This window comes from Thermobia domestica, chromosome 13, assembly GCF_964235325.1.
Source record: "Thermobia domestica chromosome 13, izTheDome1.hap1.1, whole genome shotgun sequence".
NCBI classification, from domain to species: domain Eukaryota; kingdom Metazoa; phylum Arthropoda; class Insecta; order Zygentoma; family Lepismatidae; genus Thermobia; species Thermobia domestica.
The window spans coordinates 14193796-14265884 of NC_137466.1; the positions used below are offsets into that span (position 1 = coordinate 14193796).

General features: G+C 35.7%; 1 long non-coding RNA gene across 1 annotated transcript; it reads left to right on the plus strand.

The window, feature by feature from the left end:
- The first annotated feature begins 6016 nt into the window (after positions 1–6016).
- On the plus strand, positions 6017–51204 carry LOC145669129 (uncharacterized). Its single transcript, XR_014128140.1, has 3 exons — positions 6017–6232; positions 29492–29644; positions 51068–51204. It is a non-coding gene; the product is annotated as an uncharacterized LOC145669129 (long non-coding RNA).
- The last annotated feature ends 20885 nt before the right edge of the window (positions 51205–72089 follow it).

The following is a 72089-nucleotide window of genomic DNA, read 5'->3' on the forward strand; positions in this document are numbered from 1 at the left end:
CAATAAAGGCACACAGGATTTGACGTTGTCTAACTCGGGCAAAATATCGTTAAGATCCTCAACACATATTTTAAGACGTGTCCCTCGAGGTGCTCGAGCTGCGGTTGCTGATGCACTTGCCGATGTGTTACTTCAAGTAATTATTTCAAATGACGAAAGAGATTGGATCAACAAGTTTCTATTTCCATTAGTTGCACTAACTGCTCCCAAAAAATCTGAAAATGTAAAAAACCTTACCTCGTGGGTAAACAAAGAGTTCGTCTTTGGTGTGATGTAGGTATTGACGCCTTAACCTGCCATCCAACAAAGATAAGGAAATCTCTTCCAAAACAAAATGTTTCCAATCGTAAGATTGTAGAAAACAAACTTGCAGATGGTGACATTCGTGGAGCAGTCGGTCTATTAATGTCAGATGATACTGTTGCAACACCCGACATTTCTGTGTTTGAGACGCTATTGGAGAAGCATCCAGCCCACCCTGTTGAATTTACTTTACCGAATCTTCCAGATGACCCAAAAAACTGTCAAGGAGTTTCAACTAATGAAGTTAAGGTAGCTATTCATTTCTTTCCATCTGGTAGCGCGGGAGGTCTCGATGGTCTTCGCCCTTCGATTCTCAAAGATCTGCTATCCTGTCAAGTACTTGAATCGAAGGAAAAGCTCTTAAAATCATTATGCGATCTGTTTAATTTAATTATTTCAGGAAAAGTTCCCTTGGAAATTCGGCCATTGTTTTTCGGAGCCAAACTTACTGCTCTAAAAAAGAAATCTGGTGGAATTAGACCTATTGCCGTTGGTAATGTCTGGCGCAGAATATCAGCAAAAATTATATGCTTCAGAACACGGGAGCATTTTAAGAACTTTTTGTTTCTCCATCAACTTGGTGTTTGTACTCCCAACGGAGCTGAAGCAGATGTACACTCGTGTCCAAAATGATTGTCGCATATCTACAACTGTCTTCTTGTAAGAATATAATTTGATAATGATTTTGTAGGGTACTTTTAATACTGATACTATGTGTATAATCAGGAAATGTATATTTGTGGTAAATTTCATAGGAAAAGAACTATAAACACGAAAATTAGAATGAGTAAAATAAATTGTTGCTAAATGGACAAGAAAATTGTATTTTCGTTTTATTGTTCTTATTTACTGCTATTTTGACATGAAATTTGCCACATATACGTCTTTGTCGATTATACACATACTAACATTATAAGAAATACTGGGCGAATTCGTTATCAAATTATATTCGTACAACAACATATTTATAGATATGCAACCATAATTTTGGACATGAGTGTACATGCAATCCGGGTTTACTTTTCCTCCATTCACAATGCTCCTAAGGTTATCTTAAAGCTGGATTTTCGCAACGCATTTAACGAGCTTCGCCGGGACTCCATGCTCACTACAGTGTTGAATGAATTTTCTTCAATCTATCCATATGTTTACCAATGTTACGCTCAACCCAGTGATCTATTCTTAGGTGAAGACACTATTTCATCCCAGAGAGGAGTACAACAAGGCGATCCCCTGGGCCCAGCACTTTTTGCTATAACCATTCATTCCTTAGTGAAATCAATCAACACTGAATTAAACATTTGGTATTTGGATGATGGTACTATCGCTGATGAACCTGAAGTAGTTCTTTCAACTCTAGCACAAATAAATGAGAAGGCATCTGCACTTGGCCTATATTTGAATTTTTCAAAGTGTGAATTTGGTTTTCTTGGGACAGACGAAGCCAAGTTCGACCTATTATCTAAAACATTTGACGAAACTGCCCCAGGAATACGTCTCCTAACTAACCAGGATGCTTGTCTTCTAGGCGCCGCTCTCATAAAGGAAGCCTTTACCAATGTCCTGTTAAGCAAAATATCGAAGTTAGAATATTTTTTGTCTCCACTCACCTCGATTTCTGTCCATGCAGCTTTCTTTCTTCTACATGCCTCTTTATCGATCCCTCGTTTAAACTACTTCTTCAGATGCTTTCCATCTTGAAATGAGACTCCACTACTGGAGAAATATGATCATATCCTTAAAATGGGTCTGGAGTCAATTTTAAACTGCTCCTTAAGTGACGAATCTTGGATTCAAGCATCCTTACCTGTGAGATTAGGGGGTCTTGGTATTTGGCAATCCATGGATATGGCGATTCCTTCCTTTTTAGCGTCCTACCACGGATCTCTTCGTTTAGTCGAGGCTCTTCTTCCGCAAGGTTACCACCTAGACCCAAATGGCACAGTTCAAGAAGGCTCTACCAAATGGAAAAATTTAACAGATACAGTTCTTCCAGAAATTAACAAAAGAGGTTCTCAGGCATCTTGGTATACACCAATTGCGCATTTTCATGGACTTCTCTTACAGTCAGTTATTACTCCAGAGGATAAAGCCAGGATTCGTGCTGCCTCATCCCTACATGCTGGGGCATGTTTGAATGCAATACCCTCCCCACCATTAGGTCTTCATATGACTAATGAGGCATTTCGAATCTCTGTCGCTTTAAGATTAGGTGCAGATATTTGTGAGCCACATCGCTGTCCAGTTTGCGGGGATCAAGTTAACCAACGTGGCCTGCATGGCCTTTCATGCATGAAGAGCATGGGTAGATACGCTAGACACTCCTCTGTGAATGATATCATTTTACGAGCCCTTACCGCAGCTAGAATTCCTTCCATACGTGAACCTTCAGGATGTTGTCGTTCAGATGGTAAACGACCTGATGGCATGACATTAGTTCCTTGGTTGAAAGGCAAATCAGTAGTATGGGACTTTACGTGTTCAGATACATTTGCCCATTCAAGTTTCCCTTTAGCTGTTATGAATGCTCGAGCTGTTGCTAGTCGTAGAGAAGTAGAAAAGCAAAGGAAATATAACAACCTGATTGACAAATTTATTTTTGCTCCAATTGCCATCGAGACTAGTGGTGCTTGGGGATCTGCAAGCCTTGATTTTATTAGAGAATTAGGCAGACGCATTTCTATCGTTACTGGAGATATTCGTTCAATAGCTTTCCTAATTCAACGCATATCTATTGCTATCCAATGTGGCAACGTGTCGTCAGTTCTTGGCACCTTACCACATGGAAAAGAACTAGATGAGGTGTTTCTTCTCTAACACAAAGGAAAACACTGAACATTTATACAACTGGACGACATTCTATACAAATAAGGTGTAATATCATTGGATGGCGCATAGAAGCAGACAGTAACACTAGATATGATGCCATTGATAGGTGGTTTTCTATCCCTTCCTTTGGTTCGACTATCGAAATATATTTCCTGCTGACTTAATTATTTTTTCGCAATTATTTCATAAATTCATTTAATGTAATTGCTACAATTTTATTCAAATTATTATATTTTTCTGTTATTCTGTTAGCAATTATTCTTCCATTCCTCATTTATGTCTTGTTATTTTATTTGAATGTCGAATAATTTAGAATTGTAATAAATATTTAAGAGAAAGCAATAGAATGTATATATTGTTATACAGCATATAATAATTTATTCAATTATGTTTTAAAAAATTATCGTTGTTATTTAATGTACTCGCTGATAATTCTCAATCAAAATAAAGAGTGTTTATTAACAAAGTTATAACATTATTTAAAAGTGAAATTTTAAAGAAAATCTGGCGCATGATATTTCAGATATTAAAGTTTAATTTTGTTCTTCAGAGTTCTTTAAGGCAAACAAGATTGAACCTTAAAACAGTCAAATATATTGAAGAGAAACGTAGTTTCATTATCCAAACTCTCTTACTTCGCCATGGGTTGACACATTTTTAAACAGACTGTACGTACCCAACCTACCACATGTTAACCAAGGTGATCTCCCAACTGAATGAGGGGTCCAGTTGGATAGTAAGTAGATGGATTGTGTAGCTTCACAAAATGGGTTTCAAAAGCGGACGCCCAATGAGTGTACCATTTCTCATTGCACACCACCACGTTTAATCTCTTGCATGGACCAAAGAACACTGTGACATGCCCAGCGATTTCCACTGATGATTGGCAACGAGTAGTATGCAGTGAAAAGTCTCAATTGCAACTACATCACCCTGATGGTAGGCTACTAATAGGGCGTGAGACGTATGCAACCATAGAACCAGCATGGTAGGTCATTGTACCTCTGCAAGGTCATTGTATGAGATGTTTTCTCTTAGCAATCTTTGGGAACTTTGGTACATATAGCACGGACCCTCACGGCATTGAAATGTATAGATCTCCTGAGTGATTACTTACTTTACATGCATGATTCTCTTTTCCCATCCAAATGGAAATAGTGTCCTGGCATGACGACTGCTCCTGTCCGAATCCCAATTGTTTGTCACCTGGTGGAAGGGGCATTCCACTGGCTTCCCCCCTGCTGACACCAAGTAGCCTGAAATCTAACACCATTGATTACATCTGGGATACTCTAAGAAAATGTGAAAGCACATCTCCATCACAGATGTTCTTACTTGATTTATGGGAAATGCTGGAAGCCATTTAGTACGTAGGTCACACGTCCGGACCACTTGTGTTCACTTATTGAATTCATTCCTTGTAGTTTGTCAGCCGTTACCAAGGCCAAACGAGGAGGAACTTGTTATTAATTGGGTACTCCTAGTTTAATGACACTACAGTGTGCAATATGTACTTTTAAAGTACTTGAATATTATTTATGAAAATTAATCTTTGTAGTCATCATTTCGATGGTTAGATTAGGTTAGGTTAGGTTAGGTTAGGTTAGGAGGTTGAAGGTTGAAAATAAGAACCAAGACTTAGAAATTTTTCAAGTAAAGTACATCGTGTTTCAAAAAGAGTGGCCTGATTTTGAACGGTAATAATTACGAAACAAGGGATGTGGCGGCAAGGAAATGAGAGTTGTTTGAATGGGCGTAGCCTCGAGTCTCAAAAAATTGCGGTTAGATGTCAGTCAATGCATCTTCTCTGTTTGCAGTTAGTCAGAAGTAAGATGGCGTCCACTCAACAGAAGACGTTTTGTGTACTGCAGTTTGCAAAGACTGAGTCAGTGATTTCAGTCCAGCGTGCTTTTCATCGGTGTTTTGTCTACACCCAAAAGCATTCGTTGTTGATTTCGCCAATTAGAAGAGACAGAATGCTTGTGCAAAGGTACGAGTCCAGATCGCCTCGCTGACCTAAGTTTATGACGAACTTAGATATCGTCTAGATGTTGTTCGTGCTGCTGGTGGTGGACACATAAAGCGTAGCTAAAACTTGAAGATTTTGTATTTTACAATTTATCCCATTTTTGTAGTATATTTTTATCAATACATATAGACTTTAAAAATCAGGTCATTCTTTTTGAAACACTCGGTATATTTATCACACCATAAATGAAGGCGTATCCTAAAGTATTTATTTCTAGAACAGCCAAACCCCTAACTAAAATAACAATATAGAAATAATGTAAACACAGTAAGGCTTTCTACCATGAAGCTCTTTATAAGAGGTCTAGTGCATAAAGTGTGGACAGACATTTTATATTCACTTCTTGCAGGCATTTTAAGTGGAAGTAACGAAATAGTGTCCGGCTGTATGATACTTGCCCACCTCCGCTAATCATCTATCTCATAGAATCGTACCCCTAAGGGACAATCATGAAGTAAATCCTTCCATGCAAGTGTACTTAATGAAAAGGAAGTCATTATTGGAACAAAAGGTTTAACGGCATTAGGAAATGATTTGTTTAAGATAATAATATAGTAATCGTATAGTGTCACTCATGTTCTTTACCTGTACAAGCAAAGTAGGATTAAACATTGTTTTTGTATTTTGCATTCAGTGTGTGATCTCATTAATTTTCTCAGCTGTACGATTTTTGTCCATTTGTTTTGTGGTAGCCAGCTAATAAAGGTATGAAGTCAGCTAACACAAAATTAAGATATTAGAAGATATTTTCTATTAAAGTTATATGTAATTATTATAATGAAGTATTGTCATGACTTATTTTTTCTTCTTTCCTTGGTAGCCCACAAAAGTCTGGCAACACTGGATACGTTTTCTTGAGTTTATTCTGTGATAACAACAAACAAAACAAAAGAAGATTGCTGAATAATCCATCTAAGTCAGTTCTGATTTCATCTAGTTGAACAGTTCTAGCAATTTAACCTTAACATGGTTTTGGCAAAAATACGCTCCCTTCTAAGCAGAAGTATTTTTACTTCAGCCAAAAAATCAAGTAAGATTGTGCCAGGTCCACATGGAGGGAATCCTTTTGAGGTGATTTATTTTACATTATTTACAATTTGGTGTAGGCTAATAGTTAATGCATTTTATGTCAGTTATTCTATATTCTCCTCATTGTAAATCCTAACAAAATTTACACTCTTCAGAGTTGGGGGAAAGAATAAGGATACTTTAGAATCATTATTTCGTTACAAAATTAGTTTATCAGTTTTATATATTTTATTTAGTCCTTATGGGTTGTAGCTGAAACATTATTATTATTGGGTTAAATTTAGAGTTGCTCCTCCATTTTTTATAAAAAATATTTAAATTTACAGGAGAGATAAAGTAAGAAATGATGATTTCGTGTTCATATGTGATGTTTAAATGTGTAAGTGGCAGTGAAAGATATGTTTAATACGGGAAAAGATAAGTAGAAGTGGGTACTATTTGCAAGCCGCGGAAGGCTTCGATGATTCAGGAGGTGGTAGTCGTATAGGATGGCGAATCCGTGCTTTGAATATGATATTGCTGCATTGAGTTTTACAGAATTATATATAATCTAGGAGCCATAATACTGACGACTGTTTCACGGAGGTGTATAGAGAATTTCTCTTCGAAACTTGTTTCCTATATGCCTAAGGATAGTTTTTAGCTTGGATACGCGTTTCTGGTATGGGGAGGTTTCTCCCAAAATGACCGCCAATGACCGCCAGCTAATGTTTAACGATGGTGAAAAATAGCCCTACCACTATTGCTTTTAGCTCAAAATTCCAAAGGACCAAAATTAATCAGTACATATTTTTGGATAATGTGCAAACAGTTTTAAAAGAAAAAAATAATTTTAAAGATTATAAAACGCTTTATTAATGAAAACACTGCATTCTTTGCAACATTACTAAGATAAAATATACATTTTGCTAACTTACACAATCTTAAAATTAGGAATGATTATAATTAGGCCTATTAAAAAGTAGAAGCAGTAAATGGTTATTAATGAGGCCTAATCTCTATATATAATATAACAGAAGCTAGCTAATTCCACTCATTGTGGCAATTTGAAAGTTCACAAGTACATAATCTGGAACACGCTATTACATTCTTCTGATAAGTAGAAATGTGAGGGAAGTCAGGAGGAAGGTCTTGTGCGGTAATTTGAGAAATACATCCTAATTCAAATTCCACATATCCATATTCAATAAGATTATGTATATCGCGTAGATCTGTAAACAGACAGTACCATTAGTTAGCTTGTAGATATGCCCTCTCGATATGTAATGCCGTACTAGATGATAGTGGAAGCTTTGTGAAGTCTAAAGTTTACAATCGATGGTATTTAGTGACTCTTAAGTCATCCATTTTCCTAAAGTCTTTCGACAAAATCCTTGTCAAAAATTCTTCAGCATTTTCAGTTATTGAGCTTGATAGTTCATTTTTTCCGAAGTCTTTAATCAAGTATGAATAGTCTTCTGCCAGCTTTAAAGCTGCTTGTTTTGTACCAAATTTGCTGGTAGTATTACATCCACTCAGGGAACGAATCAGGCTCGTATCCACGAGGGGATCTAGGGGGACCGGCCTGCCCCCTAAACTTTTCGCGGTAGGCTTACAAATGAACTATAATATGGTTGGGTCGCCCCCCTTCCCTAACTTCTACCAGCCTCCTCCTACATTTTTGGGCTGGCTTCCGGCCTGGAACGAATCGCAAGAAGTACTTCAATAACTTGTATTGAAACAGTTTGACATAAATCGTATACTGGGATATACCTTGTAGATTGTCCTTTCCCAGAAAAGGTCCGAAATGCGTTTACGCCATTCAGTTGAAACTCTTTATGAAACTAATAAACAGCAGAAACAAACACATCTATGTGTAATAATGCTATTAGCACACTTTCAACGATACTTGAAATACAGTGGCGTAGGGAAAGGGGGCCAGAGGGGCCGGCTCCCCCCCCCCAAAGAGGTCCGATAATGTACTTTGGTACTTTGATGTTTGTAATTTTTTATATATTTTTATGTTTTTATTTTTGTATATATTTTTTGTTTGTAATTTTTCTATATGTACCTATAACAGCACTTCCCCCCCCCCAAACACGCATCCTGCCTACGCTACTGTTGCAATATAATTTATGTGAAGAAATATTCTTTAATCGGCTTCTTGAAAGGCACACCACTGAAATGTTCTTCTATCGCATTGTTTTCTTCTAATTTGTGAGCTTGTTCTCCGTCCATACCACTAAAATAAACTATTTTACTTGAAGATCTGTCCTTTTATTGAATAAAATATTCAACAGAACTGTTGAAATTGTGTTTTGGTTTGAATTGAAGCACAAAATGCATCCATGTCTTCAGGCAAAGGTGTAACACTGCTTGAAATTGTTATGTTAATTGGGTCCTTTTTAATTCGTCTCAATCTTTCTGCAGCTTTTATACTATCATTTTTGTAAATATAAAAGACAATATCATCCCTTCTGGATGATTTGAGAGGTAAATTATCTTCTTTAGCATACTCTGAGCAAAACTGACAAAGTTTTTCATTGAATTTACAGCAGTAGAAGCTATGCAGCGAGCTTGAACCATAAAATCAAATACTATGCAGGATGTGTTTGGATGACATTGGAATGTGGTTTTTATTTTTATTTCAAGCTCTTTTACTAATTCTGATTTGTTTGATTTTACCAGATTGCCATTTTTGGCCATAAAGAATGACGCTGGTGTTAGCTCAAATGTTAAAAGTTTACTAATTGAGAAGCCACAATATCTTAAAATATCAATTTTGCTCTCAGCATTAGATGTTTCCACTTTCATATCAATAATTTTTGGCTTTTCTTTAGGGTGGCTTCTTCTCAGATTTCATGAAAAACTGTTGAAACTGGATTCATTCTACAGCTCCTACTATTATATTCATGCCACGAACTCCTCTATAGTAATGATTACCTTGTATTGCACTTTCGACCACTTTAGGACCAAATACTTCAGTCTCCACTAATGCTTCAAATATTTCACTATATTTAAGATATAGCCCAAGATAGGTTATTATGATTTTACTTGTATGAAATTAACCCAGTCCAAAAATGATATTTTCAAACTTATTAGGGAACTACAACTGTAGTTCCTTGGCTAAATGGTATATCTACTCCTTTATCATTCCACATAGTTCCACACTCTTGATTTTCCTGTATCAAGTAGTCCTGAAACTTTACCATGGTTGTGTATATAGATGGTTGATTAGTGGCTGGAAAAGGGAGAATGGGAACAGATGCTGAATAGTTTTTAGAAACTTCTTTTTAGTAATAAATGAGCCAAAATGCTCCACGAGGGTAGAGCAAGTACCTCAGAAACTGATAGTAGGTAAGTCATAATTTGAAGAAAATCGTGCTATTGACCATGTAAAACCTATTTTTGATTTGAAACTGATGTTTTCGTTCCTGAAGCAGTCACTGGACATAAATTATAATCAATGTTCTCTCTTACTTTAGGGTTGTTAAATAGCACGAGCTTTTAACAGCCGAAAATATCATTCAGTTTTTGTTGTGTTTACCAAATGTAAAACTATTCAAATCTAAGCTCTGAATTACTGTATTATGATGTTGTACATTCTGAAATAGTACTAGAACTGTGTCATGCGAACTACCAATGCCTGATTTTGTATCCTCTTGATGGTCAAAGTTATCCATGGCTGCTCGAAACGCAACACCTCTGGCTAAGTGTGTTGACAATAGGATACAGAGATTCATCGTTAGTTGCACACTCTTGCTACAAAAGAATGATATATTCTTTGAACAGTGTCATAGCTACTGCATAAACCAACGTGTTCAAATATGTTATTAATATGTTATTAAAGGTTTAGATTTGCATGTTCCATGAATTGCCTGTGCACTACAGACATGAAATAGGGTCTTACACTACTGATTTTGTTCTGGTGGTGGAGTATGTTGTATTTTTTTATCATCTTTATTTGCCTTTTTACAGATGCAACTTTCTGAAATCCTAAAACATAAAACAAATCAAATAATTAATCTCACATACTTAGTTTTCTTACCAAGTTTAATTAATGATTTAAAAAAATAAATTCTTTGTCAATATAAAACTTTATATAATTCATGTAAAAAAGTGCTGATCAATTTTGGTCCTTTGAAAGTTTGTGCTAAAAGCAATAGTTTCGGAGATATAGGCTATTTTCTACCGCCGGCACTTTGGCCGGTCGGCCATATTGGCGGCCATACTGGAAGAAACCTCCCCATACCAGAAATGCGTACCCCAAGCTAAAAACTATTCTTAGACAGATAGGAAACAAGTTTTGAAGAGAAATTCTCTATACACTTCCGTGGAACAGTCGTCAGTAGTATGGCTCCTGCACTAATAAGAATAATGAAGACAATCTATTAAAATTTTTATGAGTACCACAGATTACTGAATTTAAGTGATAATAGAAGCTTTTGTGAGAACCGGTTGCAGTCCCTGTCTTAAAACAAAATATTGTTTTTATTTTCATATAAACTGTCATCAATATTCAGTCGATAAGAAGAATATGCTGTGGTCACTCACATTTGGTGAATGTTGACCTATTATTTAATTAATTACGATATTTCAGCAAAAAGCAAGAGCATAACTATGAATATGCTGTAAATTTTCATATGATGTCCCGTTCTTTTAGTCTAGAAATATGACAGTCTTAGGTAACATAATCTAAATACAGATCAATGGCATTAAAATTATGCGTCTAGTTACTTACAAATAAGACAGGCAAGAATATATAAATGGATACTGTACTTAAACTAAAACAACATAGTAACAACGAAAATGTTTCCATACAGCCAGAAACAAAAACACGCTTTTGAATGCTTTACAAAGCCCACTATAATTCAACTATCTATGAGCTGCTTGGAGAAACATAATGGTGTCACGTCATCTATCTTTCGAGTAATCTGGGAAAGAAGATTCAACACTCCCATGCAATTCAATACAATGACGCATGCCAATCAGTCTTCCCGTGCCATCTGTAGGTACACTTCTGAAATTAAATTACCTACATACTGTTCTATGGTTCAATCCCAACCTATTCCACTTAATAACTCAATTTTATTGGAAGTGGTGTTCACCGAGCCGTTAATTCTTCTAGGCCTATATGGTTTGTAGATATTCCGAAAATAGAAAATAGCATTGATCTAAAAAATATTTTTACAAAACAATAGTAAGTAACAATACCGATCAATAATTTAGAAGTGTATAGGTACATAATTAATCATGCCAGTATGTTAACAATTAAGGTATGTTGCAAAATGATACGAACGATCCAAATATGTGGCATAACTTTAGTAAATGCACGTCACGGATAGAATACGTGATATGTAGAGATGTATAAGGAGGATATGTTTAGAGACCATGGATAGTTCATTCATTTCCACGGCTAACCAAATTGAAAACAAAAAACAGTCAAAACAACAAGATAATGACTGTTGCAAAATGATACGAACGCAATACAAAAGCTAGTTCTAACAGACAATAAATGAGCCACTGCATAAGACCAGCTTGAACACTCGATTAAACATGATGTTTACCAGCGTTTGCAGCAGAGTCTCACATCAATTTGATTCCATGCAGCGATGATGGCATCCTGCAACTCACGAACATTGTTATACTGGGTACCGATGGCGATCACTGAGCGACACAACATTTCCTAAAGATTTCCCATCTGGTTTTTGTCTGGGAAATTGAAAGGCCAATCAAGTACAATCACGTCTTTCTCCCGAAAACAATCCTTGGTAATTCCAACAACGTGGACAGTAGCATTATCCTGTTGGAAGATCCACTCGGGACCAGCAATTCGCAAGGTAAATGACAATAAATTGTCTGCAAGTACTGTTTACTGCGTGGTTGATGTCATATGAGACGTAAGAAATTCGTGATTTGTTGTACCATAACAACCGAAGCCCTCCCCCCACACATAATTACCGACTGTCCTTGCTATCGCTTGGAGTACATCTGCTCCTACTTCCGCAGATCGTGTCAATAATATCATCAGCCATCGGGACCATTCAAATTAAATTTCTTTTCGTCACTGAAGATGACACGACGCGTTCTGCTTCCAGGTCACATGTATTTTGGTCCAGATCACCCGTCGCTCCTTGTGCTGCGCGGTGAGTTGTGGCTGACGCTTACGCTTCTTATATCAGAGATATGATTACAGCGTTTCACAGGTCTTGATAGGGTAGACTTATGTACACGTGTGTTAGGGTCTTGTGCAAACTGTCTAAGGGATATTCCAGCACAACTTAGTTTTCGAACAACCTGTATTTGCTGTTGTGGCGTGAATTAACGCGGCCTTTCTGATGATTTCCTTACTTCATACCGCATCCCAAGTTTAAGAAAATTGTTTAGGACACAAGCATATTGCCCAATTCGACGTGCAATTTCATTAACAGATGCACCTTCTTCTTTATATGCCATTATTTGGCAATTTTCGCACTCAGATAATACTTTGCCAGGGCCCATTATGCTTCTCTTACTCTTCACCTCACACAGATGTCCTCGCCGTAGTAAACTAGCCTACACTTTTATCACTCGTCTGCTATACATTTTGCCTTCTCGTTTAGCGCCCTCTATGTTCCTAGCAGAGACCTAGCTACATGTTTTTACACTAAACATGTCATCGTTCGTATCATTTTGCAACACTTTTCTTGGGCTGATTTTTCATTTTTGTTTCTCCCTGTCCTCTATACGTGTATATTTCTACAGTACCTGTGTCTGTGTAACATAAATACAACACTCTTTCATTCACCTTTACTTCTATTTTCCGTTTTCTCTCCGATCACATAATATGACGATATCTGGTATCGTTCGTATCATTTTGCAACGCACCTTATAAGAAGAAAAAAACATCGTGAACACTTAAAATTCATTAAAATGCCTTATCAGCTAAAAATGTCTGTGCTGTCTACGAAAAAAAAAAATGTGAAAGTGGTATTTGAACTTGGTGGGTGCACTTTTACAATTGGCCGTTATAAAAATGGTAATTTTACGATAAAAATGGCAATAAAATAAGTGACAAGAAACTACGATATAAATTTCCGCTGGCTGAGCATTTCCTCACAGTGTGCGGCAACAGTAGACCTTATTCCATATTTAGGATTATAAGTGCGAAACCATTACAAGTGCTATAGAAGCTTGTGTTACTGTCAAAATTACAACAGATACTTGTAATGTTGTATGTGTAAATACAACTAACGTAATCTAACCAACCATACAATACTTTACTGACCTACCCTACCACATTTTTTACTAACCCAACCTACCCTACTCTACTGTACTGCACCCTAGCACACGTTGATGCGTGCTTTTTGTCATGAATAGTCCCTGTTAAGACACAAATATGCACATATATTATGAATCTGTACCCAATTAATTTGACATGCGTTAGGATAAGAACAGTACGAAACGTCTTATACAGTTACTTAAAGTCAGAAGTTTTTATTATTATTATTATTAACGGCTTATTGTACAACTGCACGCTAGACTGTTCACACCTACAATATTTCTCTAAAGATCTGATATTCTTGATCGGCTTCTTCTTCCTTGAAGCATAATAAATTTTTTTAGAAATAACCTAAAATCGGACAAATAATCCAAGCAGCAGTTGTTGGCCCTACGTAGGCTAAATGTCGGGAGAATCGGAGTTACTAATTGGCTTAGTAAAGTTCAAGAATACGTTGGCCTAATGTAAGTTAAACGGAATCGAAAGAACGTTGGCCTCAGTTTATCCAACAATTTTAATCCCGTACTCCAGCCTGCTGTTTCCGATAAACCTACCATATTTTTTTCATGAAAATACGAGACACCTTCTATCTCCCCCCCCCCCCCCCCGCCATCCAAACTTTCAAACACAATACCTTTTTCCTTCGTGACTAAACGGTTAGCGTACACGCTTTTGGCGTGGGAGACCCGAGTTCGATTCCCGGCGGGAGCTCATGTGGTTCGGATTCCACATTAATCAGTAGGTCTTGTCTCATATAGCCTCGCTGCTGAAAGGGACATTTAACACAAAATCAACTCAACAATGCATTTTTGGAAACATTTTTACTGTATTATTTGAAATGGATACAAAGAAGTTGCGAACAATCAGTACCATCTGTTCTCAGGAAACTTTACGTCTCTGGAGAACTGCTATGAGAGCTCCTTCGTGGATAAGTTACTAGATAGAGTATGCACCTTTGGCGTGGGAGACCCGGGTTCGATTCCCGGTGGTAGCTCATGTGGTTCAGTTGTCACATTAATAAGTAGATCCACGTGTCATATAGCTTCACTGCTGAAAGGGATGCTAAACTTCAAAATCAAACAAACAAACAAACAAACAAGACTCCTATAAGTGTTTCGCATTTATATGAGATTTTTTTCATCTGAATAGGCCTCCCAAATAATATGGACACAGTAGTGCGTATTCCAGAATGACAAAAAATTGAGTGTTGTTGCAACATGTAAATAGTAATGTAAATAGTGTCATCACATACAAAAAATTAGTACATGAAACTTTACTCATATATTGTACGAAATATAATTTTCTTTCCTTAAACAATGAAACAACTTACCTCTTGTTGTACCAAATATTAATGACAACACTCACGAAATACAAGAATTATAACAGTAACAACCTTAATACGATTGTACCATATCTCAATATAATTTATTAACAAGAATATAAATAACATGGAGGTCCCAATTGCATATTTAGAGTATATCGTTTGTATAACAGACACACAAGGAATCCTTCAACTAACATAGGCCAATAAACGTATTTATCACTAGAATTGATTTTTCTCAGATTTTTATTGTTGAACAACTGATCGTACATTTCAGCATGCGCGCCGACTACGTGGGTGCTCCGGGGCACACCCACAAGATTTTTAGTTTGGAACTGTGTTTGAACCCGTTTGTCTAGCGTTTAAGGCAGCCAGTGGCGTATTTACGATTTTGTTTCGGGGAGGGCTTTACTAACTTTCGGGAGGGGGCTTTGCCTGAAAATGTGAAAATTCTGCAAGATATTTCATATACTTTACTATAGTAAGTAAGATTTCGGGGGGGCTTAAGCCCGGAAGCCCCCCCCCTACATACGCCACTGAAGGCAGCCGTGTTACCGACTGAGCTACAACTCATCCTTATGGTATCGGTATATTTTACTTTATCACACCACAGCCCTTTATGACAGTGTTCATAAAAGATTTTAACTAAGAATTAATCAATCAAATATCGAGACTTTCCTGAAATCATATAGGCTATAACGTCACGTCATTAATATGCACCTACATAAATTTTAGAAAGTCAGCGCCATTGCATTTCAGTGCATGAAAAGTGAAAGTTTTGCTTCAGAATTAAAGCATTTGCAATAGTGCATTGTGAGATCTCGCATATAGGTTTGTTTTCTCACTAAGCTAGTAGGGGAGAGTGGGGTAAAATCGGGACCCTAAGGCTTGAACAAAATTTTGCAGAAGTATGCACTATTTATTTGTTAGTGCAGCCACAGTTTTACAAACATGATTTAATTGTTTCTGTAATTGTAGGTACTGTTTTTGTGAAATAAGTCATTTTGCCCGGGAAATAAAAATGTTAAAAGTTTCCACAAAATTCAAGTTTCTTTTTATTAACATAAAGTAAATTGGTATAAAATATAGAAATAAGTCAAAAAGAACACAATTTGATGAGGTGTTAATAAATTTAATTGTCTGTCTTTACTTTTTCGTTGTAATAGAAGGCCTATTGACACAAGTCGCAAGTAAAATAGTTATCTTCCTCTTCGGCCCCAGAGCAGCTTCCATGGGCCCAACAACGACATTGGATGCATTGGATCCATCCCTCATCACCCTTGGAGTCCGAATAAAGCTCATTGCATTAAATGCAGGCAGTATTGTCATCCTCTTCAATAGACTCATCCCACATTTGCTCCTTCGGTTTCTCTAGTTTTGGTCCCTTATTTTCTGTTGTACTTCCTTTTTTTTTTTTTTTTTTGTGGCGTCTTTAAAAAGTTTCCTTTTCTTTGATTCATTTATTTGTCTTCAGTCCATCTTTATTCTTCTTTCCTTCATTTTTCTTTTCTTCTAATGTTGTCTCAAGTTGATGCTTGTATGGGGAGCCCGTCAAAATGACTGTGTTTCCTTTTCTGTTGTCCTCCTTCGGCTGCGTCTCTCTCTCAGTGTATGGGGGAGGCATCAATTCGGAGGGTGAAACACTGGATATTGCTTCGGGAACATGTTTAGAGTTAGGCGTCAATAATTTAGAACAGCAGGATAAATTGAGTGGTTCGGGTTCAGAAGGTGTTGATTTGATGGTGTTGACACATTATGGAACACTTGCTGCAGGACCTTTAGGGACTCTTACTTCTAAACCTTGTTTATAAAGTCTTAATGCTGGATTTCAGAATTCCTTAGAACTTCCAGTGCGGTTTCTTCCGTTCGTGGTTCAAATACCGCTGGGGGCTTCAAACATTAGATACAAACCCGAGTAGTAGCTGAGCTGTCACTTTAAACAGTAGACCACGTCTTATAAAAGACACAGTGCTGATACAGAACGTAAAACTGGAACCAATCAACAAACCAATTCACGGGAGCGAAAAAACTCAAGGTTGTTATTGTAAAATATTATTGTATTATATTAAACATTAATATAATACAATAAGAATATTTTACAATAATAATTAGGCCTATATACAATAGTAATATTTTACTATTATTGTCTAATACTGTCTAATATTGTCTAATGTCTGTATCTTGTTTCGTAACCTCTTACATTGCCAACTAATATAGTCAATAAAAGTATTTCGGGGTATATAATAATAGACTTTCTGTTTTAATAACCCAAGGGCCAAAACCGGGTAGCACCGGTTTTGCCCCGCACGTACAGCTTTCATCGCAAATGGCTAAGGACAATTACTTAGAAGGATAAAGAAGGTAATTAACTGTTGTACAAAGACAGCTACATACCTTTACTCTTGCAGAAACAGGAACGCAGTATAACCCATCTAGTTTTCTTCAAAAATCGTAAGCAAAGACCACTCAAATGGAATTTTCTTCACAGCAACAAAAGCAACGAGTCTACTGCGTTCTGGTAATGGCTGCGACTCCATCGTCAAGGTGTAACGTAGTTCGTGCGTTTTCCACGCGATTGCAGCGCATGCAAAAGCTAGAAGGGGGTATCCGGTTTGCACCCGACTTCCCGGTTTTACCCCACTCTCCACTAGTAGTTATTTCTTTTTAAAGGCGTTCTATTCCTGCATTTGACCCTGGAATGCAGAGATAAAACTCGAATTTTTTTTTTTTTTTTTTTTTTTTGAGGACTGTTAATATAGATCTTTTCTTGGGGATACTGAACACAGCCACCCATCGATCTTGTACTTTGACATTTGAGCTATTCCATTTACTTAACTCTTCTGCTGCAATAACTGAAATCAACTAACTCTATGGCCTATGGAACCCGGAGGTTCAATGCCGCGTTCACAAAAGCTCTCTATCCAATCAACCAACCATATGTTGGGCCGCATGAATTGATCCGCTTAGTCACTGTCAGGAAAAAATGTCACAAATTGGGAATTTGATTGAAATTTAGATGCAGTTTGCCTAGAAAGTAAGGTTGACCTGATTATTCCGCCTCTAGCATCACTGGCACATACTCGGGAGGCTTCTTCAGTGACTAATTTCACTATCCGTTCTACTGCTACCATGTGGCACGGATGGACGGTGAAGCACCATTCTGGCACAGTGTTGTCAGGAAGTGAAAGTTTGACCATGAGCTGTTTGTTTGGTACCGTCCATAGAACTTACTGGTAGTACAGTTATTGAAACATCAGTTCTTTCCCAGAAGATCATTGCAGTGTAATCGTTTGCCTCAAAATTCAATCTGGGAATGATGTTATATCTAATGGAGCTATGGAGATTCCCTGCTTCGTGTTTTCGAGCACTAAGAATCTTATGTAATGCATCTTGTCGGACAGCAAGTCATCGTGGCGAGAAGAAATTTTCTGGGAGTGCAAAGAATGCATTCGTCTGAATGGATGAACGGATTACAGCCTGGTATTCCCTTGGTAAGTATCTAGACCTATGAATGGTCTCAAAGACCTGAGAGGACCATCAGCAACGAAAGACTATGTTCTGATGCGATGTTGCATAACCATACAGACTCTAAGTATGAATGTCGCAATTTCTATTAATTTCCTGCTAGATTTTTTTTTTTTTTTTTTTTTTTTGCTGCAATATACAATGTTAAAATTCTGTTTGCACTAGTCAAACAGCTAGTTTTGTTTAGTTTATCAGGGATCATAGAAACAAGCTCTTACGCGAATACTCCGAAGTCAATGGCTTGAGATATCTGGAACAAGCATCTCAGGTCTTTACTGAGTTTTCTGTGCTCTTCTAGACTATGATGAGGTAAGTCACAGTTTATTGGTTTGAATAGCAACACTGAAAACTTTTCACAGTTAGATAGTTTTGAAACTATGGGGCCTGTGTAAGAATAGGGACTTAAATAAGCGCCGTGAATATGCGTGAAGAGAGCTCGGAACTGCAGTTCATTAAAATGCAAGAGACAAATAGCCCATTGCATAGGTTTTCCTGTTAATTCCTCTAATCTTCGAAGAACAACTCCATTCAAACCAGTGTTAGTGTATGTTCCATCACACCCGAGAACCTCAACTTTATCAAACCAACTCTGAGTTGGTTCATGATGTATTCGAAAATAGCTGTGGTCTCGTCATGTGCAGAGCCAGAGGATGGTGTCACGTGACCAATGTATTGAGAGTTAGGTTCAGCCGCAAGTGATAAGTGCTCTTCTCTAACGATGCCTGTGTATATTTTAGTGTCATCCCTTCGATCATCAAAGTATAGCCTTTTAATGGGATCATCATTTGTAGAACTTTCTTTTAAATTCCGAGCAATTTTAAGTTTCGCACCCTTATTTTGTTCCTGTCCACAGTTAAAGCAGTTGTTATGTCGCTAAATTTTTGGGAAGTTATAATTCCAGTCTTTGAAGCTGCCTTAAGCACAGTTGTTATATGTGCCGCAGCCCTCTCGCTTACATTGTATCTCTGCGAAATCATAACAGTTTCAGTCAAAACTACGAAAGTCGTTCCGAAAGTAATGCCTCATTTTTTATGGAAACTAATCGAGATACATAACTAACAACAGCACAGCTAAACAGAGCAATATTTCAGCTAAAGACTCATTTTCCCACATAGTTCCCACCATTTGTTATGCACTTTTGCCAACAATGAACCAGTGTCGCGCTTGTAAAAATCGGCATTCCATGGGTTGTCTTTTGAATTCCGGCTCGAAGTAATAACACCACGTATCATCTCCAGTGACGATGCTGTCCAAAAAATTGTCACGTTCATCTTCATATTGGTCCAACAGGTCCCGAGGGAAAAGGCAAGGACGAGAGCTGTAGAAACGCTTAATTGTACTGAATTTATCCTCTTTTCCGGCCCCAGAGGAGGCACCCCTATCCCCCCCAAGCGCATATAACTGGCATTTTGAGACTGGAATGTCAGTTTTCGTAGCATATGGCATGTATAAACCCAAAAATATGTTTACTTTAACATAACTAAAAAATGAACAATTTTGGTATTTTTTTGCAATTTTCAGGTAAATTTTGAAACTTTGAGGCAATAGTTCTCACAGAAGATACTATCTGATTTGGAAAAAACTCTATACCTGAAATGTCCATGTGGATTGGCCACTTTTGCCAGGTATTACATTTCCTTCCGAAGAAAAAGTGGCAAAACGACCCACCCTAGTATGTCACCCGTACTGGACGTAAATTAATTAAAATGAAGATTAAACAAAATGTTCCTTCATTTATTACAGTGTGTGGTTTAAGGCTATTTTGTAGTTACTCAGGACAAATCCAAACTTGCGCGTTATGCAATTCACAGGACCATTTTGTTCAAGAGTGCCCCCGCAAAAAAGTTCGGCAGTTCAAAGTTGATCCGCAAGTTAGAAGCTTCCAACCGCCACCGCTCCGTATACCTCATAATCTTCCACACGAAAAAGATGCTTTGCATACAGATAACTACACGGAATTTCCTCTGCTTACTTCTGCTCGCCCTGGTGCTTCAAGTCAGGATGTTCCAGCAATTGAAACATCCCTCGATCCTGACATTCGCCCCGACCCACCTATGGAAGGAGTTCGTTCTACTGACCCGGAAGTTCTTGCTCCTTTGGAACCTACTGCAGTACCCTGAACTAATTCTGATCCCAAGGCCCAGGAAATTATCCAGGAAGGACAACTTGCTCAGGTAGGTGACCAACCGTCAGTGCAAGATTTAAAAGTTGTTCCGAGTGCTCCCATGGACCATTATAATCAATCTGACATGCACTTGGTAGCAGACTCAAACATCACTCTTGACAGGAATGTACTACCCCTTACCAGTGACTCTGCTAGTGAATCTGATCTCAGTGCCCCTGTATACCAAAAACGTAAACTTTACAAACTAAAGACAAATGTTAGTGGAGTTTCGAAAAATTCTAAAGGAGGCCGTACTTCCGATGTTACCCAAGTTTCAGGTGCCCGAACCGGACCACTTTGAAAAAGTTGAAAGCTGGTACCCCCGTTCGGGACGACTTATAATTATCTTCCTTGTTATATTGTGGTCTATATTGCTGCCATTTATGCAGTGTTTAACATTTCGCTTCACTCTATTTTTGTTTATGTTTATCTTTTTGTATAGTTTTAGTTTTGCCACCATTAACTTAAATGGATTTACTTCTCCTGTTAAACAAGAAGCATTAAGAGACTTTATCTACAAAGCAGATATTGATGTGTTGTTTGCTCAAGAAGTAGCCCTTCAAGAGTATAGTTATATTTCACATCATACATGCTATTCTCGTTTTACGGAGAATGGGCTAGGTACAGCTATCATCTACCGTAATGATCTAGAGTTTAAGGCCGTTAATGATCACCCAAATGAACGAATCTCTGTTGGAATGCTTGACCGCATCAAATTATGCTATATTTACGTGCCATCTGGGTCTCACAAAAAGCGAGAGAGACAGGATTTCTTCAACACTGGTCTTGCACAAGCTTTATTTAATGGTGCCAACCCTTGTATTTTAGGGGAGATTATAATTCCGTTTTATAACCTATTGACCAGACTCCCAACTTTAAATTCTCTCCTGAACTCCAGCGAATAGTAGACACATATAATCTAGTTGATGTGTGGCGTCACTTTCGAACCACTGACCCAGGTCACTCATTTCATACTTCAAAATCATCCAGTCGCTTGGACCGTTTTTACGTAAGTCGCTCACTAGTAGCACACGTACGAAATGTTACCTTCGAACCTGTCAGTTTTAGCGATAACTATGCTCTTATTATGAGAATAACCCTACCAATGTCAAAATTTTTGAGAAGTCCTCTTTGGTATTTTAACACTTCTATACTTATGAACCCTGAATATCAGCATTTAATTCGAGAGGAATGGAGAATCTTGTATCCATTAATATCACGCTATCAGGGCAAACTTACGTATTTTTGGGACAAGCGAGTTAAACCTAGATTTCTATCCATAAGTAAGCAATATTGTATCCAAAGGAACCAAGCCTATAATACTCAATACAACTATTACTCGCGCCTACTCAAGGAATACATGAAAGAATAATTGCGAGGCCGCCTCATCCGGCCTCAAATACAAGAAATCAAAACCCATCTATTGTCATTGCATAAACAACGAATGTGGTTTTTTTTTGTTCGCAGCAAAATTGCCCCGGCTGATGACATGGAACAGGCTAGCATTGTACAAATTCAAAAAGAACGACACAGAGGCAAACAAAAGTTGATTTCATCCATTAGGGGCAAGGATGGCCAACTTTATGAAGGTTTGCAGGTACTTCCCCAATTTGTTCAGCACTATAAAAACTGTATGCAGCACCTCAGGTAACGAATGTGGATGAATCTCTTTTAGACTACATCCCTTCAATCCCCTTTAGAATTTTATCTTAGTTTCATTGATATTCTTGTCCCCTTTCTCACGGATCTCTTCAATGAATATCGAGAAAATTTTACTTTAGGAGAATCTCTCTCTACGGGTATTACTGTTTTAATACCTAAAAAGTCTAACTCTACGTCTATTGATAATTATCGCCCGATCAGTCTTTTATGTGCCGATTTAAAAATCTTAACACGATGTCCAGCGCTTCGTATGAACCATTATATGGGAGAGTTGCTTAGTTCCTGTCAATACGGTCCTGGACACCATGCGTTACTTTATGAAGTTTTAGCTAACGTAAGAGATTTTATAGCCTATCATGAGACTGCCGCCCCCACTCCTGTGGTCGTTCTATCCACTGATTTTTCACAAGCTTTTGACAGGGTATCACACGACTATCTCTTTAAAGTCCTCCACAAATTTGGATTTAATGGCACTTTTCTGCCCATGCTTCAGAGAGTGTATCACAACAGAATTACGAAATTGAAACTTAATGGTGGTTTAAGCTCCGTTATCCCTTTGTGTACTGGAATTCTTCAAGGTGACACCATGTCCAGTATTCTATTTAGTCTCTCAATCGCACCTCTAATATACGCGGCGCAGACCAAACTCAATGGCATCAAAATTTACCACGCCTCTATCTCAGTCACAAGTTACTTAGATGATGTACACTTCTATGTGAACAGTATTTCCATCCTTGAAAATATTCAGTCTTTTAGACGCGTATCAAAGCATTTCAGGAGCAAGATTAAATAAACAATAAACAAAGCTCTTCTGTATTCATCCAAAATACTAGGATCCATATAGTGCGTACTACACGGCAGTTAAATCCGTCAAAATCCTGGGTATTGAATGGTTCAATAACATCAAACAAACCATTACTTTCTATTATGATATCATAGCACACAAAATACGTGGTCTTCTAATACGACATAAACCCCGCAATATGAACATGATCAGTAGAAATTTCTTTCTTAAACAACAAACGTTCAGCCTTCTGTGGCAGGGTGTCTATCGGTCACGAATGTCACGAAAAAGTCACGAAATCAGAAAACGGTCATGCAAGTCACGAAAAAGTCACGAAATTTAGCTTTTGGGTTAAGATTTTTTAAAATTGTACAAATGTAAGTACAGATTGGAAAATTTTGTTCTATAAAATGTCAAAATTCACCAACAAGAATGTCTATAATCGGCTTTAGATGCTACCAAATCGCAAGCAAAGTACGTTTCTATCGCATGCATGAAAATTCGGCCTAATTCGTACCCAAATTCGCTTTTGAAAATGTTAGGAAAGTTTATGATTTGGTAAAGAAAAGGTCACGAAATTCCAAATTTCATTTTGGAATTATACAATCATGCCTCCTAGACTTCACGACCCCAACAATGTTGGATAAACCATATAAATTGTATAATTCCTCGTTATGAAGTTTCCGCCATTCCCCATTCCCTTTCCTCTTAGGTCCGAATAATCGTCTCAGGATCTTGTTCTCAAATACTTTCAGTCTATGTTCTTCCCTCAGAGTAAGTGACCATGTTTCGCAGCCATACAGAACAACAGGCATGATTATCGTTTTGTATATTTTAAGCTTCAAATTCTTCGACAGAATTCGCGACGACAAGAAATATTAAACCGAATAGTAACACGAATTCCCTGTTTTTAGTCGACATTTAATTTCTCCGTGAATATAATTCTCCTCTGTTAATATTGATCCTAGATATTTGAAACTATCCATTTTATCAAAAGTATTATTTAATATTTTAACGCGTTTATAATTTGCTGTATTACGGTCCCGACGCACTTTCATGTATTTAGTTTCCTCTGCATTTACTTCTAAACCCATGTACCTTCCAGCGTTTAATAAGATATCTGCATTTCTTTCTATTGTTCTCCTATCATCCCCTATTAAATTTACATCATCAGCATATGCCATAACCTGGTGAACACCATTCAACTCTTGGCCCTGGTTGCTACCTTTGATTTTTCTTATAACGTATTCCAGAACGAAGTTAAATAATAATGGCGACAACCCATCTCCTTGTTTCAGGCCATTTTCCACGTGAAAGCTCGTGGACAAAAATTTTCCTACCCAGACTTTACTTTGGGATTCATTTAAACATATCTTAATTAATCTAATTAGATCTCTCGGTATTCCAGGTTCTGTAAGAAGGTCGTATAATATGTCTCTCCTAACCGAGTCGTACGCCTTTCTAAAATCAATAAATAGTTGATGTACCAGGGTATTATATTCCCACTTATTTTCGAGTATTTGGCGAATGGTAAATATTTGGTCGATAGTTGATCGATTTCGTCTAAATCCGCACTGATAATCTCCAATAGTTTCATCAGCGTATGGGGTCAATCTTGCTAATAGAATATTTGAAAGGATTTTATAGGATGTTGAGAGAAGAGAAATGCCTCGATAATTATTACAGTCAGTTTTGTCACTTTTCTTGTGAATTGAAACAATGATTGATGCTTTCCATTCTTGTGGCAATTCTTCCTTGTTCCAGATAAGGAGAATGAGTTTGTGTATCTTGTTCCACAATTTTCCACCTCCAGCTAAATTAACTCAGCCGGAATTTCATCTACACCCGGAGATTTGTGTTTCTTTAATTTCTTTATAGCGGTTTCTACTTCTATTCGGTTGGGTTCTGGAATATACGGTTCTGCGGTGTGTATCTCCTTTTCTCCACGCACACTAATTTTTGGTTGCGTGTTGAGCAAATCGTCAAATAAATCTTTCCATCTATTTAAGATGCTATCCGTGTCAGTGAAAACTGTACCGTCAGATTCCTTTAATATATAAGCACGAGGTTGATAGCCTTTCTTAAATTCGTTGATTCCCTTATACATGTCCCGTATGTTTTTATTTTTACTATTATCTTCAAGTTCCTTAATTTTAGCTTTCAGAAAATCGCGTTCTTTGCTCTAAAAGTTTTGGAAGTTTCAGCCTGATATCTGCGAAATTTTGTGTAGTCATTTCATTCGGATTTTGTAGCCACCGTAATTTTGCCTGTTTTCTCTTCTCTGCTAGTTTTGTGCATTTCTGGTCGAACTATGGTTTGTTCCTACGTATTTCCGCGTGTCCCAATTTTTCTTTTGCTGAAATTTTAATGCTATCTCTAATTTCAATCCAGGTATTCTCAACACTAGTGCACTACGAATCTTCTAAAGCCGCGAATCTATTCGAAACTTCAATCTGGTATTTCTCTCTTACCTGGATCTCTTCTAATTTCTTTAAATTGAATCTCTCCGTTTTCGGACAATGAATATTACCTTTATTCAACGATAACCTCTCTCGTATTATCGCTGCTACCAGGTAGTGGCCAGTATCACAATCAGCCCCTTTAAACGACCGGCCATCAATTATGCTAGATTGCCTTCTTCTATCTACTAAAACGTGATCAATTTGATTATGTGTTTTCCCGTTTGGTGATGTCCAAGTGTATTTATGAACGTCGCGATGTGGGAATTTTGTACTCTTCACGATTAGGTTTTTGGATAATGCAAAGTTCACGAGTCTAACACCGTTGTCATTACTTTCCTTATGCAGACTTTCGTTCCCTATAATCGGTTTGAAAATATCCTCTCGTCCTACCTTCGCATTGAAATCCCCTAATAGAATTTTCATATGGTAGCGCGGGAGTTGGTCAAATATCCGTTCCACTTCTTCGTAAAAACTGTCTTTTATATGGTCATCCTTATCTTCAGTTGGGGCATGTACATTTAAAACAATAATATCACACCACCGTCCCTTAAAAATAATAAAAGAAAGTCTGTCAGTAACAAATTCAACCCGTTTAATTACTGGTAATATACCCGAAGAACCCTGTTCCTAACTGGTGATTTTTATTTCCCTCCCCGTAAAAGAACGTAAAATTTCCGGAATTCACAAATCCATTTCCTTCCCACCTAACTTCCTGAACTCCTACTACGTCCATCCTGTATTTCTCTAACTCTCTCGTTACAGATTTTAGCGCGCCTGCTCTATAAAGACTCCTAATATTCCATGTTCCAAATCTCATGTCCATTTTCTTTTGCTGAGGTCGTGGCAAGTTATATATATATATATAACAAGTGCTTTTATATATATATATATATATATATATATATATATATATATATATATATATATATATATATATATACAGGATGAGGTTGTTAGCCCTACCCAAACCCCCAAAGTGGAGGACCACTCCTAGTCGGCTGTCCGCGACCGGTTATTCAGTATATTCGCAGCTAACCTCTATATCTAGAGGCCTTCTCCTCGATCCGCAACCTGAAGGTGCGCCATGCCATGGTGACAGGAATCCACGTTACACGGGAGGTTCAATGCTGCGTTCACAAAAGCTCTCCACTGACTTCTGTCCTTAGGGAACTGAATCCAGTTTGTACTTTGTATTCCTATTTCTGCGAGATCTATCTTAATACTGTCCTCCCATCTGCGCCTAGGTCTTCCTAATGGTCGTTTTCCGATTGGTCTTTCAGTTAAGACTTTGAAAGCGTTCCTACTAAATCGACTATTAAATAGACTAAAACTTTAATACTTCATGCTACATTACATAGTATGAGCATAAAATACACAAGAAATTAGTTTTACACATTTCTTGAGCTTCCTATGAATTGAGTACGGTATGTTTGTTTATTTCTTATTTTAAGCAATGAACTGAATTTTCTTCCCTACTTATTCTAGGATGTGTATTTGTCAATTAAATTTGGTAGCAAGTTAATATATATTTTCCTGTTGCTTAGCGTGAAAGTTTTACAACTCAAAAAAAATTCTATAACAAATCGAAACGATAATAAACAATGTAGCGTATCAATACATATAAGAAATATACTCAATCTTTAAAATCAGTACAAATTTTAAGTAATATGTTTTACATTTCTTATTTGTAAAAGTACAATAGACTTCCAAACTATGCGAATTCAAAATTGAAACCGGAGTTAGTAGATCTATACCTATTGGGTACAATACAGGGATAATGTGAGGGATGCGAGCTCCTTCGTGGCTAAGCGGATAGCGTACGCGCCTTTAGCATGAGAGACCCGAGTTCGATTCCTGGCGGGAGTTCATATGGTTCTTATTCCACGTTATCAGTAGATCCACATCTCATATGGCCTCGCTGCTGAAAGGAACGTTAAACTCAAAATCAGCTCAACTCAATGTGAGGGATGGAACCTGTTCATCTGATGCTGAATCCGTGTTAGAAAGTTCCTCACCATCTCTTACAATTATTACTGTATAGGAAACAATATTAACACCAGTAGCTCTACTGCTTCCGGTTTCAATAAAAGAACAAAGCTGTTTATCGAATTCTGAATCCATATAAATATCCTTCGTCACCTTCTGTTACTGTTTTCGGTCTATAGCAATCAATATTAGAACCAGAAATAATAATTGATTTGTCACTTCTGGTTGCAATAGGAGAATAAATTCAGGTATGAAACCATTTCATATGGTATTAAATCCATATGAGAAAATCGCTTCTCCCCATCTATTACAATTTTGCATTATTGTGATCGATATTGAGATCAAAAATAGTACAATTCTATACTGCAGGGACAGAAGTCGAAATGAAAGTTATTCCTGGGACGCTCAACCGATTCTGAAACATTGTTTAATGAGATATCTCGCCCTTTTTACTTTGTGGAGAACAGCATTAAAACTTGAAATATAGCAGAGACGCTCGATCGATTTCAAAAGTTCATCTGTCGCTATTTATTCACTTTTTTGTAGTATGGCTATCAACATTGAAACCGGAAATGTTTCATTTCTACTGCTTCTAGTTCGAATTAGGGTTAACGGAGGAGATCACACCTGCTAATAGAACGGTCAATTGATTCCACTTTTCGATCGTTTTGCTCTATAGAGATCAATATGGAAACCGAAAGTAGTACTCAATTTCTGCCATTTCCGGTTTTAGTAGAGGTTCGGTTGGAGACGATATCCTTTCTTTAAACGCTGGACAGATTCCAAAAATTTATTTATTGCTATTTTTTATGATATTCATTCATCTATTTATGTAGTATTGCGACCAACATTGATTTCGTAAATGGTCGATTTCTACCACTTCCGGTTGAAATAGGGAGTTAACGGAAGTGTTTGAACCTAGTGTTAGGACACTGAATCGATTTCACTTTTCGATGTCTCCTACTGCTTTTGCTCCATGGGGATCAACATTTAAACCAAAGGGATCAACGTAATTTCTGCTACTTCTAGTTTTAGTAGAGTGATACGGGGAGATGTTAGATTTTCTTTCGTTACTGAATTGGTTAGAAAAAAGCCTTTTGTTGCTATCTATTTTTGTGTTGTTCTGTAGCGATACATGTTGAAACAGGAATTACTTCTGGCTTAACTTAAGGGTTAATGGAGAATGGAACATATTCTTGAAAAATTGAATCGATAGCGAAAGCACTTCTCGATATTTCTTAGTTTTTGCTTTATTGAAATCAAGATTTAAACCAAAATATGAGGAAATTTCACCCCCTTCTGGGTTTGATAGAATAATATGGGTGGAAATGATATCTTTTCTTGAAATGCTGAAGCGACTGGATAGAACAACTTGTCCCTATCAATTACCGCTTTTATCCTATGGTAATCAACCTTGTAACGAAGACGGTTAAATTTCTGCTACTTCTGGTTTGTATAGAGGGTTAACGGTAAAGTTCAAACCTTTCCGTTCGGCACAGAATGGATTCCACAAAATCGCTTCTAGCAACCTAAATCTTATAATTATTATTGCTTTGATACTTGTCGAGAGATAGACAGAAGGAGCGTAGTTTGGAAATCTAAAATTGAAAGTAAAATCGAGGTTTTGTCTTCAAAAATCCAAAATCTTGCGTAAAACTCATAATTTTAGGTGTGTGGATCCAACATCAATATTATTATTATTATTATTATTATTATTATTAATAATAATAATAATAATAATAATAATAATAATAATAATAATAATAATAATAATAATAATAATCGAATTATGGGTATTGGGACAATTTTAGTAGGTCACGTAGCCAGAATGGGAGAAACTAGGAACGCTTTCAAAGTTTTAACTGAAAGACCAATCGGAAAACGACCATTAGGAAGACCTAGGCCCAGATGGGAGGACAATATTAAGATGAATCGCGCAGAAATAGGAATACAAAGTAGAAACTGGATCCAGTTGGCTAAGAATAAAAGTCAGTGCAGAGCTTTTGTGAATGCTGCATTGAACCTTCGGGTTCCATAGGCCATAGAGTTAGTTAGTTTAGTTAGAACAATTTTAGTACGTTGATATAGTAGGTGACCATCAGTTGAAATAAACTGTTAAGAGTTCCTATTTATATAGGTATATGTTTTTCATTCCAGGCGATGCCATTTGACCATGCCAATACAAAGAAATTTATGGCATTTACATTAGTGTTCTGTGTCAGTGGATTCTTATCACCTTGGTTTTTTATCAAGTACATGTTTTACAAGAAAAAACCGTAACGAGAGATGCTGACGCACCAGTTTTAAGAGGTAAGATTAGCTTCAAAATATCAGAAATAGCTCACTATTCGTTTCTTAGAGTCGAATAAAAAAATAAATATTTTAAATGGAGGTTAGAAAAATTAAAAGGTTAGTTCGGGTTAATCTTAAATTTAAAGCTTTAGATGCTCTTTTTGTAATACCAAGCATACAAGTGATTTCTATATGCGTGGCTCCATGCCCGATTGCCACTGGTGATACCTTGCCCTATACAAATCCAAATAATAGGCTCCGTCTTATAGATTCTCAATAATGAAAAGTGACGTTAAACTGTACTCAATCAATTATACTCTATGGCAGAAAGTATTTTAGGATATAGACCTAGATGATTATTTGATAAGTACTTACAAGGGAAGATCGCTCAAATCTGATTGCCACATAGCACACCTGATAGAACATCATAAGAAATGAAAAAGAGCAAAATTTAAAGTGCTATGGATCAGAAGGATAGGATCTACAGGGCATCAACATTTGAAAATAAAAAAATATATATCATGGAATTATGTACGTTTAAAGTAAATATCTTGAAAACGGTTGAAGCAATCGAAACAAAGGTGCACAATATAATGGGAATAAAATGTCGTATCGAAAACAACAAACTGTTGCCACAAATGAAGCAGTGTTGTCAACTCATCATAAAAGAATATTGTTTGAAATAGCACCATTTACAAATGTGCATAGATTTAAAATGCATTATTATCACTAAACATAACAGTGAAGTTTAGTGGTGTAGTGATTCACACTGTTGGAGCTACATGTGATGAAAATATACAATTGAGAAGTCTGACAACAAAGGGTAAAGGAATCTATGGCGTCAAGTGTTAAGGGTTGTAGAGATCGCACTAAGAAACAAAATGAATTTCATGAGGAACTCATCAAGAATAATAGTAAAGAAGCCTGTGAAAGCTTTATAAATTGTAGTAGCTGCAAGAACTCCTGTCAATCAGAACACTGTGACTGTGCAAGTAAAGAAAATTGCAAAAATAGATATAGTGGTGTCAACGTAGTGCATATGAAAACAAATGAAGATCGGGATATTAACTTATTACAGAGTGACATCTTCTCTGAAATGCAAAAACTACGAGAAGAACTGGACTCATTGCGTTCAATCTTAAGTCTAATACAAAATGACATAAATGACTCACACAATAAATGTAAGTGCAAAAGTGAAAACTCTCTTAGTGCAAGTGGAAAAAATTCTCCCCATAGTTGGAGCGAGATTGTACAGTGCAAGGCAAATACTTCCCGCAGTAAGTTCGGTACTGAAACGTCAAATCGTTTATTCTCAAATGAGAAAACAATTAGGGTCGAAAATTCAACTGGCTGTAACGCAAAAGGAGAAAAGAAAATAACATTCAGTGTTAGCACCAGAAATAGATATGACTTACTTACCGAGGTCTCTTCCAAACCGAAATCTGAGGTGAATAAATATATGAACTGTCTTGAAAATGAAAATCTACAAGCTGGGAAAACACTCATTGAAGATTTGGGACAGAAAAACAAAATGCCAGTAAAATGTAATCAACAAGTGACTGAAGTAAACTCTCAACCATCGCGAAAAAAACATCCTGCCCATATAAATGAACGAGTAAAAGAGTACAGAAGTAAAACATTTTCAAATTTGTCTAGTGCTAAGAAGGGTGATCAATTCTTGAAAAAGACTGCAAGCAGTGTTACTGTAAAAAGAACGATTATAAGTGAAACAGCAGACCGTCCCAAGGTAAATGTAATTGGTGATAGCCATAGTCCTGATTGTGCTCCAGAAATCAAACATATTTTGGGTAATGGCTATGAAGTATGTGGTATAGTAAAGCCGGGTGCAAGGGCGAAAGATATCTTGAGCATAAGTCATTCTTTAGTACAATGTGATTATCTTGTGGTGTGGGCTGGAGCTAATGATGTAGCAAAAAATGAATCGGGTGAGATATTTAAAGAAATGTGTAAATTTTTAGAATCTGTGAAAGGGGTGAATGTTATTGTAGTAGGTATACCTTATAGACATGATCTAGCCAATTTCTCTTGTGTTAATGATGAAATATGTAGAGTAAATAACAAACTCAGGAAGTGGGTGAAGCTATACTCAAACTGTACATTTGTTGACGTTGATGTAGAGAGATCTTGCTTCACAAGACATGGGCTTCACCTAAATAAAATAGGTAAAGAAAAAATGGCAAAAACACTAGCAGACATGATACAAAATAAAACCAAATTGCAACCAATTCCTCTACCATGGCATGAACTTAATTCCCCAATCATCTCTGATGGTCAGACCAATATGCCAGTAATGACCGATACAAATATCCAGGTATCAGCAATAAGTAACGATTCAAGTGCAAATGTAAAAAGTAAAGATTCAAGTGCAAAGGTTGTAACCGACCCAAATGCAAACTTTGGGAAGGGAGAAAAACAACAGAAACCAATGAGAAACAAAAAGCTTCCAAAAAACTTATCAGATGATTTTTTAGTGATGATAAGCACAAACAAAACGAACCAAACATAATTCCAATAAAGGTATATCACCACAATGTGCAGGGGTGGAACACTCAAAAAAGGCTTATGTTAGAAATAGCGATGCTAGATGATTTACGTGATGTAGGAAACATAAAACCCGGTACAGATATCAATACAGTGAAACACTGTAAGGTAAATCAGCTTAAAGTATTCCATCACAATGTGCAGGGTCTTGGCAATAAGCTGGACTTTATGGATGTGTTAGTTGAGACAGTGTTGTCAACTGCACATGTTATTTGCATCACGGAGCATTGGTTAAGCTGTACTGATATTAAATCTGTAAAATTAAAAGGTTTTGATTTGGCAAGTCATTATTCAAGAGTTAACTTGATTCATGGAGGAGTTTGTATATTCGTTCATAATAAATTAAATGCTGATGAAGTTGATGTATCGATGTTCAATCTGGAACTTCACTTTGAAGTAGTTGCAATAAGTCTCGCTCATCAAGTGTGTATATGTAGTATTTATAGATCTAATTCGGGTAACTTACGGGTATTTTTTAGAAATCTTGAACTTCTTCTTGACCATCTGTGCAAAAGATACAATATTATCATTTTGTGTGGTGACATAAATATAAATTGGATGGTTAACACTAAAGTTAAAACTGATTTACAAAACCTATTAACTTCATTTAATCTCAAAGCTATTGTTAAAACGCCTACCAGATTTGGAAAATCAGCACTTGATCAAGTAATAGTAAGCAGAGAGTGTCATAACCACAAACTTGAAATATTCAACCCAGGTTATTCAGATCATGATGCGCAATTAGTTAGCTTATCGCTTCCATCAACTAACTTACCAGTGTTGCAAAATACTACCAGAATTGAAAAAAGGTTATTTTCACCGAGAAACATTAGTTACTTTTGTTATTTGTTGGCTCTTGAGCCATGGGATAGAATCTATTCAGCTTCCACTATGGACGAAAAATTTAACTCCTTCTTAGATGTATACTTGCACTGTTTTAATGTAGCTTTTCCTCTCATGCCAATTAGTAAATGTAATAAAATTAAGAAGAGTTGGATTACAACTGGTATTCGTAATTCCAAACGAAATTTAATTAAGTATGCTAAACTGCTTAATGATACAAATGTTTCTGATGTATTCAGGAATTACGTTAAAAAATATAAGATAACATATAAGAAAGTTATTAAGACAGCAAAGCAAATGCATAATTCGAAAATGATTAATAACTCCAGAAATAAAATTAAAACTATGTGGAATATTATTCACCAGTCGGTAGGACTACATACAAAGAAGGGTAATATTGCAAATTTGAATCACGTCATTTTTGACAATAAAAGAATTACAAACCCTGCTGAAATTGCAAATAAATTTAATAATTATTTTATAACTTCTCCTCAGGTAGCTCTTGGTGCTCTATCCCACCAAGCTGGTACAAGTGGTTCTTCAAATATGCCTTCTTATCCAAAATGTATTTTTGTTACCCCGGTAACTATTGATGAAATATTAGCAATTATAGGAAAGATGAGAAATAGCAGTTCTGCAGGTCTTGATGAAGTACCGTCCACTATTATAAAACAATCTGCTTCGATAATTGCTCCTCACCTGACTCATGTAATAAATTTTTCCCTTCAATCAGGCATTTTCCCACAACGGTTAAAAGTGGCTAAAGTGATTCCCTTGTTCAAAAAAGGCAGTCGTTACGATATTAAGAATTATCGCCCTATCTCAGTTTTATCTGTATTTTCAAAAAATTTTGAGACGGTAATGTCAAATAGGATAAGGAATTACTTACGTTCCAATAATCTAATATCATTATCTCAACATGGGTTTTTAAGTGGCAAATCTACTGATTCTGCAATTTTCGATTTTCTTAGTACTGTTATGCATGCAATAAATAATAAAAAATGGGCAATTGGACTCTTTGTTGATCTTACTAAAGCATTTGACACTGTAAATCATGATCTCTTACTCAAAAAATTAAGCTTTTATGGTATAAGAGGAACTGCCAATAAATGGATCGAGTCTTACTTGAAGGATAGGTATCAGATAGTTCAAATTACGAACGAAAAAAAATGGCGAAATGCATAAGTTTAGTAGTTATAAAGGTACAATACTAACTGGTGTACCTCAAGGATCAGTGCTTGGTCCATTGCTCTTTCTTATTTACATCAATGATTTGACACATGAAATGTTGCCTAATAAATGTGTTTTATTTGCTGATGACACCAATGTTATTATTACAGGTAACTCACGACATGATATTGAATATAATCTAAACACTGCGTTTTCACGATTAAGTAACTGGTTAAGTAACAATAAGTTAGTTCTAAACAATGATAAAACTTCCTTGCTAAATTTTTATTATCCTCTTCAAAATAAATTTATTCCTTACGTAATGGTAAATAACAAAAAAGTCGACTTTTCTATTTCAACTAAATTTCTTGGTGTCACCATAAGTTCGAAACTAACTTGGAATGAGCATATTTCTCAACTCAACAAAAAATTAAGTAGTATTTGTTTCGGCCTCCGTAGGCTAAGAGGTAATGTCACAACAGAGGCCTTAGTTTCGGTGTACTATGCAAAATTCCATTCTTTAATAACTTACGGTATTATTTTTTGGGGTCATTCTACTGAATGTATTAGCACGTTTCGCTTACAAAAGAAAGCACTAAGGGTTGTGTTTGGATTGTCACCAATATCTTCTTGCAAGCCCATCTTTCGAGGACAAAAAATATTACCATTACCTTGTGCGTATCTATATAAAGTTATCTTGTTTACCGTAAGTAACAAACACTTATTTATAGAAAACAGTAACGTCCATAAATACAATACTCGATTCGTTAATAATTTGCATGTTATCCCCCAAAATTTCTCGTTTTTTCAAAAAAGCGTATATATAAACTGTACAAAAATTTTCAATAAGTTACCTGACTTTCTAAAACAAAACAAATCATATTCTATGTTTAAATCGGATCTTCATGAGTTCTTAGTAGATAAATGTTACTACTCGGTAAATGAGTTTTTTGAAGATAATGTATAAATGTTTTTTTTCTTTGTTAATTATATTATGATTGTATAAGCTTATAAAAGTCATAGTTATGTATGTATTATTTTATCTAAGTTTTTTTTTTCTATACCATATAGGTAATTATTTTGTAATTTTGACAACTGTATGCGTGCTCGAGAATACTCTCATTTGTATGCAAAACAGGCAAATAAATAAATAAATAAATATGTTTCATATTATGAATTTAATTCAAATGCAGAATAACACCGATAGTATAGCAGCAAAATGTCAGCAGTGTCACAAAAGATTGATGCATTTGAGAAACGAAATTGGGTAATGCCAATTTTACGTCCTGTGTCAGCATCGAAGCTATATAGGACGATACTACAGCGTGAAGTGGGATCCGTACCACTAGTAAAGAAGAAAGATGATAATAAAATGCAAGGTGAAAAGTTCCAAAAAACCTCCATGTGTCCGAGGCAAGATCGGAACCCGAGATCCCTAATACGTCGGTGGCCTAGCCTTCTTGACTACACGGCTATCAGGGTTGATTCCAAAAGAAATGAGGTAGTAATAAAATAATTATATTTTCGATGTGAATATGGTAATTTACAGTGTACAGTAACATAATCATATGATGTGTAGAAGAGGAAGTAAAAGAATATGTCACTTAACACGAAAGACATAAACCAAGAAAGTATTCTACCAAATCTGGAAAAGCAGTTTACAAAATTAGAAAACACGGGTCTCTTTCCTCGCGTGTAACATTTTGTTTTCGTGAGTTGTCTGTTGACTGACCGAGGCTACGGAAGTGTAATGTAGATCGCTCACTTTTTCTAATGACCCACTCTTGCCCAGAGTTGGGTAAGATATTTGTAAAAGTGTAACGCGTTACAAGTTACTTATTATTGTAATGTGATACTTCCCCCAAAAAAGGAACTGTTACTTTTAGGTCCGAAACTTTTTTGAATGTGTGAAAAAAAAACTTTTTACTTAAATTTTCCGTACTTCTATTACTACTACTACTACTACTACTACTACTACTACTACTACTATTATTATTATTATTATTATTATTATTATTATTATTATTATTATTATTATTATTATTATTATTATTATTATTATTGCACGTTCTGAACCGCTTTATGTAAATGCAAGGACAAATTTTTACTTGACAGCTATATAAACATTTTCATATAATGTAACATTGACTAAAATGCCATACTGCGTTACTGGTAGGGATGGGCACGAGCAGTTTTCTTTGAAACTCAATTCGACTAGAAACAGACATCTTTGAGCTCGACCCGAGAATTCGACTCGAAAAATTTCCTCCAACTCGACTCGAATTCGGGTCGAGTTTCGAGTCGAGTCGAGCCAAATCCGGTGTGTACATTCGAGTACTCTCTTCAGGTATCTTACATAGACAATATAATTATTATCAATGATACTACTACTACTACTAAAACTTTTATAAGAATAAGAAATATTTATTGTCGTTAAACAACATAAACTAACTAACTAAAAAAAAACTAACTAACTCTATGGCCTATGGAACCCGGAGGTTCAGTGCCGCGTTCACAAAAGCTCTCCACTGACTTCTATCCTTAGCTAACTGGATCCAGTTTTTACTTTGTATTCCTATCTCTGCGAGATCCATCTTAATGTTATCCTCCCATCTGCGCCTAGGTCTTCCTAATGGTCGTTTTCCTATGGGTCTACCACTAAAGACTTTGAAAGCGTTTCTACTTTCTTCCATTCTAGCTACATGACCTGCCCACCTAAGCCTCCTAGACTTGACGACCCTAACAATGTTGGGTAAACCGTATAAACTATGTAGTTCCTCGTTATGAAGCTTCCGCCATTCCCCATTCTCGTTCCTTTTGGGTCCGAATATTCTTCTCAGGATCCTGTTTTCAAATACTTTCAGTCTATGTTCTTCCCTCAGAGTAAGCGACCATGTTTCGCAACCATACAGAACAACAGGCATGATTATCGTTTTATATATTTTAAGCTTCAAATTCCTCGACAGAATTCGCGACGACAAGAGATTTTGAACCGAATAGTAACACGAATTCCCTGCTTTTAGTCGACATTTAATTTCTTCGTGAATATGATTTTCGTCTGTTAATATTGATCCTAAATATTTGAAAGTATCCACTTTATCAAAAGTATTATTTAATATTTTAACGCGTTTATAATTTGCCGTATTACGGTCCCGACGCACTTCCATGTATTTAGTTTTCTCTGCATTTACTTCTAAACCCATGTCCCTGCAAGCGTTTAATAATATCTCTGCATTTATTTCTACTGTTCTCCTATCATCCCCTATTAAATTTACATCATCAGCATATGCCATAACCTGGTGAATGCCGTTCAACTCTAGGCCCTGGTTGCTATCTTTGATTTTCCTTATGGCGTATTCCAGCACAAAGTTAAATAATAATGGCGACAACGCATCTCCTTGTTTCAGGCCATTTTCGACGTGGAAGCTCGTGGACAAAAATTTTCCTACCCGGACCTTACTTTGGGATTCACTTAAACATATCTTAATTAATCTAATTAGCTTTCTCGGTATTCCAAGCTCTGTAAGAACGTTGTATAATGTTTCTCTCCTAACCGAGTCGTAAGCCTTTCTAAAATCAATAAATAGTTGATGTATCGGGGTATTGTATTCCCACTTCTTTTCGAGTATTTGGCGAATGGTAAATATTTGGTCGATAGTTGATCGATTTCGTCTAAATCCGCACTGATAATCTCCAATAATTTCATCTGCGTATGGGGTCAATCTTGCTAACAGAATATTTGAAAGGATTTTATAGGATGTTGACAGAAGAGAAATGCCTCGATAATTATTACAGTCAGTTTTGTCGCCTTTCTTGTGAATTGGAACAATGATTGACTCTTTCCACTCTTGTGGCAATTCTTCCTTGTTCCAGATAAGGAGAATGAGTTTGTGTATCTTGTTCCACAATTTTTCGCCTCCAGCTAAAATTAACTCAGCCGGAATTTCATCTACACCCGGAGATTTGTGTTTCTTTAATTTCTTTATAGCGGCTTCCACTTCTATTCGATTGGGTTCTGGAATATACGGTTCTGCGGTGTGTATCTCCTTTTCACCACGCACATTAATTTTTGGCTGCGTGTTCAGCAAATCGTCAAAGAACTCTTTCCATCTATTTAAGAGGCTATCCGTATCAGTGAGAACTGTTCCGTCAGATTTCTTTAATATATAAGCACGAGGTTGATAGCCTTTCTTAAATTCGCTGATCCCCTTATACATGTCCCGAATATTTTTATTTTTACTATTATCTTCAAGTTCCTTAATTTTAGCTTTCAAAAAATCCCGTTTCTTTGTTCTAAAAGTTTTGGAAGCTTCCCGCCTGATATCTGCGAAATTTTGTGTAGTTATTTCATTCGGATTTTGTAGCCACCGTAATTTTGCCTGTTTTCTCTTCTCTACTAGTTTAATGCATTCTTGGTCGAACCATGGTTTGTTCCTACGTATTTCCGCGTGTCCCAGTTTTTCTATTGCTGAACTTTTAATGCTATCTCTAATTTCAATCCAAGTATCCTCAACACTAGTGCACTCCGAGTCTTCTAAAACCGAGAATCTATTCGAAACTTCAATCTGGTATTCCTCTCTTACCTGGCTCTCTTCTAATTTCTTTAAATTAAATCTCTCCGTTTTCGGACATTGAGTATTACCTTTATTCAACGATAATCTCTCCCGTATTATCGCTGCTACCAGGTAGTGATCAGTGTCACAATCAGCCCCTCTAAACGACCGGACGTCAATTATGCTAGATTGTCTTCTTCTATCTACTAAAACGTGATCAATTTGATTATGTGTTTTTCCGTCTGGTGATGTCCAAGTGTATTTATGAACGTCGCGATGTGGGAATTTTGTACTCTTCACGATTAGGTTTTTGGATGTTGCAAAGTTTACGAGTCTAACACCGTTGTCATTACTTTCCTTATGCAAACTTTCGTTCCCTATAATCGGTTTGAAAATATCCTCTCGTCCTACCTTCGCATTGAAATCTCCTAATAGAATCTTCATATGGTATCGCGGGAGTTGGTCAAATATCCGTTCCACTTCTTCGTAAAAACTGTCTTTTATATCATCATCCTTATCTTCAGTTGGACCATGTACATTTAAAACAATAATATCACACCACCGTCCCTTAAGAGTAATAAAAGAAAGTCTGTCAGTAACAAATTCAACCCGTTTAATTGCTGGTAATATTCGTTTGTGAACGAAAAACCCTGTTCCTAACTGATGATTTTTATTTCCTTCCCCGTAAAAGAACGTAAAATTTCCGGAATTCTCAGATCCATTTCCTTCCCACCTAACTTCCTGAACTCCTACTAAGTCCATCCTGTATTTCTCTAACTCACTCGTTACAGATTTTAACGCGCCTGCCCTATAAAGACTTCTAATATTCCATGTTCCAAATCTCATGTCCATTTTCTTTTGCTGATGTCGTGCCAAGTTATCAGTCCTTGTCCGAGGCTTTTGTGAATGTTTCTGAACAAGTGCCTTTTTTTTACAGGATGAGGGTGTTAGCCTTACCCAAACCCCCAAGCTGGAGGACCACTCCTAGTCGTCTGTCCGCGACTGCTTATTCAGTATATTCGCAGCTAACCTCTATATCTAGAGGCCTTCTCCTCGATCCGCAACCTGAGGACGCGCCATGCCGTGGTGACAGGAACCCACGTTACGTTAAACAACATAATGTTGTAATAGACAACGTCAAAATTTAAGTTTGCGTACATGTAATATTTACAATTTTAATTAATCAGTACAATACTTTATATTTTACCTAGTACTACTTTTCTATTCTAGTCCTGAAATTTCTTCCTGAAATTCTGAAATACTATATATACATTTTTCTAACAGCCACTTTTTACAAAAACATTTAAAATTTTTAATCTCCATTTCTCTCACTCTAAGTGCCAATAGGTTATACAATTTCATCCCTATATATTTATAACTATTTTGCGTTTTACACAACCGCACATGGGTAATATCTATTTCATTTTTGCGCCTTGTATTGTGTGAGTGAACACTACTTCGAGTAACATAATTTGTACAGTTTTCTTTGATATACATAAGGCACAATAATATGTAGAAGGACAGGATGGTCATTATGTCAAAATCTTTGAAAAAATGTCCACAAGATTTTCTTTTGTTCTTATCGCTCCTTTTTGCCACTTAAATACTGATTGTGTCCCGGAAGAATTACCCCATAATAATATGCCATACGACAGATGAGAGTGAAAGAACGCATAATATTCAGTGATTAATAGACTTTTACTTACAGATATTTTTAATTTGCGTAACACATATACTGCCCTTGATAATTTTTTTACGAAGTTGTGTACTATGCACATTCCAGTTTAGTTTCGTAACTAAGTATGTCCCTAATAGATTAACTGAGTAGCAGTCTTCTGTATCAGTTGTGGAGCAACTGAGATGAAAGTATAACTTGTCTGTTTTATTGTGATTCAAATGTAATTTATTGTAGAACAGCCAAATAGTAGGTTTATCTATTGCTTCATTATTTCTCGTGTGTATTGCATTGATATTATTATCTTTCGTTATAAATGTAGTGTCATCGGCATACATAACAGTGGTTTCTAATAAGTAGTGAGGTAAATAGAAATAGAAAAGGTCCAATGACATTTCCCTGTGGCACTCCTGTTAATATTTCAAGAACAACTTGTTTTTTACTTTCTAGATAGGACCTGTTTTATTATTATTATTATTATTATTATTATTATTATTATTATTATTATTATTATTATTATTATTATTATTATTATTATAGCCCGGATTTCTATGCACAAACAAACCGGAATATATGCATGCAAATATGCACGAAAAATATGAAAAATATGCATAAACATATGCACTGAAATATACACTAAGAAAATAAAATTTCAATTTCTTATAAAAATATCTCATATTAATGACCTCTTTTGTTTGAACTATTAAGGCCTTGATGATCTTGAAGTTTTGCTGGCGTCTACTATTAATCCAATGTTTTCGGGATTGCTGCGAGAGTAAATGTTGCTGTGCTGAGCTTTCGTTACCATACAGCGGTAACATCTTCAGAGCTATGAAGATGTTACCGCTGTATGGTAACGAAAGCTCAGCACAGCAACATTCACTCTGGCAGCAATCCCAAGAACTTTGGATTAATTATTAAAGTCTTTCTTAGATTTTTTTCTATAAACCCTCTGTGTTATCAGTGAGAAACGTTTTCTAGATCGAAAAGTTCCTTTCTACATCAGCAGAACTCACTGATGCATGTAAAAAACACCAAATGTCTTCCTATCTTAAGTCCTCTTCCAATCCCATGTTTTCACCATTAAGTATATTTGCAATGTCACATTGTTTTGTACCCGGAATTTTTGCCTAATACTTGGCAAAGTTTATCTCACTGTACTTTCGCAACACCGTGAGTTTCACTGGACAGTCTATGATAATTCACCCAACAAAGAGAGAGAATATAGCAAAGCATTGTTACGGTATTCCAACTATCTGATAATTTCAGGTATTCTCGAGAAGTGGCTGTGTATGTACTTAATTTTGTTATCAATGCCACTTATAGAGAAACATTGCACTTATAGAGAAACATTTTTGTAACATATAAATAGCGGCTGCATCATCGGGATTTAGCGAGTTAACAAGTGTCTTCACTTGATTTAAATTTACTGCATAATACAATACAGCTTCTACCCACGAGCTTCATTGTTTTAAACTGGTTGCGGAGGTAGCGTAACATTTTTCGCAACTTCGCGAAAGATACGTACACGCAATGAAGCTTTCACAAATACTTTCTTTATATTTGATACATGCGCGTCTGCTTCCAGATATAGACATCTGATTGTTTCTATTGCACGGTGAAGACCGTGTGCAAGACAAGTCAGGTGAACTAAATTTGGATACAACATTTTATTCTATTATTCTATACAATGTTTTATTCTACATTGCGTTTACAAAGTAATTCAGTTCACTTTAAATATAACCTACTTCCTTGTGATATACTCTGAAATATGCTAGTATGCAGCAATAAAATTCAGAAATATGCAGTATCGTCTAAAGTTTATGAAATATGCATACACATCAAAATTCACTCAAAATACACACTATCATATTCGTCTCAAACGAATCCTTACAAGTCCGTCGGAAAGAAAGAGAAAAAAAATACTTTCCATATGTTTCTACACATTATTATAAACATTCATTTTGCATAAAAATCCGGGCTGTAATTATTATTAATTATAACAACCTTGTTTATAAACATAAAAGATAGTCGGTTTGTATTTGAATACTTTGCCATTCTCGGCAGTCGTGAAGTCTAGGAGTCAATGACATTGTTCACGAGCTTCTGAATGTTGGTTGACGGTCTAGGTTGAATATTCGGGCACGAGCCAAACATTGATAAAAGGTGTAGGGCACTGGCCAAATATCTTCAAAACTGCTCGGTTCGGGTTTAGAATTGTCAACGACTCGAGCAGCTCGGCTCACAGCTCATTCACTATCAACCCGAACCGAGAAGTAAGCCAAGCCAACCGCTCACCCAACCGAGTCGGCTAGAGCCCTCGGTTCATTTTAGCCGAACCGAGCAGATGGCTCATCCCAACCAAGCCAGCTCGAGCCGATGGTTCACCCCAAGCAAGCCGGCTCGAGCCGTCGTCTCAATTGAGCTGAGCCGAACTGAGCTTGTTATAAAAATCTCTTGTGGTCTCGCTATCGAGACGAGACGAGATGCGAGCAGTGTCCCCTCTCGTGAGCAACACTAAAAGTATTCCTTATTACTGCTTATATTTCTCATGGCTTTCGCTTTCCAGTGTAATCAGGCTACGGTTGCCAGATTTTGTAAATGAAAAGCCGGTCTATATATAAGGTCAAGTTTCCTACTCATTTGATCAAAGTCAAGTAATTACCTGTCTTTTCCCGGTCACTACTCACAATTTTCCGGTTCATTCTATACATAGTTGGCACAAATGAAACCCCACAAGGGATGTATAAAGAATGTGAAAAGGTAATGTAAGAAGAGCTGACTGGCATCCCTTATTCCGAATTCCGGCAGGTCCTAAATATTGCACCAATTACAACATATCCTCCCATTTATGATTAAAGAGATACTTTTTTAGTTCTTGCGTCATCACCTGAGTCAGAAACACTATCCTTAAAAAAATACAAATTTAGTATTTAGCAAGAAAAAGTACATTTACGCTAAATACAGAACGATAAACAAACACTAAATTTCTTGAAAGACTTGCGCAGGCTCTTCAAAAGTTTGGTAGGAAACAAAATTCAGAATCAAAATTAAACAAAACGCTTACCTTTATGTGTTTAACTGCCACTTCTTGTCTTAGAGTAAGTAGTTACGGAAATTTAACCTGCAAATTACTGAAACTTTTATCAGATAAAGTAAAAAATATAATTCCAAAATTATTAAATGCGTGCACAGTATCTTTAGAAATATTTATCCACACATGGGAAAATATATTAAAGACAACTCAGTTCTCAGGAGAAATTGTGCCTAAGAAGACGGCAGACAGGACGAAATAGACAGTTTAAATACAATTGACAAAGGGACTGAGAGCAGTATCGCCATTGTTGATTAAAGCTCCAACAATGAAGTAGTTCTGCGCTGCCGATTGAAGTATAAAATAACTAGTAGTTAAAGACAGTCACAAGGAAAAATCTGTTCTTTTCCATTGAAGTGATATTCAAGAAATCACTTACGAACATATGTCCCCTCTTGAACATTTAAAATTCTTATTTTTCTCTCTGGAAGCTAAATAACCCATAGGGCGAAAGAATGGGTAAGATTTCAAACAACCTGTTGTTTAAATTAATTGGCTACACAAATCTTCCGAAAATCTTCCGCTTTTAGATGAGACATACTAATTCTTGCAAGTTGATTTTTCTTTCAATCTGAAGAAGGAAAACCGGGACAAACAGGCGCCCCGAAAGCCTTTTTCGGGATAGTTAATTCTTTCATTGAAAACCGGGACTGTCCTGGAAAACCCTAAAGCAGACCATGATTTCAAAACGAGTTAAAACGAGCGAGCCATTTATCAAACTCGACTCAACTCGAAACTCGATTCCAGAAACAGTGAATCGGCTCGGAACTCGACTCGGGAATATTACCTTTGACCATTCTGAGAAATTCACATATAGGAAAGAAACATTTGTTTTCGAAACAAGTACCGTATACATATATTGTAGTTACTCATCCGAAATATATTGCGAAAAAAGTAATGCAAAAGAAGTAACGCGTTACTTGCGTTACATTACTTCCCAAGACTGCTGTTGCCACATATCAGATCTCTCCATTTTACATTTTCAGCACACGTTGCTCCAACAGTGTGCAACACTATACCACTACATTTCACTGTTATGTTAAGTGATAAGAACGCATTTTAAATCTGTGCACATTTGTATATGGTGTTATTTTAAACAAAATACTCTCGTGCTGAGGTGGCAACACTGTCCCATCTATGGCAACACTGTTTGTAGTTTTCGATACGGCATTTTGTTCTTATTATATTGTGTACCTTTTGATTTGATTGCTTTAACGGTTTTCAAGATATTTACTTTAAACGTACATAATTTCATGATATAATTTTTTTGATATTCAAATGTTGAAGCTCTGTAGGTCCTATGCTTCTGGTCCATAGCACTTCAAAGTTTGCTCATTTTCATTTCTTATGATGCTCTATCAGATGTACTGTGTGGCAATCAAATTTGAATGACAACTTTTTTGACCTTTCCTTGTTAGTGATAGAGTAGCATTCAATACCTCGTTTAGACCTTGATACTTTTTATGTGATTTGTAAGTTTCTTAGCATTGGATTTCGGTGTTATCAGTAAGACTGAAAAATCCTGGTATTGGTACTAATCCTTAATATATTACTAGTTGACATATGAAAATCCATATATGAATATATGGTAATCGCCCTTAAGCGGATATGCTTAGCTCGAGTCAGGGTTGGCTGGTTTAAACCTTGGTTTAAACCACCTTTTTTTTTTCAAAAACAAAATACATACATAAATAAATAACAACTGGTTTAAAGCAAAAATCGAAAAATGTTCGTAAAATTGTAAGTGTTAAAATCTTGATGTACACACATTTGTGGGTTATCATGTTTCATTCGGGTATATTATTCGTATTATATTCAGACCTAAATTCCCCATTCAGTACTCAAAGAGATTATTCTACAAAAGCAACTTTTGTGCTTCTTATTAGTTTATGAATGTTTCCTTTGTGTTTTATATATATATATATATATATATATATATATATATATATATATATATATATATATATATAGTTTGTTATTATTATTATTATGCAGTTGCAATCAAAGAAAAATTCTAAATATTGTTTCGTTTTAATAACGTTTACTGTTGATAAACTACATCGAAGTGCCGTACTTTTTGAGGGGAAAGAGTCATACAAACCCAATGAGAGGCATTTATTGAAATCAGAAGTATTTTTGGTATCTATTTATGTATAAATGGGTCAGAACCAAAGTGGACTGAAATAATTCGTATCTTTATTCACTTTTCGTACTGATGTGCAAATTAAGTCGTCGTATTTCTTTAACTTGGACGTAAAAAATGTAGTGAACTAACTTGGACTAAATTAGTTCTTCTGTACTCTGCAGTATTTTGAAATTTTTCATATGTAATTCTGTACAATGGTTTCATTTGTGCAACTGTTTATTTTTTTGTCCTTCTGAAATGACTTTTCACAATTAACAAATATATAAAGATCATTACAACATATACTTATCAGGAGTCTTCGTGAATGAGTCGGTAGATGTATCGCATTTGTGGCTAATTAGTTCTGGTTTCGAGTTCAAATGGTGGACAACTTCTCTCAGATGTAAACCGAGAAGCGGTTTGGATTCCGCTTTAAGCTTATGTGACCCCTTCCAGCACAACCCGGTTGATGTATAACAACACCAAGGCGAAACAAACATATTTCTGTCCATATGTGATATAAATACATCGAGCAAATTATTTAAACAAAAAAAAAACTGGTTTAAACAAAAAAAACGAGTTCAAACAAAAAAAAACTATTTTTTTTAAAATAAAAACCATGGTTTCTGCCAACCCTGGCTCGAGTAACACTGAAGGCCACTACGCGCTTTTACCTCCTTAAGAAAAAATCCAACAAAGATTTCTCACGATTCATATTCTATAAATTTAAAAATTTCCAACTAACTTCGATGGAAAATGTAAGAGGTTGATAAATGTTTTAGGTTATAATACACAAAAACAGTTCAAAAAAATAATAATAAATTGGCAATTCTGAATGTGGTATCATTCATTTTGCTTTCTGTCCAAATCCAATTACGCTTTAGGATTCATAAAATGCTATTATTTCCATACACTTTTTGTGTTTTATCAACAGTTCGCTGTCGACAAACGTCTGGAGAGGTACATTGTTGTCTGTGAAAAGGAAATAAATGATTTCAAAAGGACAAAATGAGAAATGCTATGAATAAATAAATGCTAGTTAAAAATGCATTGTATACTCGGATAAAACTCATGCAACCATAGATCGGTTATAGATTCTCTATAACACATACATGTAGATAAAATGATTTTGAAACTCGAAACGAAACAGTACCCAGGTATTTAATGGTTATATAGTAAATACAATTCTTGATATATGTTGGAAAATCGTCGGGTGAAGATACGTGACATAGCCAAGATAGCAAACATCTCAGTTGAATGTTTTTTAAAATTCTTTTTATAAATATTTATATATGAGAAACCTGTTAGAGAGATGGGTGCTTCGATTGCTCACTGTTGGCTAAAAGCAGAATCGTTTGAACATTTCGGTGATTGGACATGTGGAACCACAATCCTAGTAAGTATTTAAGGCGTTAATAGAACTTCAATAGATAGTACCTTCAGTCACAAAGCAAAGAGCAGTCAAAGCAGTTGGTTTCAGCAGGAAAATGTGCTCCTTAAAAGACAAGAACTGTTCTATTGACTGGCAAAGGTAATTTGTAATCAGGACTAAAATTCAACAAACAGGGTGAAAAATATACAATTGCAATATTGATCATTTCTCGGGAAAAAAAGAAGGAAAGTAGGAATCAATTAAGATTAACATGTGTATTCAAGTACCGGTACTCATCGGGGCTGCAGTAGCTCAATAGCAGATCGCTCACCTCTGGCACCTGGGGTCCTTGATTTTGATACAGTTTCCACCACGTGGGTTTAGTGGTGAATAAACATTGTGTGCATGGCTCTCGTTTCTTCCCACTTTCGTTATTCCACCAATATCATGCATCTCATCATCACCTTAGTTCATAATTGTGAGACGTTAAAAGAAATCAAGTACTCATCAATCCTCGCAGGTAGCATGAGCGTCGGGGGTTACGTCGATTCTCGGTGGGAGAACCTTCAAATTTGAACGCAGTACTGTAATTCGGATTCCACCTTAGACTGTTTAAGTATGGACTGGGTTTAAACTATAAACTGTATAGCCTGGGTTTTGAAACGGATGTAATTTCCAACATCAAATACTAATCTTAACATATTATTCTTTTTTTTTAAAAAAAAAAAAAGAAAGAAAAAGAAAAAAAGAAAAAAAGAAAGAAAGAAAGAAACACTGGTTCTTCTTTACCGTCACACTTGAATGAATAAAACAAGCAAATGCTGAAAGCTTTCAGACTTGAAAAGCAGTAAAAATGTAAATAAAATATTAGTAAAATTATTTTCTTACTTGTCCTTTGGGAAGCAGTGAAATTTAGCTGCTAAACCCGCAAAGCTACAAACTTTATATTAAATTATAAGTATGAATTAAAATAAAAATACATATGGTCGTTTGAAGTTTCTGATGATGAATTCGGTCGCTAAGTATTAGCACGCGTAAACACACCCGAGAAGTTATTGCGAAACTTCGTAAATGCTCTGTGTTCACTTCAGTGAGGACGGTTGTTGTGCACTTAAATGATCATATGGTTCCGAAAGCTACCGCCTCCTGAGAGGTCTGCATTTGTGCTTTTTCTGACATTGATAGCCATAGCCAAATAACTAAACACTTCAGACAAAAAATTTCCATGTGTCCAAGAAAAGATTAATGCTTTGTCGAGTCACAACAAAACAGGCATCCCTGTTATTGCTTGGCCTTTTAATATTTGGCTTCATTAGTGTCGGAGGCCTGATCGTACTCTCGGTGTAGTACAGTATGTTCTTTAATTTTTATGATTAATAGACTAACTTTCTTTTAACAAAATATTGGTACGAGTACAGAATAATCTAATAGTATGTTGTAAGTTTAAAGGTGTGTGTATTTCTTGAATAAAAAAGGGAATATTTTTTATGTTTTATATTATTTTATATTATATATATACAATATAAAATATTATATAATAAATAAATATTATAATATATAAATACTATATTATGAAATATTATGTACAATATATAAAATACTATATTTTATTTTTTTATTATTCTAGTCTCCCGTTTTATTATTAGTCTCCTCTCTTCTTAATGAGTCTATAATAGTTATGTAGTTAATAGAGAGTTCTCAAAAGTTACCTACTATTTTCAGCATCACTAAAGAATCGTATTCAAAAGATTTTTATTTATTTATTTTATATATAAAACAAAGCTTGCCCTGCGCTGTTGACAAACGTATGGGATTTGAAACTAACTAACTAACTCTTTGGCCTATGGAACCCGGAGGTTTAACGCCGCATCCACAAAAGTTGTCCACTGATTTCTATCCTTAGCCAACTGAATCCAGTTTCTACTTTCTATTCCTATTTCTGCGAAACCCATCTTAATATTGTCCTCCCATCTGCGCCTAGGTCTTCCTAATGGACGTCTTCCGATCGAATTTACAGTTAAAATTTTGAAAGCGTTCCTACTTTCTTCATTCTGGCTGTATGACTTATCCACCTGAGCCTCTTAGATTTGATGACCCTAAAAATATTTGGTAAACGATATAGATTATGTAGTTCGTCGTTATGAAGTTTCCACCATTCATCATTCCCGTCTCTCTCGGATCTGAATATTCGTCTCAGGATCTTGTTCTCAAACACTTTCAGTCGGCGTTTTTCCCTCAGAGTAAACGACCATGTTTCGGAACCATAGCACAACAAATATGATTATCGCTTTATATTATTTAAGCTTCAAATTTCTCAACCGAATTCGTGACAACAAAAGGTTTTGAACTGAATAATAACATGAATTTCCTGTCGACATTTAATTTCTTATTGATTTTTTTTTTCTGTTATAAGGATCTGTTTAAAAGTTTATGAGGATCTTTAATTGTTGGAATCTATGCTATCTTATATCTTGTTTCATTATATATATATATATATATATATATACACCCTCCATTCCAAAAGAAACCGAACGTTAAAAAAAAACAAAAAAAGCAATGTACATTTTGGAACAAATCATTTTTATTAATCAATGTATTCCCCTTCTGCATCGATACACATATTTGCACGCTCCAACAAGTTGTCAAACGACTTCTCCATGTCCTTTATTGGAATGGTCTTTAGGACGGCGGTCGTCGCCTTTTCAATGGCATCAATCGATGCGTGCCACTTTTCTTTCATCGCCAAATGCAGTTTCGGGAACAGATAGAAATCGCACGGAGCGAGATCTGGTGAATAGGGCGGATGATGCAACCGAATAATGTTATTTTTGACCAAAAATTCAGTTACAAGTTGCGAACGATGTGATGGTGCATTATCGTCCAAAAGAGTCCAACTGCCGATTTTGCGATATTCGGGCCGAATACGACGAATTCTTGCCAGCAAACGCTTCATGACGCCCAAGTAAAACTCTCCAGTGACTGTCTGGCCGGGCGGAACAAATTCTTTGTGGGTAATTCCTTTTGAATCGTAAAAACAAATCAGCATCACCTTAACTTTTGACTTCACCAAGCGACTTTTTTTGGGTGTTCCTTCATCCGGCGCTCTCCATTCAGCACTTTGCCGCTTTGTTTCGGGCTCATATTCAAAACACCACGTCTCGTCACCAGTTACAATCGATTTCAAGAAGTTTCGATCCTGCCGAGCACTTTTAACGATGTCTTTGCAATGCGCAATTCGATCAACTTTTTGGTCTTCGGTGAGTTTGTGTGGTACAAACCGCGAATTAACCTTCTTAAGGCCCAAAACTTCGGTCAAAATGCGGTATGCGGTTGTTTGAGGAATGCTTAATTCCATTTCAATAACTTTCACCGACGATTTTTTGTTATGTTTGATGAATTCACGCACTTTTTCGATGTTTTCTTCCGATAATCCGGTTCTTGGACGGCCTGATCTTTCGTCATCACCCAGCGTCTCTCTACCCGATTTGAATCGCCTGAACCACTCGTAAACTTGCGTACGGGATAGACACTCATCACCATATGCATTTTGTAGCATTTGGTGCGTTTCACTAAAACTTTTACCCAGTTTAACACAAAACTCAATTGCAGCTCGTTGTTTGAAACTCATTTTCCGACCGATGTACACAACACACTGACAGTTGAAACGCAATAACTTTGTTGCCGTGCATCCAAATGTCATGACATTTATACCAGTTGTCAATGAGAGACTACGCCATCTACCGGTAAAATATTACAACAGATGGCACTGGTGGTACTATTTGTTTTCAAAAGTTCGGTTTCTTTCGGAATGGAGGGTATATATATATGTCAGCGTAGATTCCAACAATTAAATGTCCTTAAAGCTTTAAAATCCTATACGTTTGTCAGCAGCACAAGGCAAAACTTTCTTTTTTTGCTAAAAGAATAAAACTAAATTTGTCGAATGTAGTATATATGTAATTAAACAAGAGAAGTATAGTGGAAAATTTGAACGTAACTGTACAATCAGAAAACATTATCAAATCTTTCTTCCCTTCTTCTTTTCAGCTGAAGACTGAAGGCAAAAACTTCATGAAGTAGTATCTCAAAGGAGATAGAACAGAGAACTCATGAACAGATGTAATTTATTATGTATTACAAAGGAGAAATAAACTTGGAGATATAATTTATGCTACATTAATTTCAAACTCGAACTTATCTAATGTTTAAAAATCCAAAACAGTATTACTTACAATATTTAAACTTATATGTTCACTGGGCGTTTAACGTTCAGTATTATTAGCGAGATGATATAAGACATGGTTATAAGAAAGAGTTAATATAAAATCGAAACCATGTGACTTCATTCAAATTGAATCCAGTTCTGCCGAATTCAAGGCGAAAATATTAAACCAAAACTCATTCGGTATATAAGTGGTTTCTAATTTGACCAACAATCACTACTGTTTATTATATTAACGGTTGGTTGATTTTTAAATTTAACGTCCCTTGCAACTCCAAGACTGTATGAGATGTCATCTATAGGTTCGCGTGAAACAGTAGCGTCTTCTCTGGGTGTGCAAATCATTTGTTAACGCCCAACGAAAAATGAGGAGAAGAGTATTATAATTTAATTAAACGCATCGTCAGAACTAGAGATTTTTTTTCATTTTCAACGAGACAAAATCAACTGTTGAAGTGCAGAAGAGCAGAGAAGTGCTGTGCGATCTCCGTCATGTTTTGAGGAGGCAACTCTGCGAGTAAGTCGTTGGCAGCGCTTTGGCTGAATTTTCACTGCTTTAGAAGACTCATTTTGCGCATGCGCTTCGTGTTTCTCACGTCGTGCTTCTGTGATCCAAGGCGTTGTTTAGAAAGCCAACGTCTTGAGTTTTCTGCTTGCCTCAAGTGTTGTCAAGTCTGTAGATTTATCTCTGGATGTACAGATATTTTATAGAAATGCGAAATATTTTTTGGGGGGGGGGGAGTATGATCTACGCACTTTTTTTTATTGTTAAACATATTGTTCAATTCATAATCTAAGGGTGCAATCGACTTCTTGCTAAAATACATGTAAGAAACACGGTGAAAAGAAACAGCATCATTTTTCTCTCTATCCAATAAAGTTGTGTTCGAAGGGCCAGTTGATAAAAATAAAAATAATAAAGTCTGGACGTTAAGCTACAGAATGTTTTTCCATTCTGCATTTTTCTTCCCCTAATTTTCATTTACTTTGTCGTTAGTGGATCATACTCAAGACTTACGGTTTCGATCCCCCCTATTACTGTTTCAAAAGCAGTAATCCAGAGATTTCTACGCAAAGAAAGATGACTTGAGCTGGAATTCAAGTAATTGTAAGTAAAAAATTGCTTGTTTTTGATTCAGTTTCATATTTTGAGGGTATATTTACTTATATAATCATTGTAATTAAATGTATTCCTTACGTAATAACATCCTCCTTGATTCATCTTTATAATTTAAGGATTAAATTGTTAAAGGAAAATTGCTATTTATAGGTTGGCGTAACTAGGACATTATGGTATTTAGTAAGTTAAAGGAAATGATAACTGCAAATGTAGCTTATAGTATAAATTCCAATGCAATTCCGCTTCCATATAAAATAGATGATCTAACCAATGTGCAAAGTAATGTAGGCAATGTAGTGTACATAGGTGCCGAAGGTAATGTAAACCGTTATGATGAAAGATTCAACTATGTGGACAGAATTTGTTTAATACAGAAGACAGATCATAAGGTAGATCACAAAACTGAAGATTCTAATAATGACGTTTTAGTGCAAGGGCAGATTAGCAGTAATGTTAGTAATATGTATTATCCGGTAATAGAACTAACTGAAAAAACGAAGGTTGATACATATAAGAAACGTACTGTAAATAATAGCGAAATACCATGTCCAATACGACAATCAAGCAGAATTAGAAATCCTCCTTCTAAACTCAGTAATGGTGATTTTTTGTGTAACATTGCACAAATAGATGGTAAATATCAGAATCAAGGTACGAACTCGAACAAATTGAAACTTAATTTGAACACTAAAAATCAACAAAACACGTCAATATGTGAAAATATGGATCAGCCCCCAAAGAAATACGATAATAAAATTCCTACTAATAAAAATAACCCACTTACACTCTTCCATCAAAATACACAAGGTTTTAATACAGATAAACAACTCCAATTAACAGTACAGTTACATGATTTGCACAGAGATGTTCATATTATATGTATAACAGAACATTGGCATAGAGATGATGAGATTGACTATATTGCAATTCCAAACTTTACCTGTGTAGCAAGATATTGTAGAACTAATTTATCAAGAGGTGGATCATGTATTTTTGTTAAGAATGAAATGAAATTAAAAAAGTGTATTATGTTTGAAAAACTTAATGAAGAAAAACAGTTTGAATGTTGTGTAATAGAGATACCTTTGCAAAAAATATGTATTATTTGTGTGTATAGAACGCCCGACAGTAACATTGAAATATTTATCAATAAGATGGATAAAATTTTGGCGTATTTTCATGTTAAAAAATACTTTCCAATTATTGTAGGTGATTTGAATGTAAATTTTCTAAGTGAAAAACTCAATGAAAGCTTCGAATCTTTACTTCAAACATATAACTTAAATCCCACAATTAAATTACCTACAAGAATAACAAAAAACTCAATATCTAACATTGACCAGATTTTAGTAAATCCATTAGTCATGAATTATGATTCAGAAGTTATAAATACAGGTTTTTCAGATCATGAAGCACAAATTGTAAAAGTAAACATTTTAAAACAAACACCTGCAACTATAGAGAAACCCAATGAAACACCTATAATAACGAGATGTTTTAGTTCAAATAATATTAGTTCTTTTGTTTATTTGCTTAGTTTGGAGACGTGGGATGATATTTATGAACTAACCGACGTGAATGACGTATATGAGAAAATATATGATATTGTAAAACATAGTTTTGAAGTAGCATTTCCAATAAAAAATAATTTTAGTAAAATAAAGAAGAAAAAAATAAAATGGATTACACCTGAAATCTTAAAAGCAAACATGGTAAACATACAACTAAATAAAACTAGGAAGCGTTACCCTACCGGGATGAATGAATTAATTTACAGACAACACAAAACTAGTTATAAAAAATTGTTGAAGGTAGCGAAACAAAATTATAACAGTAGGAAAATTCTTCAGTCACACAATAAAACAAAGGCAATGTGGAAAATAATTAAAGAAGAGCTCAACATGCAAACACGTAGTACCCATATAAATAGCATAATTTATGAGGGCGTGAACATGACAAATCCAAAGGACATAGCAACGTCTTTTAATAAATATTTCACAAATATAGGGCAAACTCTTATTAAAAACAAAGGAACTTGTAAAACTAACTTATCGGAACTTAAAATTAAAAAATGTGATAAATCTATATTCTTCAAACCAGTAACAGAGAGTGAAATAATCATCATAATAAAACAAATGAAAAACTCGAATTCGGCTGGGTCGGACGAATTATCTAACAATTTAGCAAAAAGTTGTTACAAATATTTAGTTAAACCATTATGTTATCTCTCAAATATTTCAATCGCCACAGGAAGCTTTCCTGATAAACTAAAGATTGCTAACGTAAAACCTTTGCACAAAAAAGGTAAACTCAATGAAATAGAAAACTATAGACCGATATCGTTGCTACCCATTATAGGTAAAATTCTGGAAAAAATAATGTTCAATCGGGTTATGGATTTCATTAATAAATATTCTATTATATCCAACACACAACATGGTTTCTTGAAAGGTAAATCTACTGAGACAGCAATTTTTCATTTTCTAGAAAACTGCAGAAAATTACTTGGTCAGAAAAAATTATCTATAGGAATATTTTTAGATCTAACAAAAGCCTTCGATTTAGTAAATCATCATATATTGCTAGAAAAACTTAGTTGCTATGGTATTAGAGGCTTAGCTAATAAATGGTTTGAATCATACCTTAAAGATCGGAAACAAGTAACTGAAATCACAGGAATAGTTAAAAATAAAATTCAAAAATGTGTGTCAAGTGAAGAAATTATTAATCGTGGAGTACCACAAGGATCAATTCTAGGACCACTTCTCTTTCTTCTTTATATAAATGATCTTTCTGAAAGTATTAATAGTTCATGTGTGACTTTATATGCAGATGATACAAACATAATAGTTAGTGGGAAAGATGAATGCGAATTAGCTTCAAACTGCCAAACGGCAATGAACCAACTTTCAAGTTGGATGAATAAAAATGACCTAATCATTAATGTAAATAAAACATGTGCCTTAAATTTTAACAATGGTAAAAGTAATCAAGCCAATGCAATAATAAAAATAAATAATAAAACAGTTAAATATGTAGAAACTGCTACCTTTCTCGGAGTTAAAATATCTAATAAATTCAACTGGGAACCACATATAGAACATGTAAGAAGTAAGCTAAGTAAACTATGCTATGCAATTAGATGTGTAAGAGATAAGATTAATGTAAAAACAGCTAAGTGTATATATTACTCAAATTTTCATTCTACAATAAAATATGGATTGTTGTTCTGGGGAAATGCACCTAAAAGTATTGCTATCTTTAGGCTACAGAAGAAAGTAGTAAGAATACTTGCAGGAGTAAAATGGAACTCTTCTTGCAGAAATATTTTTAAGGAACTTGGAATAATGACTCTTCCCTCAATGTATTTGTTCGAAATATTAATGTATTTGAAAAAACATAGTAGTGAATTTATTGTTAACAAAGACATTCACAGTTATAACACAAGAAGTAAAGACGACATTCACCTGCATGCACATAGGACAAATATATACAATAAATCAGTTACGCACAAAGGTACTCTATTATACAATCTACTTCCATCATGTATAAAAAATCAGGTCTCTGTCAATAGCTTTAGATCCAAACTTAAAAGGTACTTGATAGAACATTGCTTTTACTCGGTTGAAGAATATGTAGAAAATAATTCGTATACGTAAAATTAAACGTATAGTAAGTAAATTAGTGAAACCATAAGAATCTATATGTAGTAATAGTATGTATGTTTATGTATACTGATATATATATATAAATGACATGTCCAATTTCGTTGTATGACGATGAACGGATGCAATAAATTATGATTATGATTATGATTATGGAGGGACGGTCATGGTTCCTTACTTCCGAAAATTGCGAGAACTTCCAGGCACAGACTATTTTCAAGAAATCGATTGGTCTGCAAATTATAGTCACTATTAAATACTCGTATGTCGAACGCAAATGCCACTAAAATAGTTATGCGTAAATTGAGGAAAATTTATCATATTATTTTCGGTCAGTAAAAAAAATGTAGATTGGCAGATCTTCGCTCCTGGGGAGAGGGGGACCCTCTAGTTTCGCCTATGGTTGTGAGGATAAATATATTTTTCCTTTCTTGCCAACGCCCTAACATCATCTTCAGGAGACGCCACTGTCGTGAAATACCAACTACATGAGATCCAACCAGGAATCGAATTAAGTTTTCCCATAGCGAAGATGTTTACTAACCATAAGGATGTACATAATTGTAGTGTCCTAAAATGTCCATGTATTGTTATCAGTGCAGTAGCAATAAAATGATTCCAAACTCAACAATATTATTATACGGGCTAATCAGAAAATGTGTACACACTTTAAAAACATTGTATACATACGAAATGCTTCATTCTTGTTGGTTACAGGTTTAACGTGGAGTATTCGCAACAGCAACAGGTAATGTTAATGTTATCACTGCAATGCAGTGGGATACAATGTGATGCTGTCAATTGAGGAAGTACAGCGATGGCCAAATAAGACTGTCATTCGAGCAGGAGAAAAATTCTGAAACGGTATTGATAGTTGGTGCATATCTGTGAAGAGCCACTACAATGGCGACAGGACACAAATACAGAATTGAATAGCCAACACACGTACGTCAAAGCATTGCTTGCTTGTCCAATATGTTTGAAAGGGAAAGAATAGTTATGGATATGCATAAGGAAACATCAGACCGCTCTCGCATAGGAACAAATGCATCGTTATACTACAATTTCTTCAAAATTTTTCTTTTTCTTTTAGATAAATCCCCATCTGTTCAGGTGTTAGATGGATTCACACACTCATCACAGAAATGAACACAATAATCTTCACGTGAAACAGGAGTGAATAGGACAGCCTAAGTCGCATTTTGTACATAGTAAAACGAAAGCTTACACTTCCACAGTTGTTACAATCACTGAATGAGGAATGAGGACGACCCAGACAGAATAATTCAATATGGTGAACGATTCCTTTCGCAGATGGAAAGAATCCTAAGTTTGTTCTGGAAAGGGACTATTTGGACTTTTTTTACCTCCCAAGGTATAGTCACTGATCAGGCTTACTTGGAGATGAAGGACACATTAATTCTATCATCCATATATTCTTGGTGACCATATATTTATTATGCAACAAGATGGTGCTCCGTAACAGTTTCATATAGATGTGCACGTGTACCTGATTAACTTAATTCTGGCACGTTGAATAGGACGAAGGGGTCCAATTGATTACCACTCTCCTCACGTTCGTCTGATTTAGAGTAGGATCGGGTAGTATCGGACACTTAAGAGTGTTTCAAAATATATTTCATGGGCTTTGGGCTAGAAACTGAAAACTAGTTGAATATCAAGTGCAAACTTTATTCTAACAATACATGCAATTTCTGTATAGAAAACGTTCATTTGCGCAGCCAAGTAAGGAAAACGAAAATAGGCAAAATTGAAGTATTTCTAAACTTTTGTAGTGTAGTATCGGACACTATTCGTACCTACAGTTAAATTCGTAAAACACAGAGCTGTGCGTTTCTAGGACATTGATTCACAGTTGTTGCATACGTAAAGCTCTGGACAATGCTCTAGATTTATACAGTTTGCATGAGTCCATCCACTGCAATGATAACATTATATCCAATCTTCTTGAAATGACTTCCCACAAATTATGTAACGCGTATCTTCGTCGTCTTGAGCTGGTTCCTGTGGTTCTTCCTGGGATTCATTTTGGTTAGTGCGTTGCTTATTTACATTGACTTGTTTGGCTGAAATAGACCTGGATCTGCCGTTCTCCGTGTTTCGAGCGTTTGTAGTTGCAAGATGGACTCCTGCTTCTAGTTGTTCTTCTCTCTTGTTTTATAAGGACTAGATGTCAATATCTCACTGTGCGTGACACATCTTTTTCGTCGCTTCATCGAGTTCTAGGACGATGTTGGACGGAAAATACTTTTGTTATATGTTTGTGACACATGTGACCACAGCGGCTTTCATATTTGCTTCCTCTTATTTTTCCCTCATACTTTTCTTTTTCATTTTCCTTCCCTTGACATTTCTCGTGCCTGTAAAAGGGGTTCTCATATTATAACGACAGCATAATCTGGGGAATAAAGAACAGCTTATTTTCTCTGAATTTAATGACTTTCCATTTGTCCGATACTACACCCGATAATACAGGCCAATATAGTGTCCGATACTATCCGATTTACACATTTGCAATTATTTATGATTTGTGTCGCATATATTAGTTTTGAACAAAACGTTAATATATGAACTTACTCCTACATAATGTGCGTTTTATATAACGGGTACAATGCTCTCTCTGGTCTTACCAGTTTTATACTCATACTTCCGACAATTTCTTGACTACACACAGAGTGTGCTCAGGAAATGCAGTCACGCTCGCTTCTATTTACCTTCTTCACGCGGCTCAAAGCAAATGACTGCCAGACTTCGACACGGTAACAGGTGTTCACTTTTGGATGGAAATTAGGAAATTAATTGATAATTGGAAATAAGAAGAAAAGAAAGAGAATATATATAAAGTTAAGAAGGAAGGAACGAATGTCATTGTCTTTTCATCGTGACAGAACAGTTGTATTTCCATCTCACATGCACTTAAAGTTTAGTGCTAAATGCTCCCTCGAAAAGTTGGCGTTTCGCTTTAAGTGCCTTTCAAGTTCTCAATGAAACGAATCAATTAATTATGGATCATACATCATATTACTGGAGAGTGGCCATATAATTGACAACAAAGAGATCTTGCTCACTTTGTCACCGTATCGCTTCTGGAAATAAAGCGCCTCATTGGACTTTCGAAAGTTCAGTTTGCTTTTCGGAAACTACATCATTAATAAAAGGAAGGGATTATAACAATACTGTTCTGTCTACCCTTCTGTCTTTTCATGGTTATTTCAAGGTCTGGTAAGGGATTCACAAATTATACATCTAGCTATTTAACTACATTGGAGCAGAAATATTCTTTTGGTCAAGCTTGTGTCTTTAGCTGAAATGGCTAAGTAAATGTACAGTTTAAGGTGTTTAAAAAGTAGAAACACGAACTGAGTTCAAGTAGAGTTTGATTACAATATAAGTTGTGAAATCAACATTTGTGTAAAATTAAATTATCGTTTTATTATATAAATGAAAGTTTACTTCGCACAGATTGTAATTTCAGTTCTTCGTTTCTTACGATATTACTAATACATCATTGAAGACAAAGCTCCGTATGGAAACATTTGAAACCTAGTACCAGCTTAGATAATCTGCAGGACAAAGTAATTACTTTTATTTCCAGTGACAGTTGTAGAGTTCTACAAGAGCGATGCCACTTGGAAATGGCGGTGAAACTAGCTTTTTAGCCATAAAGTGGAATCATATTTCGATATTAAATCATAATTTGGTGATATGTGAGGGATGTATTTACTTACTTGATCTTGCTTAAGGATAAGAATGACCAAACTGAGAATTGGACAACCACTTCTACCTGAAAATTCGTAACTGTTTCATAAGAGCTAATGAGTGTAATCTGGTTGGGCATTAGAAAGTAGAAATGAATTGAAAAAGTGTTATTGTTCAATTGGCAAAGAACTAAAGCTAGGTCTCTTGTTTGACGATGGTTGATTTATCGCTTAGGTTCTTGGGGTATTAGGGTATCAAGGATAGAAACCAGGGCCTAGAGTTGAATGGTATTCAGCAGGTTATAGCGTATGCTGATGATGTAAATTTAATAGGGGATGATAGGAGAACAATAGAAAGAAATGCAGAGGTCCTCTTATTAAACGCTTGCAGGGACATGGGTTTAGAAGTAAATGCAGAGAAAAGTAAATACATGGAAGTTCGTCGGGATCGGAATACGGCAAATTATGGATGCATTAAAATATCAAAGTAGATACTTTCAAATATCTAGGGTCAATATTAACAGACCAAAACCATATTCACGAATAAATTAAATGTCGACTAAAAGCAGGGCATTCGTGTTATTACTCACTTCAAAATCTCTTGTAGTCGCTAATTCTGTCGAAGAATTCGAAGCTTAAAATATCCTGGAATATCCTGGTTGCTATCCTTGATACCCTGATATCCCAAGAACCTAAGCGATAAGTCAACCATCGTCAAACAAGAGACCTAGCTTTAGTTCTTTGCCAATTGAACAATAACACTTTTTCAATTCATGTCTGTAGTTCTGTATGGTTGCGAAAGATGGTCGCTTACTCTGAGGGAAGAACATAGACTGAAAGTATATGAGAACACGATACTGAGACAAATATTCGGGCCCAAGAGAAACGGGAAGGGGGAATGGCGGAAACTTCATAACGAGGAACTACATAATTTATACGGTTTACCAAACATTGTTAGGGTCATTAAATCTAGGAGGCTCAAGTGGGCAGGTCATGTAGCCAGGATGGGAGAAAGTAGAAACACTTTCAAACTCTTAACTGGAAGACCAATCGGAAAACGCCCATTAGGTAGACCTAGGCGCAGATGGGAGGACAATATTAAAATGGATCTCGCAGAAATATCAATACAAAGTGAAAACTGGATCCAGTTGTCTAAGGATAGAAGTCAGGGAGAGCTTGTATGAACGCGGAATTGAACCTCCGGATTCCATAAGCCGTAGAGTTAGGTTTATACATATATATATATATATATATATATATATATATATATATATATATATATATATATATATATATATATATATATAATCTCTATTGCATGTCTTTAAGAGAAAACGTAAACAACTAAAATTTAAATTATTGAATTTCAGTTCACTGTCAGCAGATATAAAACAATGGTGAACGAACACAGTGTCTCAATGATAGAGCATTCACCTCTGGTACTAGTGGTCCCTAGTTCTACCCCAAGTTAAGTAATTTTAAGTTAGACAACATGATATATGTGGGTTTTTCCAGGGTTCTTCCGTTTCCCCCAACATTCTCATTCCGCCAATTCTTTCATCATTCGTGTCCTTTAGCTTAAAGGGAATACTCGTAAAACGTAAAAGAAAAAAAAACGAACAATAGTGGAATAAGGAGCGTTTCTAGAATTTGGTATGTATAGGAACTGCCTTTTCTTATTTCTGTTTTCATACTTCAGTGATGCTTAATACGAAACATCTACAGAATAGTTGGTTGAGTTAGTAAGATAATTATCGGAGTCCATCTGATTATTTAAATTTTAATTGAAAAATCCCTTGTTCACTGACCAAAGTCTGATACATGGAAGACAGTGGCTCGATTCGTCCTCTTTCTGGCCGTTAAATTTAGTTGAATTTCACAACACTGTTCCATATACACCGCACTCCGTAAAAACATGATAGTTTAGTAATACAGGTAGTAATTGATATAACCTTAATCTGGTTAAATAGCATAAAGTGAATTTTCACATGAAATGTACAGTTGATTTCAATCAATGACGTTCCTGAAGGCTCTAAATGAGCTTGATCTTCAGAAGGTAGACATCATGTGAGGAATAGCTTCAAGATAATGATCAATGAGCCAAAGAAAGAAAACCTTATTGAAACATGGGCCTTCACAGTGTGTGAAAGTAGAATCATTGCATGTGTGAAATGTACCAATAATCTAACCCTACGAAACAAAAGTTGTGTATAGAAGTTCATTTATTTGGCATTGCATTATATATGGGTATAATTTGTATATTCAAAACATAACTAACAAAAATTAGATCAAATTTAAACACTTGTGTAGCAGTAAAATAATAAATTAGCTGCTATGTGAATTCTTTTCGGCATTTGAAACTAACACAGTAGATTATTAATGAGTATTGCGTTAACAGTTACTTAAAACCTTTGGACATTTTTTTTTTTTAAATTTCAATTTGCTCTAAAATATTTGCAACCATTTGATTTGTCCGATGCTACTTTTTTCAGAAAGTTGAAAATGAATCAGCAAACATCAGTCTTGTGGCCTTCAAGATATATCGCGTATTGGCATGGTTTAATTAGAAAAAGAAATATATTTTATTAATAGGTTATTACGAATGAAATGTCTATTTTATTTTTTACTAACTGAAACTGAAGACATCTGCACAGTAAGATGCTAAAAATATTAACGGTGCACTTGAGCCAAGAATGAAGAACTCGCCGTTGGTTTGTCAAATTTGGTTCCGGTGACAGAATTCTACAATGAGCTCATGGGCACCAACATTATGTTCAGTTGAGCTCCTCAGGAACACTGTGGAAGCGAACTCAGAAAAGTTGCCCACTGGAGAAGAGTTAGGTATAGACCACACCACTGTCGTTCAGCACCTCCTTGCAATTACCAAGGTGAAAAGTTGGACTCGTAGGTATTACATGAGTCGAGACTAGCCAGCAAGAATCGTGGTCTGGAGGTGTGCAATTCTCTGGGTCTACTTGGTAAGGAATAACTGATTTTTTTCATTCCATCTCAGATGAAAAAGGAGTGTAGTATAGCAATCGTAAACAGTTAGGAGAATGGCTGACAACATCCAGGAAGGTTTCCTAAATCACCTCTCGATTCACAGAATGTGTTGTGGCTGGTACGTTGAACTATGGGAGGAGTCATCCATCGTGTTCTTCTCAGGTTAAATGAAACTATCAATGTAGGTCGTTACAGTGCTCAATGACATGAAATATATCGTAAGCTTCTCCTCCACTATACAGCAATGGTCAACAGACATGGTATACTGCAAAGGACGGTAGAGATTCCCCATGAGTTGCAGTGTGAAACCCTTCCTCAACCCTAATATCTCTATTACTGAGTGCCACTTCTTCGCGTCTCGGTCACTTCTTCGAGGGAATATTGGACGGGGATGCAGAGAGTGGTTGAAAACTTCTTGCCATCGCAGACTCCCAACTTCTTTTCCCACGGAATCCAATCGTTGGATAAATGATAACAAAAGTGTATGATTGAAGACGGCGTTTATTTTCCTTAACCAGATATTGTAGTTGATACTTTTCGCCTGTAAAAATTACGCACCTGGGGTGGGCATTTCATTCACACCAACCTAATATAAATATTCTTCACTTACTGTAAATATTCAAGTATTAAACACGTTTAATAAAGATATAAAATTTAGGGTAGCAGGAAGTCGTTTGTAGAGCTGAATTTGAGCTTCTATCTGTCCTCCCCTTTCCCTGTGGCTACTCGATAAACTTATGTTTACCTAACAACTCAATGGGCTATTTTGCAGACATCAAAACCTACTGGAGGCATTTTAAAGGGAATTTTTTCGTGTAAATGTGCAAAAAGTACATTTTAAATAATTTGGTTCTCATAAAAAGCAAACAAAGGCTTTCGGAAATATTTATTTTGCTTGGCAATTCAGTGGTGCAACAGTTGGTAAAACTGAGTTACGAAATATTTCAGTTATCCTTACCTTAAACACGACGAAGAAATAAATACATTCTTCATACATTAGCAAATTACGCTTCAATATTGAAATTTGATTCCACTTTATTATGAAAAACTTTTCTTTGAAGTTCAACTATGTTGTATATGGTTGCATAACTCTTGAAAATAATATTGGTTGTTACATGAAAGAGAAAGGTCATATCCGTCATTTTCGACTACTAACGGTGAAACAAAATTACTTTTAAATATCATTACATGAATATTGTCACTTATACATAATTAGAACTTAAAGTATCTCCTTGTACCCAAACTTCCTCTACGGTTCGTTGCTCCTTTATCGAAGGATTAAAAAACATGAATACTTAGGTAGGGCGTACAGGAGTTTCTCTGTAGTTCCTTCACCCGATTACGATAGGACCCATAGTTCTTGAGCTATGGAGCTCTAAAATTTATTTTCCGTCATTTTCTTTATCACTTTGGAAGGAGGCACTTTCTATGTTTACTAGAATGTTTTTGCTTCTTTCGAGATCTTCTACGAGATGACTATCTCCTTTGTCGCCATTAATACAGTAGCACCCGGCATATATATATATATATATATATATATATATATATATATATATATATATATATATATATATATATATATATATAGGGCTTGATCAAAAATACGCGTAATTTTTGTTTTCTCAATAAATCTATTATCAATATTACACCCCTTGTCAACGAAGCATTTCCGAAATGCAGCCTTCGTTGTAAAGTTTAGCTCCTTCAGTGCTTTCGCCTTTATCTCCTCAATGCAGGCAAAATGTCACCCTTTCGTGTTTTATTTTTATTTTAATTTTTATTTTTTTATTCTTGGGAGTAGGAAGAAGCCACCTGCACCATGTCTGGCAAATATGGAGGCTGAAACATAATAACGGTATTATTTTTCGCCCATAATTCACGAATAAGCAGTGAAATATAAGTAGATACATTACGCATGGTACAATTGTCATGAGTTTTTTCGTCACAAATCCGGCGAATTGATATAAATGAACGGTGTAGAACTTCCAGGTAGTACTCCTTATTTATCATTCAACATGCTGGCAAGAACTCATAGTGCACTATGTTGTTTAAATCAAAGAAAACAGTGAGCAGAACTTGATCGAACTTAAAAGAGCTTTTTCCAGTCTTCGCTTTTCATTAAGATTTCATTGAGACGAGTGAGCCTTAGTTTCGACTTCTTATCTATACATTCATGTTTCATCACCACTTTCAGCAGTTCTGGATCCTCACTGACATCACTTAATAATGTTCACTCGGCAGTACTTTTGGTCGAAATTAAACAATTTCGTATCAAATTTTGCTGTCATCAGTTCGAAAAATGTATTGACAAGAACCAAATTCTATGCCAACATTTTCAGCAACCTCTCTGATAGTGATTTGATGATTGTCCGTAATAATTTTCTTAACTTTTCTGCAATTACCATTGGTTGTTGGTGTGCTGGGGTCTACGGTGCTTTTCGTCTTCAACATCTTCAAGACTCCTCTCAGAAACGTTTGTATCACTTAGAAATACCTGTTTTATTCATAAAAGACTCATCAAAAGCAACATTCAACATTTCCAGAACGGTGTTGCGTTTTATTCGATTCTAAATGCAAATTATTTGCTTCATTTTTCACTAGTAAAAGTTCACCGAGTATAGAACGATACGTTAAAGTTTATCAACAACCAACAAGAAAGTAAGTATCCACATGTCAAGATACGTCAGGATCAAGTGTACGAACACAATAAAAAAAATAGTCACAACTAGACTTACGCAGCCCGCTAAATTCTAAAATTCTGTATTTTTTTTATCAACCTCGTAAATATAATAAGTTATTAAAAGTATAACCAACTTAAATACTTGTACTTAGGTATATTAGAGTCCCCAGTTTTTTTTTTTTTTTTTTTTTTAATCTAAATCTATCAGAACAATTAATGAGTTTTAGAAATTTAATTTAAAAGAATACCGGTTCTCGACCAAAACCTGGTGTACATGAGCTTGAACATTCTTGCTCTAGAATATCTCTGTCTGTAATTGCTTTCCTTTGCCCATCCTATTTCGTTTTTCTTCTTCCTTCACATTAAGAGCAGGCTTCATAATTCTGCTAGTCATGTTGGAGTAGGCCGAGATGAGGATGGCAAGGAATAATTCATCGTAGGTTCGACTCCCACTCAAAGCGTGAATGTTTCTAATTCTTGTTGCGTTTCTCTCTCATGTTTCTGACAGATAGGATTAACTAAAACTTAGAATAAAGATAAATAAAAGACAATGAACTCAAAATAACATTAATAAATAGAATAAATCGGGTAAAAAGGAGGAAAACATTGAGCATTTGAGGTATATCAACTTAAGAAAAAGAAGTAAAAGCTGTTAGCATTGATGATTTCTAAACAAAGGTTCGTAGATTCAAACCACAATAGTTACCTATTGAAACTTCTTAATTCATCATTTTAAAGACAATCTTCAATAGAAATAAGCCTCTAGATGGAAAAAGAGATGTTGCAAGAGAAGTTGAAAACAGATAAAGTAATTCTTAAATAGATCTTTAAGTTTTTTTTATAACTAAGTACTTAGTTCGTTGTCCACCGTATTTGGTAATCTCTTTCCTACAATTTCCATTTTTCTATTTCTCTTCCATATTTTGTTTCTCTTTCATATATATAGTAATTCTGCTTCTCCCTCTCTCTATGTGTGTGTATCTCCTTACTTCTATCTTTCTGTTTTTCTTGTTAGAATAGGATATAATATACTTGTTTGGGTGCGAAGAGTAAACAGAGGTTTATGTGCTTATTTGGAGCTTTATAGCACGGTGGCTCAGTGGTAGACCGCTTATCTCTGGGGTCCATAGTCCGATCCCCGGCCAAGTAATTTTGTGATAGACAATATAGTGTCCATGGGTTTTCTCAGGTACTTCAGTTTCCTCCCACATTCTCATTCCATTATTATTTACTTGCCTTAATCATCGTCACCCTTAGCCTAAAGCGCATAATCGTGGGACGTTAAGCTGAATAATCTTATTTCATTTTCATTTTGGAGATTTATAGTTTCAATTTAAAAAGATCTTTGAAGGTGGAGTGAATTTTCATTCTCTCTTATTTTTGTCCCCCTTCAAGGCTTTATCTTCTGTTACTTCAATACATACGTACATACATAGTTTCATTATAGTTTAGTTGATCAGGATACTTTACTTTTTATTATTAAAGCTACATCAGCGATATTTTAGGGCGACAAAAGTTTATATATGGAATTGTATATAAAATCTACTATTGTTTCCGTTTTAAGCCATATGTACTACAGCCGAGTATTAATTGAAGATTGTTCTATTAGCTGAACTATTACATCTTTAATGTCAGAATGATCGCAGAGTGTGACCACAAACATCAGAAAAACCAGGTAATATTGAATAATGCGGATATCATTTTTGTAAATGTCCGTTTCTTCATTTCTTCACTGTTTCTATATGTTTCTCCGTACACAATTACCTTACAAATAAGTTCTTTTAGTGTATACTCCATTCCGCTACTCAGCTACTACTTTCTTTCAAGAATAGAAACTCCTCCATAACACTCACACCTACAGAACTGTCATGTCGATATTAATGTCACCTATTTTCCTACAATAGGCGAGCTGCATGATTTAATGTACACTTTCAAAGCAGGTGCTTTCGTACCGTGATTCCTCATCTCAAATTGATGTATTTTGGCTCTTCCGCCGTCCCTAAAAATCCTGACCAAGATCACAAAAATACCATGTAGATTGATGGATAAGCCGGACCATAGTTCATAGAGTAGTTGCAGCACAAACAAGGACTGATTTATAATGTTCTCCAATTTGGAATATAGGTTACTATTATGTTCTTCATGTTTCTAATTTCTTTCTTTTTAAGTAATCGCCATTACCATTCTTCTTACAGATTTCTATAATTTCTGAATTTCCTTCAAACTCCCAATCTTTCGACCCTCCCCTGGAGTCTTGGTCACAAAGGATAAAAACAAGAAGAAAAACAATAGAAACATGAAGGAATAAAAATGGAACGGGTTTAGTTTTATTCATTTAAAAGAACCCAAATTAAATTTAGACAAGGAATGGTTGAATGACGAATGGGAAGTGGCGATTACAAAATTTTCACAGCATTGGCATAACAATGAAAATGATAACGTGGGTTGACAACCTTCCAACAAGGAACAAAAAGGTGCACAAGTTGACTCCTCCATATTTTAGTTTGAATCAACTTTATCTGAAGATTACTGACGTACTTGACAACCAATGTTTCTTTCAGACATAATTATTCCGGCGAAGCACACTTAGTATTCAGGAGGGGAGGGGGGACTGCTGGTACTATTCTATTTATTATTATATTATAAACATATTATTTTGGTCTTCTCGAGGGTGGCATTCAGAGCTCCGGACGGGGGGCAGTGCACCCCAAAATACATGTCTGGAAGAAACAATATTGACAACGTGTTCCGTAGAACACAGCTCTTCCCTTGGTAAGTCCGTTCCATTTTTACACCTTGATCTATTCTTTTTCTTCCTGTTTTTAACCTCCGTGACCAAGACTCCAGAGAAAAGTCGAAAGCTTGGAAGATTAAAGGAAATTCAGGAATTACAGAAATCTATCTGTAATTAGAATGGTAGTTAGAACTTCAGAGTGTGGTTTTACATTGTCTGTAATCGCCATTAGCTTAAATTCATGCAATATTCTGCTTCCCACATTTAATAACAGTATCTGTAAATCAAATTGGAACACTTCTTATTGGATGTATTCTTTTTTCATATTACAGTAATTAGCTATGTATGAATGCGTAATCGCGTAATTATTCTAGTGAACTGATTCTACTGAAACGGGGAGAATACAGGTAAGCACTGTCCGTCAGTATTTCCTTATAGCTGACTTTATGACTTACCTAGGCAGTTAAAGCAACTAAATTAACGCCAAAACCGTTTATATTTTTGATGGAATATCACAAGTTCTTGAAGTCTTGTTGTAGACCTGAAAATCTCGAAAAGAATGCAGAATTTTACTTTTTTCATATGAAAAAGCACTGAACTGTTAATGGTCCATGAATGCATCACGTAATTAAAGAAAAAGTAGGGTTATTAAAAAAGTAACCTCCAATCAATGTTAACTGATAAACATTAGAAAACGAAGTCGTGGCCATATCTAAATTATCTTTTAAACTTTCTTCCAAAAAACTTGCAAATACTTCTGTACAATATATAACTTTTATTCCCTCAAAACATATAAACATAATATATATAAAAAGATCACTAAACTTACACAGATTGATCTATATAAAACATGCAAAAACTGATCACCATATTAAAGTTATTTGTTCAAAGATAATAACACAATATTCACCAAAACACATACAACAACTTGTTCTATAATTTGTCTCATTCTAATTTTCCTAACATTAATATTGTATATTACAAAACAAGTTCAGTTTATATGATTAAAAGTTTGCAATTTTATCATCTTTAATAAATTACCACAGAACTGATTTGATTTCTCCATAAGAAGTGAAATCTAATGTTATTAGATTTCAAAACAATTGTATTTTGGAAGAAACTGAGTATCATGAAACTTTTAATTTGAATATGAAATTACCAACCAATGCCACTTCAGAAAATTCATTTCTTCCTGCCATTCACTTCAGAAAAGTCGATGAATGTACCTGTACTGTAGTATGTTGTTGTGTATACTTGACAACCAAGAGTAGCACGACCATTTTAACGGTACCGTAGCCACTTGGTCGGGGGCCCTGCAAGCATTGGGGGTCCAGTGTACAGAATGGCAGGTATTAACTACATGTTATTAGGAGCAAAATTTAGTCATAGGGACCACAACACACTTCTTTACCCTGGGGCCTAATATACTGTTTAAACGGCACTGGAGAGTATACTGGACAGTATTAGACTGGACAGTAAAGTACAGCTCACAGATGACGAGAAGAACCCTAAAACAGGGGTAGCGGGGAAAGGTCAACGACACGGTCAAGTCCATTTTCGATATTTGAGGTGTGGTCTATACTTAGATGTCGTCTGCTACTCCGGGTAGTTATATGTGTGCTATTCTCTTGTGTCATTTGAAACCCCCGTGCGGAAAGTGGGCAAGCCCATACCTACGTCACACTACTTCTGCTAGGGTTCTTCTCGTCATCTGTGAGCTGTATACGGCACTAGCGCGGGGTCCCCTTAGGCGCGGGGCCCGATTGGAAGCAATCGGTCCAATTAGCTTAAGGCCGGCCCTGCATACAGACACAACTACTTTCACACTAACCCGAAAGATACTCTCTGCAGGATCCTTTACAATCCAAGTGACAGGTGGTTGCTGGTTCTGTTACATCGAAGCTTTAGGAATAAGAGTGGCAAACGCTTCTTCTCCTTTCATCTCGACTATGTAATCCAAGGAACAAAATCGAATTCACCAGAGAAGTGATTTGCTTACATTTTTGCCATCTTAAAGGAAGGAAAAGAAAGTACTTTTTTCATATACAATAAACTCCGTTCCTTTGCATTCCTCAATTGATAACAATAATAAATAACCTTTTAACACCTTCTTTCTCATATAACATATTAAAATATTAATTATTTTTTGATTAATTAACAAATTATCATGTTTCTTCTAAAGAAAAAAAAGGAAATCATCTTGATCTGAGAAACAGTCTATTGAGATAAAGGTGGTGGTATGATATCTACGAAATATCATAAGATATAAAACATAAACAAATTTTTTTAATATTTTAATAAATAGAATAACTCTTTGAAATTTTTTTGGACAGTTTTAAACTTTATTTGAATTTAATAGTGTATTTCATTTTATGTCTAAAATCAGAGAACAATTTTAAATTTTACTGCTTCAACTAGCTGACAAGTTCATTTGACTTTCACATTCAACAAAAAATTAAGCATTCCCATTTTCAATTTCCAATACGTGGTGAAAGATTCCAGTAAGCACGATGATCTTGAAGTTTTGCTGGCGTCTACTATTAATACAATGTTCTCGGGATTGCTGCCAGAGTGAATGTTGCTGTGCTGAACTTTCTTACCATACAGAGGTAACATCTTCAGAATTATGGGTTGGAGTGTGCTGGTCGTACAATTTATATTGTAGTGTTAAGAAATTGTTGTGTTTCTATTGGTTGTTGTTACTGGCCAATGGCGTGCTCTGATGTTGCCGGTGGGAACTGTTCTCTGATTGGCTGATAGTTTCTTTCGTACTGAGAAGCTGGAGCCAGATGTCCGGTAGATGATAACCTTCGTCTCTGTTTCTGGAGGGCTTGTGTGTACGAATGAATAGAGTTTCATATATTTTCCTGTCCCAGAACTGTTTGCTTTTTTTCAGAACTTCAATTTGGTCCCACAGAGTCGTATGATTGTATTGTATGCAGTGTTCGGCATATGCACATTTTTCCGTTTGTTTCAGTCTGGTGTGTCGCTGGTGTTCTTTCATTCTGTGTTCAATATTCCTTCCCGTTTCACCTCTGTAAGTGGTGTTACATTCACATGTGATTCTATAGATGCCCGGTGTCTTTAATCCCAATGGGTCTTTTGCGGTTGGTAGTAAACTCTTGATCTTCGGTGGGGGGGAGGGGGTTGTGTACCGTCTTGATGTTTAATTTCTTCAGTAGTCTTGCTAGTTGATTGGAAGTTTTTCCCATATATGGAATAACTGCAATATTTTCCTTGTCTGCCATATTGTCCTCTTTTGTGGTGCAATTTCTGTTACTGTATTTTCTCATGGCTGTCTTGATCTGTTTCGACGAATACCCGTTAAATTTGAATTCCGTTTCCAGGTGAGATAGTTCTATGCTTATGTATTCAGATGTTGTAAGAATTCGTTGAGTTTTTGTCTGCCATATTGCCATATGACGAATGTGTCGTCTACTGCTACTTGCCTACTTCAGTTACCAGGCAATTTCTATGAACAAAGCGATGGTGTGGCGATGGGTTCTCCTCTCTCTCTCTCTCTAGTAATAGCGAACTTCTATATGGAGCATTTTGAACACCAAGCACTGGAAGCGGCAACATATAAACCTAAGGTATTTTACAGATATGTAGACGACATATTCGTCATATAACCCCATGGCTGAGAGAAACTCGACGAATTCTTGCAACATCTGAATTCTATACACCACAACATTCAGTTCACAATGGAAACAGAAACAGAAAGAAGACTTCCGTTCCTGGACGTACTCGTATAAAAGAAACCAGATGGAAGTCTAGGCCGCTCAATCTACAGGAAACCTACGCACACTGAACTCTTCCTCGATAATACCAGTTTTCATCACCCTGCACAGAGGATGGGGGTGTTAAATGCTCTAAAACACACCAAATAGCAGATGCAGATAATATAAGTATAAAATTATCTCACC